The sequence below is a fragment of the Mauremys mutica genome, chromosome 18, assembly GCF_020497125.1.
Source record: "Mauremys mutica isolate MM-2020 ecotype Southern chromosome 18, ASM2049712v1, whole genome shotgun sequence".
In the NCBI taxonomy this organism is placed as follows: domain Eukaryota; kingdom Metazoa; phylum Chordata; order Testudines; family Geoemydidae; genus Mauremys; species Mauremys mutica.
In genome coordinates, this window is record NC_059089.1 from 200,938 (window position 1) to 266,814 (window position 65,877).

Below are 65,877 nucleotides of genomic sequence, written 5' to 3' on the forward strand. Positions count from 1 at the left end.
GTGGGGGGGGAGAAAATCTGCTCAAAAAGTTTGAAAACAGTTCAGGGTGCAGGGAGGGGGGTAGCTGGGGGCTGTGTGCAGGATGGGGGCTGCGTGGGGGATGGAGGGAGGGGATAGCTAGGGGCTGTGTGCAGGCAAAGGGGTAGCTCAGGATGGAGGGAGGGGGTAGCTGGGGGCAGCTCATGGTGCAGGATGGAGGGGGGGGGTAACTCATGGTGCAGTCCCTGTTCCCTGAGGGCTTGGCCAGCCCCCTCCCCCCACAGCTCTCCAGCTGTGTGAGAAACAGGGGCTGGGAGCTGCAGAGCAGCCAGCAGGAGAGGAGGGAACACCATGGCTGCCTGCTCCATGGCAGTTGCCCTGCACTGCTTGGCTCCAGCTTCCCGCCTCTGAACTGGCCAGGGGGCAGAGAGAGAGAGAAGGAGGTGTGTGGGGCGGGGGTGGCGCTGACCTTAGGATACCCCTTCACGTGCACTGCTGTTTGGGGTGGCAACATTCCTGGTGCCCCCCAGCTCTACCCATGGGCTCAAGGGTCTTCTGCCCCATGGAGAGCACTGGGGATCCAAGATTCTGCCCCATGGCTCCTGCCTTCAGCCTCACGGAGGTCGCCAGGGCTCAGGCATTCAGCCCCATGGCTCCGGCTTCAGCCCCGCAGCGGGCACTAGGAATCAGGGCTTCAGTCCCCCCGGCTCCCTCCCCAGCTCTGGCTTCAGCCCTGCGCATCAGAGTTTTAAACCACCCCTCCCCTGTGGCTCTGGCTTCAGCCCTGCAGTGAGCACTGGGAATTGGGGCCTCCAGCTTCCCTGCAGTTCCAGCTTCAGCTCTGGAGTGGGCACTGGGGGCTCCACCTCCCTGTGGCTCTGGCTTCAGCCCTACAGCAGGAGCCAGCAATCGGGGCGTCAGTCCCACGTCTCCAGCTTCAGCCCCACGGTGGGTGCCGGGGATCAAGGTTGCAGCCCCATGGGGGGCTCAGGCTCTGGGTTTCAGCATCGGTGCCCAGTGACCCCCATTGAGAACTCCTGCTTGAGGTTTCACATGGCGAGAGGTGACACACACCCCTAGCCCCTCACACATGGGGCTGCCTCTCGTCCTACGTGAGGTGTCATCTTCCTGCCTCTCCACCCGGCCTGAGGCTGCCACGTACTCTCACTGACAAGACACCACCTGCCTGCACTCACCAGCCACAAACAAGACACGGCTGGGGCTTCGCTGACTGACCAGCCGGGGGACCAGAAAATAGGGGACAATTTGCCTGTTTTTTTAAACAAAGCCAAGACACCTGCAATAGGGCTTAAATACGGGACTGTCCCGTTAAAAACAGGATGGATGGTCATCCTACTTAAAGAGAAAGATTGAGTCTGCGCTACAGCCTTTGCTAACAGGCAGTCGGCTTTTAGCTCATGTGATAGAGGCTCATGCACTAAGCTCCAGAGCTCCCGGGTTCAGTGCTGGCGACCAGGGTCTGTTGGCGTTACATATGTTTGTATGTGTAATTTCCTAGGTGCTGCCTTCTCCTCCTTCCTCCACTAAGCATAAGAGCCTGTCTCCTGCACTGCAAGGGTTTCCTGGTGCCTGGTAGTGAAATAAGCCATCCCGTGGCAGACCACACTGGCTGGGATTTGGGGAATTAAGCAGGTGATCACATGAAACAGCGCAGCATATGGTACTATAATGCCAAGTGCCCTGGCCTGAAATCCCTGGAAAGACCCCCATCCACATCAATGGGCTTGAGATCAGGCCCTGGCAAGACAAGAAACTAACATCTTCGTGACAAAGTAACACAATTATTTTCCACAGGTGACTCACTAACCTCGCACAAGGACATGCCGTTTTCAACCAGAGACCATGACAATGACCTGGCTTCAAATGCTCGAAACTGTGCTGCAATCTACAAGGGGGGCTGGTGGTACAAGGACTGTCACTGGTCCAACCTGAATGGGATGTACTTGGCTGGTGCCCATGCCAGCTTTGCAGATGGCGTGAACTGGAGGACGGGCAAAGGATATAATTATTCCTACAAACAATCAGAAATGAAATTTAGGTCTGTCTAGCTCAGCCAGCAGGCACATGATGAGAGAGAATTGCTCTCTGGTTCTTGCCTGTAACATATTTCTGCCAGCTGGATTTTCCTGGCACTGCCTTCTCTCCCCCTCCAATGCCTGGGTCCTAAGTATGGCTAATGCTCGGATCTTCATTTTGGTACCACCGATTTCACTTGTTTCCTTTGGCTCCTACCTGTGACTGCCTTGGCTGCCCAACTAACAGAGCTGCTTCACGTGCTACAGGGTTCATGGCCGGGGATACAAGCCGAAGTGGCACTTCTTTCTAGACATTAAGTAGCAACAAGCTTAATCTCCACTGAGTCAGGTTTAGAAGCCTGCTCCTGTCGTTAAGGGAGTGGGCTAGGACTCCAGAGATGGGGGTTCAGGTATTGCTTCTGCAATCCATTTCCTGTGTCAGCTTTGGCAAGTAACGTAGGAGACGACTGCACTGCAGCTGGGAGGTGTAATTCCCAGCGTGGGTAGACGTACATGCACTAGCTCTGATCAGCAGCAGTTTGGCTGTGACACCTTGGGCTTGCCACCCGAGGGCAGGGCTCGGACCTTGGACAGGCTTGGGTCTGCTCAAAAGCGTCTCTCTCACCAAACACAAGTTGTGCAGTTTGCCTGAACCTCTGCTCGCATCGCCACAGCCACACTGCTACTTTTAGTGCACTAGCTCGATCAGAGCTACAACACGGACATCTCCCGGGGCTGGGAAGAAGTGCATCTCCAGCTCTAGTGCAGAATCTCTCGCTGCAACATGAGGACTGGACTGCTGCATTTGCCCATTCTTTGTCTGTGTAGTTTGCAAGCTCTTTGGGGCAGGGACTCTGTCCAGGTGTGCAAGGGGGGGTCCCCATTCCACATTCCTGTAATGCAAATAATAATGGGAGTCCTTAGACTTCTCTCAACCCCAGAACCACACCTTCCTCTGCCTTTGCCTGCTCCCCCTACCATGAGACAGGACTCTCAGATAACCCATCACTTCTCTTCTAAACAAACATTCACCAAGTGCATGTCTAGGGAGTAGAGTCTTCTCTGCAGGAGAAAAGAGGCTGTAAAATCATCATTGTTCTATCTATTTATGGAGCACCCCATCACTATGAGATCCAAGCATTTCCAGCTACCCCCGGGTTTAATTTGGTTAATATTTTCCAGCATTAATCCTCTCACAGATCACAGCTGAGTTGAGTCTCTGCTTTGAGAGCAGTTCTCTGAGCACCTTTCTACTGTTTCTGGCTCCTGCTGATGTTGGTGCTGGTTCCATCCAGACCCCTCTGGAGCATGGCATCGTTTGTATAGACTCCCTTGCCTGGAGGCTGCTGCCCCACTGAATGACAGCTGTGGTTTAGGGCTGTTTTGTTCCCGGGCGTTTCTTCATGTTCATCCAAAGCCACAGAAGCCGTCACTGTGTTGTGGGAAAGAGCCGGGACGGCAGGGAGTGAGAACAATGGAAATTCCTACCACCCTGACTGCGCCATATCACTGATCATTTTAAACTCTAAATAAAACACTATTGTACATCAAATCTCCTTTTCTGCGTGTTCCTGAGGAGCATCCTGGCACCTCTAGTCTCACCCTAGAAAGGGACAGTGGCTCTAGCCAAAACCAAAATGCAGACCTGCAGCAAAGCAACATAGCCAACCTCAGGCTATACAAAGTGCTGCACATGTGCACAACACCATAGAAGTGCTAACTAGTAATACTCACAGGCTGTACGCTTTGTTTGGTCTGTCACCCGAGTGCATTGCACACACCAGGGATTCTGCAGCCTTCCATTCTCCCCTCACACACACACGAGCTCCCTGCATGCCAGCCTGGCAGCTCTGTTTCAGGGACTCACTGCAACCCCTCCATCCATATGCCAGGTGCTCTGTGTCCCCCACCCTTTACACCCATACCATTGTCCCCATTCTGCCCCACACCAGGAGGTTTGTGGCCCCATGGCACCCTTTCCCCACTATCCCTGCCCCAACAGTGGTTCCATGTGCTGCCCATTTCCCCATGCCAGTGTCCCCCATTCTCCCCTCCATGCCAGGGGCTCAATATGCACCTCCACTCACCCTTCCTCCCTCCTTCCCACTCCCACCATTCTTATGGCTGCTGTCTAGGCTACAAGTTAGTCACTCTGGCTATCGACATTTTGGAAGAGCTGAGATGGAGGGCGGGGGGTACTGTTATGATATAGTGCTAATGGCTGCCAGAAACCATTTTTTCAGATCTGTAGACATTTACTGGGGTGGTTGAAGCTGGGGGGGGGGGGTCTGCTAACCAGATGCCAGGGGCCCTGTGTACCTCATATTTCCTCCCTTCTGGTTTTCCCCATTTGTCACCAAAAAAAAAAAAGAAAAAATCAATAAGGTTCTGCCTTCCCCGAAATTTTGCAATTGATTGGATGCAGTGCTCAAAAGTTATTGCCTTACAGCCTAAAAGGGGAAAAGAGCCATTGAGAAGAGCATCAGACATCGCTTTGCTCAGGTGAATAATAATATCAATGCTAAACATATGCCGGGGTCCTACTATGGCCAACGTTCAGTTCTGCGTGAGTCCTATGGTCATTTTTCTCTCTCCCGTAGAAGGCACAGCCAATGTGTATTGTACAAAACAGACACTTGTGGCTGATATTTATGATGTCTTGTTGGATGAGGTTTTAACAAGCACAGACACAGCACATCAATTCTGGTTAAAGATAAACAGCTTTGGGAAACTGAGATAAAGGTAGCCTCACTGGAACACCCCATGCAGGAAACTCAGGCAGATTACATAAGAAAATGGATTTCGAAATGGCATACGAGCAGCCCTCCTGGGCCACTGCATCTATTTATTTTTCCACAGCGCAACCTCACAGCAAACAGAATGCGGCGACTGAGTGGGATTCTTCCAGAAGATTTTATTGGGAGTTGGATCATGCCCGCCAGGTGAAATTCACTCTGTGTAGGCAGTCAGTGAAGGGTCTATACACCACTTACATCCTGCTTCAGCTTTATTTAGTGGGCTCAAGCTCGGCCTAGACCTTTTCACCCCAGGCAGGCGGCCAGCAATTCACCCTTATTGAGCAAATAATTATCCGTTAGATACTTTTGGCCAAATGCACCCAGCTCTGGAATTAGCAGGATTCTTTTTCCCCCTGGAGTGCTAGTAAACGGACTTGGAGGGGTGGGGTTTTCCCAGCACCAGGACAGGGTTAGCACCAAGATGAGCACAATGAGCAAAGTGTGACTGATGCGTCCAACAAGGATTTCAGGCCGTTTTCTTTCTTTAGGAGAAAGAGGAGTCCCCGGAACACTTGGGGCTACAGGTAAGAACCCCTGCCCTCGCCTGTATACCAAGAGAGCTATTTAAGATTCATTTTTAAAGCACTAGAGTAACATGGAAACAGGACATTCTTTGTACACGATTCTCTCCACTATTCCCCTAAGTGATATTTTTCCTGAACGGTGAAACTCTTGAGCGGATTAAAGATACCAGCATGGGGCTGTGCAGATAACGCAACATCTGCAATAATTGCTCACAGGTTATATTTGGCCCATGTCAGTGTAAGCTAGAATGTAACTAAACCCCCAGCTATACAGGATATGGCACAATAGGGATGTGTGTATTTTACAAGCCTATCACAGGTAAACCTCACCTCCCTCGCAGCACCGATGATATGGGGCAGTTAGTGAATGCAGCTTGAGGTTGCATTTACTTTCTGCTAGTGCACAGCGGAGAGAATATGTGCTCACCTGTCCTAGTGCTAGTGTAAGGGAAATTATGCTGCAATCAGCTGTCCCTAACCCTCTTCAGAGGGCAGATCTCTTCTGCCCAGTGAGATTTGTCTCATCTACTAAAGTTAAGGTCCTGTTGCAGCGCAGGCGTGCGTGGACAAAGCTCAGTCAGTTTGATTGGTAGCAGAGTCCTTTATTTCTCTCCAGCATGCTCTTATATACAATTAAGGCCAGGCAATCAAGCAATTGCTAATTGGTTAATAAGGTACACACAAGCACAGCTGTAGCTTCATTGGATAATTGCCATTTTGTACAACCTTCTAATTTATTATCCTGTTTACTGCCTGCTAGCAGATGAGAACTAGCCCATTCTTGAGTCTGCATATCTAGCTTCCCACACTCTCACCAAAACAACCCCACAAGGTCCCAGTTGTACCCTTAAGTCCAAATAACCAGGCTTAAAGGGCTTGTTTATAGTGCACTTTTTTCTTAAGCTTTCCCCATTGATGTGGGTTCGCCAGTAGAAGCAGCAGTGGAAGCACTATGTACACAGGTCACGGCCCATGGCCGGTGGGTTGTCTAGACAGGCTTTGAGTGGGGTCAGAAGACATGGTGCCAAGAACTCTTGCACAGCTGCTCTACATTAGTGCTCTCACCATTGGGGGGTGGGGAGGGGTGCATCACTAGAAGTATAATGGTAGGCAAACAGTTTTCCCATCCCATGAAAATTTGAGGCTTCAGAAAACTTCCTATCCCAGATTGGGATGAAAAGTTGATGTCTCAGAATTTCAGTTTTGTGGGGGAAAAAATTGGGTGTGAGAGGTGCAGGCTCTGGGAAGCTCTTACCTCAGGCAGCTCCCCAGAAGCAGTGACATATTTCTCTGACTCCTAGGTGGAGGCACAGCCAGGCAGTTCTGCACACTACCCCTCACCCACAAGTGCTGCTCCCTGCAGCTCCCATCAGCCACAGTTCCTGGCCAATGGGAGCTGCAGAGCTGGTGCTTGGGGGAAGGACAGCGCACGGAGCCCCCATGGCTGCCCCTATGCCTAGGAGCTGAACATGCCAGCAGCTTCCTGGGAGGTGCATGGAACTGGGTAGAGAGCCTGCCTGCTGACTAGAACCACCAGGGTCCCTTTTCAACCAGGTGTTCCAGCCAAAAACTGGACACCTGGCAACCCTAAAAGCAAGTCAGGAACAGAGTTGTAGCAAGGTTGGAGTAGGGCATCAACAAGGCTGGAACAAGAACCAGATCACAGGCAGGCTGGAAGCCTGGGGTGTCTGTACCACCACAAGGCAGCAGGCGGGTCTGTGGCCAAGTGGTGCTATTGTACTGACTAACTTGCAGCTGTGGCAGACCCTGTGAAATACCTGTGTCAGGCCCTACCCAGGGGTAAGCTGCTGTGGCAAGCCTGTGGACTGAGTCACTGCAAGCTCTGCTGGAGGGGTGAGTCCTGGCAGCAGAGCCAGCAGCCCTGGGCCTGCAGAGGGTTAGCATCGTAGGGTAATTAAAATGTTTCACTCAAATAATTGCAAAATATTTTGTTTCAATTTCAACTTTTTCCCTCAAAAAGGTGCAAACAGGACATTGAAAGTTCCTATGCTTTGTTTTTTCCCAAAACAGGAAATTCGTCAAAACTGACCCTTTTCCATGACAAGTTTTGGCTTCAACAAAGCTGCACATTTTGGATGGAAAAAGCCAGTCCATTGAAAAATTCCCAACCACCGGTAGTGTTGACAATGTTACAAGCTAGATCGAGGAAGCTGTTTGTAGTGCAAAAACAACAACTTTATTCAACCTCCTTATTGAGGAACATTACTATACATTTCTACATACCAATAAATGGGATTCTTTAGATTAACTAAATACCGTACATATCATACACTAGATGCAAGTCTCTCTTCAGTGGCACTCCCATAACTGATACAGCAAGAAGGAGAAATTGTATAACATTTTAAAACCTCTGAACAGGGATTAAAATAGCTTCCTCATGTACATCAATGTTTTAACTTCAAAGTCTGAACTCAGGAACTTCCAGGGTTAACAGCAAATGCCATTTACCCCATTAATAATGGAGGAATCTCTTTTCCAGTGGTCCATTTCTACTCCTGATGGGTCCAAGATAATTGGACCTTAAAAGTGTAAGTGTCTTGCACTACATAGTGGCCTTTGAGCATCTTATGCTTGTGTAACTGTGGAGAATACCCCATAATTGAAGGGAGAAGGAAATTTTCTTTTGAGTGGGTTTTTTTGGTTGGGGTTTTTTTTGCTTTTGTTTTTAAATGGCAACTGTTTGAAGTCATGGGGGACATGGGTTAGTGGGCAAAGTGCAGGTGAGATGATCCATAGGAATAGTGTCCTACTAGATGTGTAGGAGGTTAAAGTTTGTAAAACACTTTGACATTGTCACATGGGAGACACTAGAGAAGTTTTAAGTGTTATTGTTATTTTTAGAGCCTTTACCTTCCGGGTGACCTTTGCTCTTTCCCGCTTGAGTGAATTCTTAGAACACTGTCAATGCATCCTGCTTCACTGAAATTTCAGTTTCTTTTAGTATTTCCTGCCTTGTATCTATAATTGGTTCTCTCTTTAGAAAGAGAATTGTTCTGCAAATGAGAACATGTCCGCCAGGGCAGAAGAAAGATACAAAGTGAGAATCATTTGGGGCTAAAATAAGTCTGCTTCCAGCTTTGAGCATGGGGTGTTGCACAGATTTACTCTTCCAAGAGCAGCCCAGGGAAAGGATTGCTCCAGGTGGGACATAAGCTGTGCCACCCCTTTACTAGGTTCGGCTGAATCTTCCTCCATGCCTTGGGCTGGCTCAGCTCTACTTCTCCAGCTGACTGGAGAATATAATCAACCTTGGTCCATTCCCCTCTTCTATGTGGGGCAGGAAAGACTGGGTGCACAGCTGCTGTTGCACCAGGCACCCAGGATTGGTGACCACGCAGGGGGTTGTGGTGGTGCTGGGGCATAACACATTAAGTTCAGCTACAATATGGACCTCAAAAAGCACCACTAACATTTTCATTGTATTCCTCCTTCTACCCAGGAGAGACGGAGATGGATAATCTACTGTGTGAAAGGTGAGTTTCATATTCTTCTCATGTCTTGCTTACAAACACTCCTGCTAATACAGCCCAGAAATGATGTTCACTTTTTTTGTGACAGCGTTACACTATTGACTCATATTTAGCTTTTGATTCACTATGACCTCTTTCTGCATTGCTCCTTCCTAGGCAGTCATTTCCCATTTTCTGTGTGCAACTGATTGTTCTTTCCTAAATGGAGTATTTGCATTTGTCCTTATGGAATTTCATCTTATTTACTTCAGATGATTTTTTCTAGTTTGTCCAGATCATTTTGAATTTTAATCCTAGCCTTCAAAGCACTTGTAACCCCTCCCAGCTTGGTATCATCTGCAAATTTTTATAAGTGTTCTCTCTATGCCATTGTCTAAATCGTTGAAGACATTGAACAGAACCAGACCCAGAGCTGATCCCTGCAGGACCCTACTCATTAGGCCCTTCCAGCTCGACTGTGAACCACTGCTAACTACTCTGAGAATGATTTTCCAACCATTTATGCCCCCACCTTATAGTAGCTCCCTCAAGGTTGTATTTCCCTAGTTTGTTTAGAAGAAGGTCATGCGAGACAGTATCAAAAGCCTTACTAAAGTCAGATATACCACATCTACCACTTCCTCCCTATCCACGAGGCTTGTTACCCTGTCAAAGATAGATATCAGGTTGGTTTGACATGATTTGTTCATGACAAATATATGCTGGCTGTTACTTATCAGTTCATTATATATCATAGAACTGGAAGGACCTTGCAAGGTCATCAAGTCCAGTCCCCTGGCTTCACTAGCAGGACCAAGTACTGTCCCTGACAGATTTTTGCCCCAGATCCCTAAATGGCCCCCTCTAGGATTGAACTCACAACCCTGGGCTTATCAGGCCAACGTGCAAGCCACTGAGCTATCTAGGTGTTTGCAAATTGATTTAATTATTTGCTCCATTCTTTTTCTGGGTATAGAAGTTAAGCTGACTGGTCTGTAATTCTCTAGGTTGTCCTTATTTATAGGTGGTCACTATATTTGCCCTTTTCCTGTCTTCTGGAATGTCTGTCTACAACTTCAAATATAATAATTGCTGATGGCTCAGATATTTCCTCAGGCAGCTCCTTGAGTAATCTAGGATGCATTTCATCAGGCCCTGGTGATTTGAAGACATCCAATTTGTCTAGGTAATTTTTTACTTCTTTCCCTATTTTAGGCTCTGATATTACCTCATTTTCACTGACATCCACTAGGTTAGACATCCAATCGCCACCAGCCTTCTTGGTGGCAACTGAAACAAAGATGTCATTCTGCCACTTCCACATTTTCTGTTTTTGTCTTCCCCTCCTCATTGAGTAATGGACCTACTCTGTCCTTGGTCTTCCTCTTGCTTCTAATGTATTTGTAGAAAGTTCTCATTACCCTTTATGTCCCTAGCTAGTTTGATCTTGTTTTGTACCTTGGCCTTTCTAATTTTGTCCCTACATACTTGTAGTTATGTTCATCCTTTGTAATTCTCACTTTTTGTAGGACTGAGTTTTAGATCATTGATGATCTCCTGGTTAAGCCAGGGTGGTCTCTTGCCATGCTTCCTATCTTTCCTATGCAGTGGGATAGTTTGCTCTTGTGCCCTTAATAATGTCTCTTTGAAAAACTGCCAACTGTCTTCAATTGTTTTTCCCCTTCAACTTGCTTTCCATGGGATTTTACCTACTTCAAGTCAGTGGAAGTTAGGAGCCTATGTACCTCTGAGGATGTGGGCCAGCACCTTTAATTGCACCCATAAAAGAATGAACTGCCCAATACAGATGACTGAGCATAATGATCATATGCTCCCATTGAGCACTCTCTCTCAGCAGGAAGGAGTAGCATTCTTTGCTAGCTGAAGAATGTGTTTTTACAGAGCGTATCACATTGGACCATGGAGTCCAAGCTCACTTTGAACAATAGAGTGGATTTAATGGACGCTTTCAAAACCTTTTCAAAAGTACCAGTACCCACACCAAGAGTACCATGCCTTCCCTGCACAGCATGATGGGAGAGCAGAGAAGTGGACCAGACTTAATGTTGACTAGAGTGACTAATGTTAACTGTGCAGTTCCACCTTTTTGAATGTGGATTTTGCATTTTAAAGTTTTATAGCATTAGTAGTTTGAGAAAACCAGTGTTCTCTTAAGGGATTCCCCCACCCAGTCCCCTTAATTTAAATTCCAGATTAGCAAATATTTTTTCCCTTGCAGTTACTGTGGATGCTACTTTTGGTCAGACTTTTAGTTACATTACACCAGCACTCTTAGAAGGAGGTAAAGGATGATACTATCATCTGGGCAGCTTGCATCACTGTGTATGGGGACCATACAATTCTGGGCTATGCTACCACACTGATCATTAGCCCAGAGGAGCTGAGCATTCAGTCATGGGAAAGCAATGGATTTGAACAACATGTAATGTGCTTATTCCCTATTAAGAATCCAAACCACTGTGCTGTCTCCCACCTGAGCCCTGCTCTTTTCCCTGCAGGTTTTCCAGAGATGGGGCAGGGGATTTTTTTCCCCCTGACTGGAACTCATACGAGAGGGGTTTTGGGAACCAGCTGACAGAATTCTGGCTGGGGGATGACACTAGCCACCTGTTAACATTGTTAACTAAATTACTGTTTTTCTTATGCTCTCCACATGGACTGAGTGAGACAGACCAGTGGTGGTTCTGAAACTGCAGCCAGCAATACCCAGGCAAAGAGACTGCAGAACAGTCCTACCGCTCCTGGGAGAAGACACCCAATGGGGGAGATCCTCTTGGCCAGGCAGATGGCCAGTTCTTGGCCCCCTGCAAGAATCCCTGGTGCAGGAGATGATATGGGGCCTGCCAGGCTTGGATGGGGCCTGTTCTGGGGCTGGGAAGAGGTGTGCCCTGTATGGTCCTGCTCCCTGGTAATCCTGCTGCAAAGCTTTATATATATATATATATATATATATATATAAAAAGAGGTCTTGAGAAGCTAGCTACAAGCTGGGCAATCTTTGGGGCATCCCTGACCAGATTTGGGGGCTGAATTGCCCCTTGGCAGTTCCAGGATTGGGGAGGGGAGCACTACCCAGCCCCTCTTCCCTGTGTCAGGCTCTGCATTGCCAGACAGATGAATCGGGCCCCCAATTGCATGATTTACCCTCAGCTATGACCTGGGTGTGGGTGGAGCACAATCTCTGCCTGAGACCATCAGCAGGCAGGGTGGCTGCAGCCTGCTCAGCACAGCTGGGTCAGAGCTGAGGCTGGACGGTGGCCTTGTGTCCATCCCACCTTTCCCTGTCCCTTTGGAGCAATGTGCCTTCCCCAGGGCACACAGAATGAATGGTCCCCGAGCACAGGGACTGTGCTGGTGATAGGCCTTTGTATGTCCCCACCAAGCATCTGCACAAGGGACAGGCACAATCTTGCTTTTAGATTACAAGCTGTTCAGGGCAGGGCATCCATTGGGATCTGTATTGTAAAGTGTCATGTGCATTGATGGCAGTAGCCAATAGTGATCCTCTGCTAAATCAATGGAGCCAGGACAGTGTCTCCTCCTGCTCAATGTATCATGAGAGAGATGAAGCTTCTCTCTTCTTAGTTAGAGACAAAGTGCTTTGTTAATGGCCAGGTGAGACTGGGGGATTGAGTTTGTTATAGTAAGGCACTGGGGTGGTAAGCTGCCAGCCCCAGGCCAAATCTCTGTGGTTCCCCAATAAAGAACCCAACGGTTGTGCAGAATAACAAATAAAGATAATAGCAATCCATTTTCCTAATAGACTATCAGGGTTGGAAGGGACCTCAGGAGGTATCTAGTCCAACCCCCTGCTCAAAGCAGGGCCAATCCCCAACTAAATCATCCCAGCCTGGGCTTTGTCAAGCCTGACAAACAATGAGCTGCGCAACGACCTCAGACTTTGAAAACAACCATGTGTTTGCCAAGTACAAGTCATTCAGGATTTCAGGGGAGACAGACATACAAGCTCATTCTTGGAGACTTTGTTGGTGGGGTTGCAGGTAGGTCCTGGGCAACTTCTGTACCTTTTATAGCAAATAAAAAAACCACACACCCACACACCAGGCAAGGCCAACAGAGCCGTACGATTCCTTCCCTACTGCAAATCTATGCGCTTAAACTTTTAAGGGAAAAACCATACAGTTGATGCACCAGGTTAGGTTACATTACAGCATCTGGAAACTCAGTCCCCTACAGTGCAGTGGGAAAGTGCATCCTCGACATGTGTGACAACTCCTGGGTGGATTGTCTGTCGTGATTGGAAGGAGGATCTCTGGATCTAGAAGCATGAGCCTCCAGTACCTGAGTTAAAGAATTAGCTCTGAAAGCATGGAGAGAACAGCAAACTCAAAAACCTGTGTACAAGGCCCAGCCGCTAGAGGGGGGGTCAAAACTCCATATTGGGTTAACATAAGTTACACCTGGGGATTTGAATCTTCAGCAGCAGGGTCCCAAGAATAGCAGCGTGTTCCTGGTGATGTAATCCCAGTGCTGATCTCACCCAGATGTGGTGCCATTCAGTTATCTTGTCTAATCACTGAAAGCAAAGTTCCCAGCTCTTCCTCCTTTGGGAGATCCAGAGTTAATCTTCTGGGCTCTTTGCTTTACGAGCACAACCCCCAGTACTGAGAGGGGGATGCATTTTAAAACGATTCCCTGCCTCGTGCTTTCAGAATTTATCCTCCCTTCCCAAAGGAACTCAAACATAACTGCAACCTCTCTGCATTACTGCGAGGGACTCCTGGAGCTCAGTGAAATGGGCAATCCCAGTGCAGAACTAGGGAACGAAACTGGCCACTTGGACTAGATCAGCAAAATTGCTTTGCTACAGGAGATTCCTTCAACTATAACATGCCATTTACAACGATCACCATTCCAGCAACTGCGCTGCAGGAGGCAAGGGAGCCTGGTGGTACAACAGTTGTCATTTCTCCAGCCTAAATGGGCAGTGCTGGCTGGGAGCCCATGAGAGCAATGCAGACAGCGTGAACTGGAAAACAGGCAAAGGGTGCAAGTATTCCCACAGGCTGTCAGAGAGGACATTCAGGCCTGTGACACCTGACAGGAAAGCCAGTCATGCTGACATGTGGCATCAGGGCTGCCTGGGGGGGGTGGGGGGTGGCAAGTGGGGCAATTTGCCCCAGGCCTGCAGGGGCCCCTCCTCCATGAGAGTTTTTGGGGCCCCTGGAGCAGGGTCCTTCAATTGCTCCAGAGGCCCCAGAAAACTCTCGCGGGGCCCAGGCCCCCAGAGCTTCTTCTGCTCTAGGTTTTCAGTGGTGGGGGGGGTCCTTCTGCTTGGGAACCGCCGCTGTAGTGCCCCGAAGACCCACAGCAGGGGGTCCTTTCACTGCCAGACCAACTGCTGGGTCTTTGGTGGCAATTCGGCAGCAGGGGCCAAAGACCCCAGGCCTCCTGAATCCTCTGGGCAGCCCTGTGTGGCGTGAGCCGAGCAAGCATACTTTGGTATTTGTCTTTTCCATGCTGTATCTAATGTTTCTTTTCCATCTGCTCTATTATTATTTTGCTCTTGCCCGAGCCCACAGCCTGCCCCAGTGTTCATTTGGGGACCATCCCTTTTCCCTTGGTAAATTCCCACCCCCTCCTTCTCCCACCAACTCTGCTGTGACCCTCAAGAATAGCAAGTGCTCCAGACCTTAGTTTGTGAGCGTGTTAGAGGGCGTTACAGAGAGAGCAACATGGCACATCACCATTTGCAATAAACTTAATCCTCCCTGACTCAGAGTGAGCATCCCCAAGTGGCTCTGAAACACAAGTCTTGATGCCTGTATCTGTCGGCCCTCCATTGCCACCATAGCAGACCCTACCTCTTGCTTAACACCACATGTTGGATAGGTGGCTGGGCTCAGCAGCTGAAGCCATGCTGGAAAAGTGATAGTTTTCCCTTCTGAAACGATACTAAAAAAGGACACATGATTCACTTTTATATGGCTGATGTTTCCTGGCCCTGATCCTCTCATGATATAAACCTACAGAGATTTTCTGCCCTAAGAGCCGCTCCTTGTTATAGAGTTAGTGTTTCTGATGCTGTTGGTTTTAGAGAGTCATTTCTGGATCATTGCAGCCGCATGTTAGGGATGTTTCCCTTGTGCAAGGTGTAAGAAGCACATCCCCCCCCCCCCGATGGGGAACAGAAGGGAGCGAGAGCAACTGACATGCTACACAGGCAATTTTTGTAACTACTGTGAATAAAATAGAGCATTGTAGGAAATCACACTGGGCTGTGTTATTAATAGGAGTTGTGGATTTAAATCGCTTAGGTTATGTCTACACTTATGGTGGAGTGCGACGTACAGGCTCTCCATGTGTAGCTACACGCTGCAGTGAACAGTGGGCTGCATCCACACTGGTCACTGCAGCGTGAACCTACATAGCACAGTGAACGGTTCAGGCAATGGGGAGCTGCCAGCGCCTTTCCCCGCCACTGGAGCCTTTCACTGCAGTAGAGAAAGGCTCCCACAGAAGCAGGCAGTGGGACACTACACTGCTAAGAAGAGCAATGTGGATGTGGGGCAGCACTGCTGGGGTGTGTAGAGAGCTGAGTAAGGTACATACCCTGGGGATTCCCAAGCTATGCTAAGCTATGTCCCACCAGCTCCACTGCTCTTTATACCCATGCTAGCTGGGTGTGCGGCGTCTGTTCTCTGCACACTGCCGGAAGTGTGGATGTAGCCTAAATCAGCTTTGGGAATCTCCACCCATGCATCTCTTCATGTGTAAGGAAGATGAGAATCCAAAGCCCCCATACTTGAAAGTACAATTAACACAATGCCAAACAACTCTTTTGAACCTTCCTAGAGGGTTCCAGGGCAGCTAAGGAGCAGAGCAAGTGCTAGCAGCCAGATGGGAAAGTCACACTGTCCTGAATGTGTTCAGGGGTTGAACCCAACTGGATACAATCTAATGGTGAGGAGATAGAGGCGCTACCCTCCAGACATCTTTAGTTGTAGGTGCCACCTGGTCCCTCAAAATGCTGAGCCCAAACTCTGCAAGGGACAGAAGGGACCATTAGATCTAGTCTGACCTCCTGTACATTGCAGGCCCTTACATGTCACCCAGTTATTCCTCTGTGGAGCCCAACAGCATGAGTTAGACTAAAAGCATTTCAGCCCTCAGGAGGCTCAAGTGTGGAGTGCCACACACAACAGGAGAGAGCATGATGCCAACTAGGCCCCTGCAGTGGCAGAGAATTAGGTAGGTGAGAGAACTGATGAAGTGAGATAGGCCCAGGTGGGCCTAGTGATCCATACCCCATGCTGCAGAGGAAGGTGAAAAATCCCAAAGATACTTGGCAATCTGGGGGAAATTCCTTCTTAACCCCAACTCTGGCAATCAGCTTGAACCCAGGCAGGAAGACTCACAAGCCATGGATCTGAGAAACAGGGCTCTCTGTACCACCCCAGGGCACTGACCCACCCCATCCAGTATCCTGTCTCAAGCTGTGGCCAATCTCTGATGCTTCAGAGGAATGACAAAAACAGAATACAATTGAGCCAATTGCATATCGGGGGGAAAAAACCCTTCCTGACCCCTGAAGATGCCAATGGAAGCGCTCACACGTGAAATGTGATTAGTTGCTGTCTTAGCGCAGAGCTGCAAGTGTTCTGAATATTCTGAGGGTAACGCAGCTTCCCTTTCTTTCGAAGGCCCATGAAGGAAGGGAATGAACAGGGGCGTCAGAAGCTGCCATGTTCCCATCAGCAATTAAATAAGGGGCACTGTGTTTTAAAATCAGATAGCCTGTCAGTGTAGGTAGATCTCATTCCCAAAATGAGATCTTGCAACAATTAGTCTGTCAATCTCAGCCATTCAGCATTTTCCCTGGACGCACAATGTCCTGGCTTTTATTGCTGAAGGTGCAGCCCACTGCTCTTGGACACCTGGGGGGCTGAGCACAGGCTAGGTAGGGAGACAAGTGATTGAAGTCTGCAGCCTTCCTGTGAACCTGCCCCTTTGTTCTGACTTATCCCTGTGTTCTCAGCCCTGCTGATATCTCCCTCCCTAACACAGATGATAGGTGAAGACGACTTCTTCATGTGCTAACTGTATCTAATTAGGCTGTAATATCCCCAATGACTTTGTTAATCTGTCAGGAAGGAACTATATTGTGTTGTTTTTATTTGTTCTGTAAAGAGCCTGGTGCATTTCTGGGTGCTTTATACAGAATAAATCAATCATCATCTCTGGTGTCAAACCACAGGGATGAAAGTTTTCCGTGTAGCTACAACCTCCTGACTGGACAGCAACCTTTTGGTGGTCAGTTCGGCTCCCTGCTATTCATCAGCACCCAAAGGGATGGTTGACATTTAAAACTAACATGGAAAGCACCTTAGTTGTGGGTTTGACTCTCAGTAGTCAATGTCTTTGGAGCAGAGTCCTTTGAAAACTCTTCCAGTGAAGATTGAGATATCTGTCTCTCTCACCTCCTGAAATGGTATTTGACACCCTCCCAAAATTTTCAAGAGCAGATCCTCCAGTACCAGTTTCAGCCTGGATATAGCAAATCTAGTTCTACATGTTTACAGCAAAGACAAACAACTGAAACAACTTACGTGTCACCTTACGTGAGTCATTCTGTTTATTACCTCTCCTTGCTCCTAAGATTTTGAACAAAACATCCTTACTCAATATTTTGTCAAACCATCTTATTTTGTACTAAATTGAAATGTATCTGTATTTGCTAGAATACATTTAATACACTTCTACCCTGATATAACGCAACCTGATATAACAGGAGTTTGGATATAATGTGGTAAAGCAGCACTGGCTGTGGGTTGTACGCTCTGGCAGATCAAAGCAAGTTCAATATAATGTGGTTTCACCTATAACGCGGTAAGATTTTTTGGCTCCCGAGGACAGCGTTATATCGGGGTAGAGGTGCATCTAGTGCCATACTCTAACAACTTCGCCAAGTTCATGTATTTTGCTTTAATACATGGCCTGACTTTGGTTCATAGCCTCCAGTTCAAGTCTTGAGCCCAGTGCTTCCTGCTGTCTGTCTCTCTCTATTACAATGAGAGATGAATGCAACGTTCACACTGAAATGCAATGAATGGCATTTCATTATGAATGCAGAAAACAGGCCAATTTTCATAAGAAAGTCACTTGGGTATATGAATTTCTCATGTGAAATTGGGCCATTTTACAGCAAAATAATCCCACTTTGAGTAGAGGTGCTTCAGAATGAAAATTTACTAGTTTGATTTATTGAGGTAGAGGGATACAATCCAGGGAACAGTTTGTGTGAAATGAAATTTGTCAATTTCCCACAGTTCAGGGACATACACATTTTTTAATCATTTATTTAGCTAAGCATCTTATTGTAAAATCCCAAGTTAGTGAACTAGAATATCTGGTAATCAAGTAATTCACTTAGAAGAAAGGATGCTCTTCCAGTTAAGGCACTAAACTGGCCTTCTGAAGATGTGGGTTTAAAATCTCACCCCTTCCACAGACTTCCTTTCTGACCTTAATCTCTGTGTCTTAGTTCCTGTAATGGTGCCAGACATGGCATCACCTCCTGCTGGCTGGTTTGGGAATTAGCTCTTTCGGCAGTGTGCCTTCACTAGTGGTCTCTCCCCCACTGTTACTCTATCGGTCTTCACCATCCTCACAGTGGGACCCATGTCACTCCGACTGCGGCATCTGCTTCTGGACGCTGCCCTCCAGCTGTGCCCACTCTGCTGGCTGTCCCCTGCTTCCAGGGGACTGGCAGCTTCTGGTTCTAGCACTTGCCTCAGTCGCTCACTATCATCCTCCTCATCTATTCCCTTCCTCCAAGGGCAAACGGCAGCCTGGCTTAGCCACTCATCACTGGCAAGTCAGGGGGAGGGGCGGCGGCGCAGGCCTGCCTGCTACTCTGGGCCCCAAACCAGGGACCTTCTAGTGGCAGCCACTGACTGTCCTCCTCCAACTCTCTTCTACTGCCTGCTTCCCTGGGCCACTTCCCTGTTGCCCCAGGATCTTCTCTGCCCCATTGTGTCAGAGCCCCAGTCTGGCAGTCGTCAGCCTAGAGCTCCCCCAGCCTCAGCTGACCCTGCCCAGCCCTGCTCTAAGAACCAGTTCTTCTCCCTCCAGGGAGAGACTGCCTTCCTCTCTGCCCTGCAGCCTTCTTATAGGGCCCAGCCTGGCCCTGATTGGCTGCTGTCAAGCTTCCACTTGATTGGCTGGGGTTATGCAGCGCCTCTCTGGCTTGCTTTAACCCCTTCCACACCAGAGCGGGACAGCTGCCCCACTACAGTTCCCAGTCTAATGTGATATTAATGCTTTTCTTCTCTTTTCTATTTAGATTATTAAATGGGCTGTCACTGCCCCAAGTGTTTATGTGTGTGCATGCACACTGCCTAGACCAATGGCACATGACAATGTTCCTTTAGTTGTGAAGATTCATTTAATTCCTCCTCCAGTCAACTTCTGTAGCATTTATAAGCAGCCCAAAAAAAGTGTATGTTCTAATTTACTGAGCCCCTCCTTGTCCTGAGGGAGTTTGCAAAACATTTCTGATCCTAAAACCTTTGCCATTGTTCTTTTTTTTTATTGCCTTCATTCTTATAATCATGATGTTTGTATATTACAAACTTCACTCCTAGAGCTTGACAGTTACTAGATTTATAGCCAATGAACAGGACAAAGGGAAGCTTGCTTCTGAGATTATTCCAGCTCCTGCAACCCTTCCTGTACCATTTATTTTCCCCAGGGGGTGAGGATTGTGGGTCTCTGTGTCCTGATAAACTCTCCAGTCTCCGTGGATGCTGTGGGATACCCAGTGCTGCAGGTCCCAAAGGAGAACCTGGAGCTGTAGAAATGGGAGGAGGAACCTCCCCAGGCACTGAGTGAGAATTAGACAATTCCAGCAGTTGGGGCTAGAGCCACAAAGGTACTTAGGTGCCTAACTGCCTTTTAAGGCACCCGAATCCACCATGTAGGTGCCACTGACATCCTCAAAACCACCGCTCAGCGGCTTCCTACCCTCAAGGTGCTTAAGTTGCCACCAGTAATCACATGCAAAGCCACCCAAATATTGATGCCTCCCCAGAGCTAACAAGGGAATTCTCCAGCTTCTCACATTAGGAGCTCCCCACCAGCTGACCCATGGGGCCCAGTCATACAGGCATGGTCAGAGTACACCTCACCAACACAGAACACCGGGGTATTGATGCTCCCATCCATCCCTTTGCCTAGTAGTCAGGGGGTAGGAGATCTAAGTTCAAATCCCTTCCCTGCCTGATTTGGAGCAGAGACTTGAGTGCAGGTCTCCTACATCCCAAGTGAGCATCCTAAGCACCCGGCTTTACTGCAGTGGGTGTCAATTTTGCTGGTCCACTTTGTATAAAATAAATATTTATTGGGCCAAAGAGCAAGAATGACTCTACAGCGCAATGATTAGGGTAGGAGAGGAGAGAGTCAGGTTCAAGTCCCTGCTCCAATTAATATGCAATTATTTATGCAAAGTGGGACAGCACCACCAGGAGAGGTTGAGAGAGGCCTACCCCAGAACAGCCAATAGCCTGCTGCTGATTAAGGCGTCCAGCTGGGATGCGAGCTCAAGTCCCCGCTCCAAATCAAGCTCATCCTGACAAACACTCTGAGGAGGAGAATTGAGGTAAAGGATGACGACCCCTCCATTCCACAGCCCACTCCCTCCCAAGAAGCCTGGGGGAGAGGGGGTTTGCAGCATGCCTGAGAGCTTAACAAATCCAAGGTAGGGGATGAATCTCCTAATTGAGAGATTCTGAGAGCCTGCCCAGAGCTCCTACCTTCTCCTGGGGAGGAGGCTGATCTCTGCTATGTCGGTAGGGCCCAGTGGAGGGACAGTCTCTCAGGGAACCAGGTTCCAGACCTCAGGACTTTATGGGTTAATACACACACACTTTGAATTCCATCCAGAAGCCAGGCCGGATCCCAGAATGCCAATATCAAGTTCTCCTGTCATGGAACTCCATTTAACACAAGTTATCCAGAGAACCCAGGAGGACCCTGGAAATATGTGCAGGGAATGCTAAAAAACATCCTGATCACAGCACAAGCCTCTCTCGCCCTGCAGCGAAGGACACAAACTGCACAATGACCCTGCTCTGAAACACTGTCCGTTTCCGTTCCTTTATCATGCCACAGAACAATAGAAGCATGAGGGGTGCTGCTTAGAGGCAGGCTGCTTGCGTATCTAATGCCAGCACACTCTGGCTAAGGTTTTCAGAGCCATCTATGGAGTTTGAAGATTCCTGCCTACAAGTTATCAGGCAGGAGACTAGAGAAAACAGGAAGTTAGTTGCGCAAATGTGCTACCAGCTGTGCCTTTTGAGAAGAACATTCCCTATTTTAACCATTATTATTATTAACCATTTTCCAACCTGCTCTTTTAAAAAGGGTCTGTTTCCCCACATCTACTGTATTTCAGTCTTAGACATACATCCCTGCTCTTCTCCTGTGCCTTTATTTGTAGCATTAGCATGTACTGAAACGTCATCCATCTGCTAGAGACTCTCATAGCAGTTAGTCTGTAGGACTCCCAGCTAAAGGGGCTCATCCTTAGCTCACATAGTGGTTTGCACAGGTTTTTACAGTGGAGTTACACTGGGTAACGACGACCAGAGTGAGGCCAGAGGACAGCAGACCTGGGAGCGTGCTTCATTTTCAGTTGGTGCATGTAAAGTTTTCATCTTTGTTATTTTCCACAGCTTACACACAGAACTAGATAAAAACATAAGACTCTTGTAACATAGTGATGTTGTTTTGAATTCTTAGAAGCAACACAAGAACCCCAAAACAGAGAAAGACAAAGCAGGCTGCTCCCTAAAACAGAGAGGCACAATGTACCCCACCTTGCTTTTGGTGGTCTACCTGCAAGCTGACTGCTGCTTGGCCTAGATTGCACACTTCCCTACAGAGCATGTCAGGAGCAGGAAAACCCTGGAAAGTGATCGGTCACAATCGTTTCACTACACCACAAGCATCATAAAATATTCGAGTCTTCATCTGCCTTTCAGGAGATAGAGTTGCTCAGAAGATCCCAGGCAAGCAGAGCAAAAAGGTAAAGTAACAAAGAACAGATAACGGTGTTTGTGGAGTACGTGCTTGAAATACCAGGAGAGATTTGTAAATATTTGGATGCACCCTCCAGGGCACATTTTTGCCAAGTGTTTTATTCTCAGGGAGGCGGAGCCTCTGCCTGGTGGCCGTGGAGGGCTGCTTGGCAGCAGAACCACTGCAGTAACCCTCAGCGAGGAGGAAAGATTCGGAGAGGTGCAGAGAGGCAGGTCATGGGGCAGTGACAGCCTCAGGGTGCAGACAGTTCGTTTGCCCCCACCCCAACATGGCTGGCCTGACCCCTGAACTCCAGGCTGCCGACTGGAGCTGAACCCACCCCGGCTTCAGGAAAGTGAGGCAGGGCCTTGGGGCGGAGCATGGGCAGGGCCACAGCCTGAGTGGAGGCCTGAAATACCCTTTGGGGAGCAGATCTGCTGGTTCCCTGGATCTCCTGCCCAGCTACTCTGGCTGGGTCCTGGCATGAAGATTTAGCCTGATCTCAGTTGTGAGCCTTCCCCTCCCCTCACTGATATTTCTGCATCTTTTCTTTTTATCAGGAGTAAAAGTGGATGGTGGCTCCTTTGGACTGAAAGGCAAGGAAGTGCAAGTAATCCAGAGCTTGTTTACACAGCCCCATAGTGAGGACTGCGTGGGTGTGATTTGCAGTGCGCACTGAAGCGTTGCACTTTAACCACAGACCTTGCTAGCCTGAGCTAAAAAGTGCTCAGTTTACAACAACAATCCTATCAGAAACAGGACCATGTTAACGTGAACTAGGGCTGGTCCACACTAAGAAGCGGGGTCGAACTAGGGTACGCAAATTCAGCTACGTGAATAGCGTAGCTGAATTCAAAGTACCCTAGTTCGAACTACTCACCCATCCAGACGCCGCGGAATCAAAGTCCACGGCTCCAAGGTCGACTCCGCCACCGCCGTTTGCAGTGGTGGAGTACCGGAGTCGACCGCGGCGCTTCCAGAGTTCGAACTATCGCGTCCAGATTAGACGCGATAGTTCGAACTCCGAGAAGTCGAACTCACCGCGTCGACCCGGCTGGTAAGTGCAGACTAGCCCCTAGATACCTTTGAGTCTGAGCTAGCAGCGTCTACATGGTGCAGTTATACAGCAACACTTTGGTGCGCACTACAAATCACACCCATGTAGTCCTCACTACAGAGCCGTGTAGACAAACCCGTGTCTTGATTTGAAGACTTCAAGCAATAGAGAATCACCACTTCACTTGGTAGGTTCTTCCATTGGTTAATCACCCTCACTGTAAAAGTTTGTGCCTTGTTTCTAATTTGAATTTGTCAGGCTGAAATTTCCAGCCATTTGTTTTTGTTATGCCTGTCTACAGTACTAAGGGTTCTTCAGGAGCATACACAATCTACCTGAAAGGTCAGGCCTTTGGGGCAATTTGATTTGTAACCAGTCATTAATGTTGTTTTAATCCAGGTGATTCCTTTAGTAACTTAAAGAACACATTGCTTTCAGCCATAGGCCACAACCATGATAAACAGTCATGCAACTGGGTCTATAAGGGAGCCTGGTGGTACAATTCTTGTCATTTCACCAGCCTGAACAGGAAGTACTGCCTGAAAGCCGATGAGAGCAATGCAGATGCTGGAAGACAGGCAAAGGGTACATATATTCTTACCAGCTGTCAGAGATGAAATGTACGCCTGCTTAGATGAGTAAGATGATGAATGTTCCCTACAGCACAGTCCATCTCCTATCATGCTACTGGGACCAGTTAATCTTTTTTTTTTTTTGTGAAAAGTGCTAGGGTCTGAGAGTGGCAAGTATCTATATGATAGGGCCACTGCTTGTCCCTGGATATCTTCCTGCCTACCTCACATCCTCTTGATACTAAGTGTGATCACTTGCTGTGCCCACAGCTCAGTGAGCCTTAGCATGTAGAAGAGAGGTGATAGAGTATCACAATACATAGCTTTGATGGCAAGCCAAACTTTGTATTCTACATGCCAAGCAATGAGCCTATGAACAGGGAGTAAGAACAGAGACCTCTTGGCCTGGATCACCAGATGAGAAGGCTCAGCACAAGACACGTTACAGAGACAGACCTAATAGAATCAGTGATTTTTAGAAAATGCCAGATAGGCCCTGATTCAGCAAATCTGGACTGTGTCATTCCTGCCTAGTTTGGTAAAATACTCCTTTGCTACTACTAAGGATTCTCCAACAGCAGCATTTGCTTAGATCTCTCTTTTGACAGGTTGATTGAATCCCACAAGTCAATCACACCCCTCTGACCATAGCAATAGAGGAGGGTCCTTGTCTTCTTGACTTTCCACAATTGTTATTCAGCTTTAAAATCTCTGCCCCTGGTTTGAGGGCCTCACAAACACTCCAGCAAGCAAATATCAAGCCACAGCCCCCTACACAACAATGTAGGAAAATGCCCATAGCCAGTGAAGGGAGGCCAAGTCAGTAAGCCAACCTTGGCTTGGTGGGAGCTGTTTCAGACCATGCTGAATATTCCCAGCTATAACCAGGCCCTTGCTAACCCTTCCAAAAAACCTCAAGATGGTCCTTATCATTCATACACAGCTAATGTGTTTGCAGCAAGGCAGGGCATCTCCCCAGCTTGCTAAGGCCTCCCTGCCACACCCATGGTCTCTTTAAAACAGATCCACAATCTTAAACAAACAAAACACAGGCCTTCAACTGACCCTTTACATTTCAGGCATTCTCACTGCCTTACCTGCCAGGGGACTGTAGCAGCCCTGCCTCCTGCAATTTCCTGACACACTCTCTCTCAGGCACCTCTCATTCATTTGTGCTCTCTTTGGCCCTTTATAGCCCCAGGTGCAGCCCTTAATTGGGGCAAGTGGGAACACCTGTTTTGGCCCAGGGGCCCTGCACCTACTTCAGTTACAAGGGCCAGCCACCCTGTGGCAGTTCGTTCCCGCAGGAAGGAAGGAAGGAAAATAACTCATTTGGCAGGGTGGGGAAAGCTCTGGAAAGAGGTGTAGACGGTTAAAGTTTTCAAAAGCAGCTAGGGTATTTTGTCAAATGGCTATTGTGAGGCTAGATTTCCTATGGGCTGATTCAATTCAATAGAGAAGGCTTCTACAGGGGCTGGATCAGGACTCTGCTCTGTTTTGGAAGCCTAAACCAGCAAGGAAGTTAGGGTATGTCTACACTGCAAAAAAAAAAAAAAAGCCTTACAATAGGTTCCCTCTCTATCCTTGAAGGAAGGGGCAGGATTTGCAGAGGCAAAGATGTAGAATATCAGGGTTGGAAGGGACCTTAGGAGGTCATCTAGTCCAACCCAGAGCAGGGCCAATCCCCAGACAGATTTTTGCCCCAGGTCCCTAAATGGCCCCCCTCAAGGATTGAGCTCACAACCCTCAGTTTAGTAGGCCAAGGCTCAAACTACTGATCTATCCAAACACTCAGATCAGAGGAAGATGTTCAATAATACTTACCCTTCCTTTAAGAGATACAGGCAACTCTGAACTCAGCAACTGGAATGATAGGTGACAATGTCTGCAAACTCCTTTAATGTCCATTTGTTCCACCTATACTCACACTGAATGAATGTGAGGAGTGACACTACCTGAGGTTAAAAGATTTTTCAGAGATCTTAGGCACCTCAACTTCCCTTGAAGTCAGTGGTATCCAGAGGTACTTAAAACCTTTGAAAAAATCAGACCCTAGATTCTCTCTTTCTAGCTGGGGAAAGGTGCTTCTACGGCATTTGCTAATGGGCAGGTGAAATTTTAGGGATGGAAATGGGACTGCTAAAGGAATCCGTACAGAGTAGCTGAAAGATTGCCCATACTCAGGTGCTCAAATCCATCAGAAAGAAAAACAAAGATTGTGCAAATAGTTTCTGGGACATGCTGACTTTTTCATTTCCACCAGGAAATAATGAACTGCACCTCCATCACAGATATTTGGAAAACAAATACTTTGTCAATTACCAGTCATTCAGATACATGCTGATTCTTTGAGGCTGTCTTAGTGGTGATACAGGGAGGTTCTCATCATATTCTGCCTCTTTCATAAAAAAAGAAAAAAATCCAAAGCAAAGAAACATGTACAACATCCTGTGGCAGAAGCAAAATCTATTTCTCCTCATTTGCAACAACTACATTTAATTTGTTAGGGAAAATGCGCAGTTAAACTGTGAAATCGGTTTGAATTACAACATCTAGAAACTGAGCCCCATACGCTATATTGCAAAATCCCACCTGAACCCCTGAGGGGTTAAATGCTTGTATCTTTTGCTTTGATAGCTTGTCTCCAAATCTCACTGGATTGTTTTCACTAGGGACATTTCAAAAGCATTTTCAGGATTTCTGAACCTAGTCTGAAATTCCACCTGGTTGCTACTAAATGTTTGGGGCCAGATTCTTAGCTGGTGTATATCAACATAGCTCCATTGATCTCCACCAGTTTACTGATGTATTGTTACTTTATGAGCTCTGGAGAAGGTGAGATAGGATACAAAATTAACACCTGCTCTGGGCTAGAGCCTCAGGTTCACCCACTATAACAGACATTGTATTGATACAACATAACAATTCTCAGACGCACTGTCCCAGGAAGTGCAGAGTGTCCAAGGCTTAGTCTATTTATTGACATAAAAACATGGGCTAACTGTGTTACCTTGTCTACTGAGGAGTTACACAAGCACAGTTCCCCAGATTGCATCCCACTGGGGTAGACAAGGGTTATTTTCTAGGGCCATTGATTTGTTTTTAGTTTTGGTTTTTAATTGATTTGTTTTGTTTAATTAATTAATAGGAATTCTGTGACTCATCACAATGATCTCCAAATTTACAAGCATAACAACCGGTATCAACAAGTAAGAGGATGTAATTCTTTGTGCAGTGGTTTAAAAATGTAGCTCCGATCCATCTCTCTTCTGTGAAGGAAGCCCAAACCTCGCTTCCACCTTGCGCCGACTAACTACCCTTATTAAGATGTGATTTATGTGCCCGGCTCCCACTGAAATCCAATAACACTTTCTGGTGCTTTTGAAAACCCACCCTGAATGAACAATCCCACTGTCGAACTGACAATCCTGGAATTTAGGGAATTAAACTCTGATTCAGCAAATGTCAACGGGACAGAAGCATTTGAAGTGCTTTGTTGAAAGAAGTTAAATATGATCCGGAGAGGAGAGACGAAAGTTCGAGTTGGTACCAGGGAGCAAGAGTGGATCTGCTGCTGGAAGAGTCTACATTTCTCTGAGTCACCACGTTGGGGTCTCACATACCTGTCTCCTGGACATTCACAGGCACTACTGATAAATGGGCTGCATACCGAAAAGTGGGAATAATTCGATCTGGAGAAATTAGCCTCTGGCACTCTGAGAACTAACAAAATTTCCAAGACCATGGTATCTTAACGCAAACTTTTATTGAGAATTTTTAACATTTCAAACCCAAATTCCAAGGACCCACAGCAACAAATAAAGACTTTACTGAAACTGGAACCAAACTCACTGGAAACCCCTCCTAAACCTGGATTTCCAGAAACAGCACTCAACCCACTCTATAGTAAAAGGAAAAGAAACCTCCCAAACCCTATAATTCCAGGAAAAGTCCCAGCTGGTGATGGGTGAGCAGTGCCCTCTCCTATAAACAAGATCCCATTATTCCCATTTTCCTTTAGGCAGAGGTGGAAGACTCAGCACAGAGAGTTGAAGTGACTTGCTCATAAGAGCAAGTGCATTACGCTGGCTCGTGTCCTGATGCTCCATCAGTGGGGTTTGTGCCGTGTGTGGTTTCTCTGAGGGACGATGAGGGCTGAAGCTTTCCACGCCCTGGCCACACTCATAGGGTCTCTGTCCCATGTGCACTCTCTGGTGTTTAATGAGCACTGAGTTCCAGGTGAAGCTTTTAAAGCAGCAAGGGCATTCGTAGGGTCGCTCTCCCGAGTGGGTTCTCTGGTGTTTGATGAGGTCCGAGCTCTGGCTGAAGTTCTTCCCGCACTCGGTGCATTCGTAGGGCCGCTCGCCCGTGTGGACCCTCTGATGCTGGAGGAGGTGGGAGCTCTGGCTGAAGCTCCGGCCACACTCGGCGCAGACGTAGGGCCGCTCCCCCGTGTGGATGCGCTGGTGCTGCACGAGGTGGGAGCTCACACTGAAGTTCTTCCCGCACTCGGCGCAGACGTAGGGCCGCTCCCCCGTGTGGATCCGCTGGTGCCTAGTGAGGGCGGAGCTCACGCTGAAGCTCTTCCCGCACTCGGCGCAGGCGTAGGGTCTCTCGCCCGTGTGAGTTTTCTGGTGCCTAATGAGGGCGGAGCTCACGCTGAAGCTCTTGCCGCAGTCGGGGCATTCAAAGGGTCTCTCCCCCGTGTGGATCTTCCAGTGCTGGAGGAGGTGCGAGCGCTGGCGGAAGCTCTTCCCACAGGCTGCGCATTCGTAAGGTCTCTCCCCCGTGTGGATCCTCTGATGCTGAACGAGGTTTGAGCTCCCTCTGAAGCTCTTCCCGCACTCACTGCATATGGTCGGCTTATCGCCTGCGGGAGTCCTCTGGGCGATGACGTCGTCCCCTGCTGGAATAAGAAGAGAATCCAGACATGAGTCATTTCCTGCATAGGTGCTGACTCTGTGGGTGCTCCAGCTCGGGAGCACCCATGGAAAAAATTAGTAGGTGCTTAGCACCCACTGGCAGCCAGTTCCCCTTCCCCCAGTGCCTCCCACCCCCCAACAGCCCCATACGCTGAGCGGCTACTCCCCCTCCCTCCCAGTGGCTCCTGCCTGCCGCAATCAGCTGTTTCGCGGCATGCAGGTGGCGCTGGGGGGAGAGGGGAAGGAGTGGGGCGCACTCGGGGGACGGAACCAGGCTGGAAGAGGCAGGGCAGGGGCAGGAAGAGGTGGGGTCGGGGTGCGGCCTTGGGGGAAGGAGTGGGGTGGGGACTGGACCCGGGGCAGAATGGGGGTTGAGCAGCCCTGGGGAAAGGAGGAAACTGGTGCCTGTGATTTCCTGCAAGGGGAGGGCAGGAAGGAATCCTGTGAAAAGGGAATTGGACTTGCAAAAGCCATGTGTCCCTTTTGTTCCTACTGTTGCTACAAGTTACCCCGTCGTCTGACTGTTTCCTTGTGCTGCCCCCATCTGTCTGTATCCATCTGTTGCCTCTTGTCTGTTGTCAGCTCTTTTTGGTGTGTTTGCAGAGCACTCGGGGGTCTCGGCCCATGCCAGGGGCTCTTCGGTGCTATTGCAATCCCAGTTATCAGTCAGAACAAAAAGAGATGAGAAGGGGAGCGTCTGCCATCTCTTTACCAGTAACAGCAGCAGCAGACATGACACCGAACAGGCCGCCAGCAGCAGGCAGGGGTATGCACGTAGAGGAGCGAGGGGGCCTGGGAATCTTTGGTTGTTTTGCTCACAGGCCCATACAAAAACCCTTCAAGATATAACCGGGGAGCAGGAAACCCTATATTCCAATTTTAGGACATACTGCTAGAAGCCTATATCAGAAAACGGGTTGTTGTTGTTTTTAAATTCGTCTATTAAAAAGCAACTCCAACTGGCAATGTCTAGTGACAAGCAGGATTTGTTGCAATGAGACTGAAAATCAGGAATCGAATCCCCGAACTGTCCCCAGAAGACAGAGGGAAGGGGAACAATTCTGGTGCCACACCCCTCCTGACTCCACAGAAAGGATGGGTGAGGGGACAGACCCCTGCCAGATGTGAGTTGCGCTGGGCAGACGGCCCTGACTGACATCAGCCATGTGGGGATCACCCAGAGCAGCTACCACGGTGAAAGAGAGAAGAGGGAGATGAGAGGATATGAAAGTGCTGCTGGATTCCCAGATCTTTGTTCCACTGACAGCTCCTGAGGTGGTTTAACCTATTCCTCACCTGTTCGGGCGCCTCTCGGGATCTGCCTTCCCTGGGAGGTCTGGAGGTCTGGGACCCACGGCTCTTCCCCTCGTTCCATCTGGGAAATCACGTCAGGTTTGGGAATGGACGATCCTGCTCAGGGAGAAAGGAAATCAGCGTTTGTCAAATATTCCTCGACTGTTTGTTATGAAGAATGGCCCTGATTTAAACCCAGCTCCTCCTTCTGCTGGGAGGAGACGTTTCACCTGAATGGATGGGGGATGTTCCCTGAGGCCCTGGGGAAAGGCAGACAGTTTCTGGGAGATGTGTTGTGCCCCTTACAGCTGAGTCAGGGACCTGCACATAACTTAGGCAAAGAGAAACGAATAAGCCTGGTACTTGCTGCTCTCTCTACTGCCTCTCAGTGCATGGAACCAGCCCCAGGAGGCGAGGGGACACGGTGCGCCTCTGTAGGAGTGCCCACGTACAGGGGAATCGCACAGTTCTCTCCCCACGGAAAGCCCCGGACAGTGTTCTGTCTGTGAACATCCTTCCCTATGGGAGGAGACGGGGAGGTGGCAGACCCTCCCGCAGCTTGGCGTGTTGGCCAAGGTGGCAGCCATCACGTCTGCGGCTGTTCATGCATCCTGCACAGCCACCGGTGCCGTAACGAGGGCGAGGCGAGTGAGGCACTTGCCTCGGGCGCGCAAAGCGGAGGGGCGCCGGGGGGAAAAGAAACGTGATCAGCGGCACTTTGGCAGCAGCTCTACTGCCACTGCTTCTTCGGCAGCTCTTCGGCGGCAGGTCCCTGAGTGCCTCTCAGAGGGAAGGACCTGCCGCCGAATTGCCACCGCCGCTTCATTCGTTCTTCGGCGGCAATTCGGCAGCAGGTCCTTCCCTCCGGGAGGGACTCAGGGACCTGGCGCCAAATTGCCGCCAAAGATCCTGGAGCCAGCCCTTGCCTCAGGCGCAAAAATTCCTTGTTACGGCTCTGCAGCCACCCCTGTCTTCAAGAAGGGACTCTGTGCTGTGCTGTGTACTCAGCTTCTCTGCAGGGCAGGGAGCGTTGTGACCCGGAGCAAACCTGGCGCTGCCTCAAGAGGCTTTTGCAACTGTGTTACCGGGGGTGGGGGGTCCGGTGAAGGTGAGTTGGACAGAGAAGCCAGTGACTGGGGGGCGTCTCTCTCTGACTGTGTGCGACTGGTGCTGTATATGCTTGTCGGGGGACAGGGCGTGACTGTGGCGTGTGGGGTTAGATTGAGGGTGTGTGGCTGTGACTGGAGAGCTGTGATTTCAGAGCCCTGAGGGAGATGCTGGACCGAGGGGAGGCGGAGGGAAGGTGTGGAGATGACTGAAAAGAAGGGATTGTGGGAAGAGGGAGGAGACACAAGGGGAGAACAGAGGAAGAGAAGGCAAAGAGCACCGCAAAGGGCGGGAAAGGGGGATCCAGAGAGAGAAAGAAATAGGGAGACGAGATGTAGTGAAATACAAAGAAGAGCAGAACATAGGAATTGCCAGACTGGATCAGACTCAAGGTCCATGTAGTCCAGTGCCCAGTCACAGTCACCTGAACCGGCTGTTTCCGAGAAAGGAACAAGAAATTTTGCATTAGGCAAATGTGGGATAATCTGCTCCCCATGTTAGGTCTCACCTTCATCTCTAGAGATTAGCATGAGGGTTGCATAAGGCCAGACAAGACCACTGGGATCATCTAATCTGACCTCCTGGATAACACAGGCCATGCAACTTCCTTTATCATAAGGCACGTTTTACAGTCATTTAGTCATTCTCCTGGCTCTTCTCCAATTTATCCACATCCTTCTTGAATTAGGGATGCCACAACTAGACACAGTATTCCAGTAATGATCACACCAGTGCCAAACAGGGAAGTAATATAATCTCCCTGTGTTTACTTGATATTCCCATGTATACACCCTAGGACTGCATTAGGATTGCACCAAGAACTCTCGTTCTGCTGGTTATCCACCATGATCCCCAAGTCTTTCTCAGAGTCTCTCCTACCCAGTACAGAGTCTCCCCATCCTGTAAGTGGGACCTAAATTCCTTGTCCCTAGATGTATAATTTTACATTTGGCCTCATTAAAACAAATATTGTTCGCTTGCACCCAGCTTACCAAGGGATCCAGGTTGCTCTGCATCAATGACCTGCCCTCTTCGTTATTTACAACTTCCCCAATCTTTGTGTCCCCTGAAAATTTTATCAGCAATAGTTTTATGTTTTTATCTTATTATGCATATAAATGTCCCATCCAAAGCGCCTTAATGATTTACCCGCCTGATTGTGCATCATTTTGAATGTCACACCTTTTTCATGTTGTTAATGTCCCCTTGAGAGCAGGCTGGGGAAAGGGAAAGAAGGAAGAAAACCCCAAAGGGGAGAGAGTGGCCCATGTTTTAGACATGTTATGTAACAGAAAGGCCAGTGAGAATGTAACAATTAAATCCATGTGGATAATATTTGCATATAAGAGGGTGGGGAGGAATACCCACAAGGGTTCAATCCCTCCCCACCCCCACAAAGTGCTACTTGAAAGGTATTGTCTGGGGTCTCCCCCTGCCACTCCAGGCCTGGCTGGATCCCCAGACATCTACGGGTACGTCTACCCTGCACACTAATCCCAAGCTCTGACTCAGGGTTCAGCCCAAGCCCCACTTCCATCCACAAACACTGCTCCTTTTAGCCCCACAGGCCTGAGTCAATTGACCCAGGCTCTCAGACTCGGCACGGCAGGTTCTTCTTTGCAGTGTAGACGTGGTCTAAGGGGCCGGAGGCCTGAGCCGAAGCCTCCCCCAGCACTTCAGCGACCACAGAGCTTCAAATAAATGAGAAGAGCTGAATCCTTACGCAGTGAGACCAGAGTCTGGTAATTCTCCTGCATGACGTCCCTGTAGAGGGCCCTCTGCGTTTCGTCCAAAAGGCCCCATTGCTCCCGAGAGAAATACACAGCCACATCCTCAAATGTCACTGGGACCTGAAATCACAAGCGTTGCCCACTCAGCACCTCTGGTTCATCCCACCGCTCAAGCCATGTGCCCCAGTCTCCCGTGGCATGGCAAGGCAATAGCTCACCTAGAGTATGGTTAGACTCACCTGACACCACCTTCTCACGGGACCCCTCAATTCAGGCCTGCTTTCCCCCAGGTGTAAGCCCACCCCGCACTCACATACCCAGCCTCAGACGTCACTGAACTCCCAAATGCCAGCGCTGGGAAGCCCAGAGGCAGAATGTCTTTGTGGCTGTCTCCTGAGCTCCGGGAACTTTTCCATTAATTTGCCCCCATCTTGGTATTTGTGGCGCCACGTCTGGGTCTTGGCAATACTGGGAGATTCAATCAGAAACATCTTAATGATGCTCTATTATTCACCCATCCTCCCAGAAACAATTCCCAGCAGCCCTTGCCCAGCACAGAGAGGAAAGCGCTGGGATTTGATCCATATGCTGCAGCTCAGGAATTTCTCCCTTCCCCTAATCATCTCCTTGATCCGACAAGTCAGCCCCTCCTGGCAGGCTCCACTCTCTCCCCTCCTCCACCTTCCTGTGTATTTACTCCTCTCCCTGCATAACAAGCCCCCCAGCCCCATGAAAATGCCTTACCTGAGCTGGCTCCAGTGCAGCCATTTCTCTTTTCTGTCCCCCCTGAAACGATCAAAAGGAGGGTGTTATTCCTCAGCTTGTCAGGGCACTGAGGGCAAATGGGGAGAGATGAGGCCGGGCTCCCGACCATTTTAAAGCCCAGTCCTCTCTATAGTCTTTGTCTGCATGCAAATTTGCAGGCTGTGTGGTGCTGGTAAAATGCTTGATAGTGCAGATCTGGCGCCTTTCACCCGGGCTAAGAACCCCAAAATATTTTAAACCCTCCCTTTACCAGCCCTGAAAAGGCAGAATAAAAAGAAGCTGGTTTGGTGATGTTCCCCTGCCTGTCCCATCAGCATGTTTACTAGACAGAAGCAGAAAACTGACTTGGAGGGAGCATTTCTCATTTCTCCTCCTCTGTCCACCTCCTGTGGCTGGGAGCCTGGGTTATTGTTCCATTCCTGGCAGCGCTGGTCTCAGCCCTGCACCAGCTCCAGCGCGTGCTAACAGAACTGAGATGCTGTGTGTGTCAGAGCAGGGGCACACAGGGGGCTGAGAGGGGTCCCCTTGCTGCCCATCACCAGTCAGTGCTTGAGTTCTCTCTCTCAGTTACCTGCAGCGTCCTGTGTCTCCCTAGGCCTGGTTAGAGCCAGAGACAGGCCCCCACCTTGGCTAGGGTCTCTCCCTGGGCTGAGGCAGCAGAGCAGCTCAGGCAGGCCTCTGGGCACAGCAGAGGCTGTTGCAATTGCAAATTACAGGCAGGCAGCAGCAGCCGCTACATCTCAGGAAGCTCAACCCCTGGTATCCAAAGCACAGGAACTAGCAAGAGGAGAGACAGGCCCAGCTTCTCCTGCCACAATAACCATCACCCTCTAGCGGTCATCAGTACAGAAACCTGGACACAGCCTCCCCCACGGAGCAGTCCAGGATCCTTTCCTCGTTGTTTACCTAATAGAAGATCAGAGGGGAAATAACACCATGTGACAGGCATAGCTCTGTCCTCCAGGGCTGGGCAGCCTCACCCGGACCAGGTTCCTATCAGCCCAGTGTCCCTTTTAGTTTAGGATCCCCCTGGAAAAGTGCTGGATCTCCAGGCCAAATCCCCTCCTCACTTCGGTCAGAGGCTGCTATGTCTGAGGAGCAGAGAGAGAGAGAGAGAGTGTGTGTGTATAAAACAATCGGTGGGGATTCCTGTCAATATCTCTCCTAGGGTGACCAGATGTCCCGATTTTATAGGGACAGTCCTGATTTTGGGGTCTTTTTCTTATATAGGCTCCTATTACCTCCATCCCCTGTGCCAATTTTTCACATGTGTTGTCTGGTTACCCTAATCTCTCCTGTTGAGCTCTTCCTGGTGGTTCTGAACTGACCCTCTCTCTGTCTCCCACACAGTCTCTGTTCTCTATAACTAGGCTTAGAAGGATTCGATTTTTATCTGTAAATGTCAATAACTGAGAGACACGGGGGGGGGTGAGGTAAGATCTTTCATTGGACCAACTTCTGTTGGTGAAAGACACCAGCTTTGGAGCGCCACAGTCCTGAAGAAAAGCTTGTCTGGCTCATATCCTGGGGTCAGCACAGCTACAACACCGCAAGCATCAATAAACGTCGATTTCACTGGACACACGCAAATGGACGCGAAAGTATTTCCGTCAATAATCAAAATGTAGAGACAGGCAAAGTAAGAAAACTGCTGCTTGGGGACTTATTTGAGTTTGGTTTAAGGATATTGACTTCGTGTATCTTGACACGTGATGTTGACGGTTTGTGTTTCAGTGGTTACAAAGCTTTAACTTTATGAATGTCCGTGTCTGCTGTCATTAAACAATTCTTGTCTGGTCCCCGCCATGTCTAATTTCCCTACAACGTCGAAAGTGTAGCTGGATAAAAATCAAAGACGGTGCTTAAAAATAAAAATCAATATTATCCATTAAAATTGTAAAAAAAAATTGAATTCTGCCAAGCTTCTCTCAGCCTCCCCGATCCCAGGTATATCCTGCAGCAGTTCCCCTCTCTGAATCACTCAGGCCCTCACTCCCATCTCCTGGGGGTCTGTGTAGAATTGTCTATAGCAGGGATTGGCAACCTTTCAGAAGTGCTGTGCCGAGTCTTCATTTATTCACTCTAATTTAAGGTTTTGCGTGCCAGTAATGTTTTTAGAAGGTCTCTTTCTATGTGTCTGTAATATATAACTAAACTATGGTTGTATGTAAAATAAATAAGATTTTTAAAATGTTTAAGAAGCTTCATTTAAAATTCAATTAAAATGCAGAGCTCCCAGGACCAGTGGCCAGGACCCGGGCAGCGTGAGTGCCACTGAAAATCAGCTCACGCACTGAAGGCAGCACACGTGCCATAGGTTGCCTACCCCTGGTCTGTAGCCTAGTTTCCAGGACTTTATCTAATTTTACGTAGATTTTCAATGTCCCTAGTGATGGAAGCACTAGTGATGCCCTTTCTCTTGAGGGGGAGACTATTTCACATGGCCAAAGTCTCCTCGTCATTAGGAATTGTTTTCTCGTAGCCTGCCACAAATTTCCACTGGAGAAGCAAATGATTTCTACTGAGTGGGACTGAATAAGGGGCAAATAAGACAATCTCTCTCCTGGAGCTGGAGAAAGGAGGTGGGGGGGAAGGAAACAGGGTAACAAGCTGCATTTAAAAAGGTTTTAATTAGGTTTTTTAAATTTAAACTAAATTTTAAAGTCCCCAAACATCTCCCCATCCCAAATTTCAAGAGCGACAACACCCTGACCCAGCAGCAAGAGGAAGAGTCCCCCCCCGAGAAGATAAACAAACAATGGCTAGTGCCTAACAATGGGAACTGAGCCCCATCTTCTAAACTAGGACATGAGAAGCCAAGAGAAAACACTATATAAAAATTAATGAATGTTCTAGAGAAGGTACGCTAGGAGCTTCTATTCATCCTTTCTCATAATACAAGAACATGGAGACATTCAAGGAAATTGACAGGTGGTCAGTTCAAAACTGACAAAAGGCAATACTTGTATAGAGAATGAACAATTAGCCTGTGGAACTCATTGCCACAACATGTTATAGGAGTTTTTAAAAAAAACAGAGAAGGAAGGCTGGCCAATGGCTAAGGCACTAGCCTAGGACTTGGAAGAGCTGGATTCAATTCCCAGTTCCCTGCTCTGCCACAAACATCTTGTGTGACCTGGGGAAGGTCATGGTCTCCCTGTGCCTCAGCTCCCCGCGTGTAAAATGGGAACAGTAGCACTTCCCTACCTCAAAGAGTATAAACGCTTTAAAGGTTGTGAGGTGCTCAGATACTGTGTTAGTGGGGGTGTAAAAATAGAAAGCGCCGCAGAATTTAAAGAAGGATTGTTCTGTGTGTAACAAGAATATCTTGTGATGTAATAACAAAATAATCACCCCTAAACCCAGGAGTCTTGGAAATGATACAAACCCTTCAGGGGATAAGAGGTGGCAAAATCTCAGCTCTTATACAGTTGAAGTGTGGCTACCGGAGTCCTCCACTCCCCTCTCCCCCATTCTCCGCTTACCAGACTGGAGTGGGGAGGGAGCTCAGGGCTTCTCCTTCAACAGGAGCAGGGCAGGAGCCCTGAGACCCCCTGCCCCTCAGGGCAGAAGTCCCTAGCCCCACCACCCTGCAGCAGGGAGAAGCCCTGAGCCCTGGCAGACACACCTGGCTCTCGAATGTCTGAAGATTATCATATGCAGCTCAGAGGGTCAGTAAGTTTGGTCGCCCCTGGCATAAGCTAACCTCTGACTATTGGGAGTTAGGAGGAATTTCCCCTGGATTCTCCGCTCTGCCCTCTGGACAGAGACGCATGTTTCAGTAGCTATGAGCATGGCATATGCTGGGGGAATCAATAGGCAGACCATGGGCCAAATCCGGACTGCCAGTAGGGCTGTCAGGTGTCCAGTTTTCCACCAGAACACTTGGTCAAAAAGGGACCCTGGCGGCTCCAGTCACACTGCTGACCGGGCTGTTAAAAGTCTGGTTGATGGTGCAGCAGGGCTAAGGCAGGCTTCCTGCCTGCCCTGGCTCCACACGGTTCCTGGAAGCGGCAGCGTGTCCTGTGGCTCCTAGGCGCAGGGGTGACCGGGGCCTCTGCGTGCTGCCCCTGCCCCAAGCGCTGGCTCCGCAGCTCCCATTGGCCAGGAACCACAGTCAATGGGAGCTGCGGGGATGGCACCTGTGGGCACGGGCATCACACAGAGCCCCCTGGCTCCTCTGCCTAGAAGCCAGACATGCCGGCCACTTCTGGGAGCCGCAGAGAGCCGGAGCAGGCAGGGAGCCTGCCGTAGCCCTCTGTGCTGCCGACTGGGAGCCGCCTGAGGTGAGCATCACCCACCAAGGAGTCAGACATGCTGCTGCTTCCCGGGAGCTGCCTGAGGTCAGAGCCGCCTAGGAGCCAGCCTGCATCCCGAACCCCCTCCTACACCCCAACCCCCTGCCCCAGTCCTGAGCCCCCTCCCGCACCTAAACTCCCTCCTGGAGCCCACACCCCCTTCTGCCCCCCAACCCTCTGCCCCAGCTCTGAGACCCCCTCCTGCACCCCAAACCCCTCATCCCTGGCCCCACCCTAGAGCCCATATCCCCAGCCAGAGCCTGCACCCCCTCCTGCACCCCAAAACCCTCATCCTCTGCCCCAGCCCAGAGCCACCTCCCGTACCCTAACTCCCTACTGGAGCCTGCACCCACTCCCGCATCCCAATCCCCTGCCCCAGCCCCCTCCCGCACCCCAAACCCCTCACCCCTAGCCCAATCCCAGGGCCTGCACCCCCCACCGGAGCTCTCACCCCCCTCCCGCACCCCAACCTCTGCCCCAGCCCGGTGAAAGTGAGTGAGGGTGGGGAAGAATGAGCAAGGAAGGGGGGGGTGAAGTGAGTGGGGGCGGGGCCTTGGAGAAGGGGCAGGGCATGGGGCAGGGTTAGGGTGTTTAGTTCTGTGTGATTACGAAGTTGGTACCCTACCTGCCAGCCGCTTTCGAAATCTTTGTATTTACTTATTATCATTAGCTATTATTGTTGGGTTATTTTCTCTGGAGTCAGGCTCTTGACTATACCTCGACCAAGAAATCTGGACCTTGCCGACAAATAACTGATTACCCCTGGCATACGCGCAGTGTGAGCGGGCTCCGCTGAACTACTCAGAGTCTCCTCGCCACCTGTGAGCCGTGCAAAATTCACACGTGTTCCCCTAGCTGTTGCCACTAGAGGGTGGTGGCTGTTGAGAAAAGACAGGAGGCTGCTTCTCTTTCTGCCTCCGGATTGCCTGTCCTCGGGATTTTAAGGATGAGCTTCCCGGGTGAGAAGGTCCCTACCCAGCTCCCTTCTGTCCAAGAGCCCAGAGCAAGGAGCTGCTAATCTCCCATCTCCAAGGGGCCCTGGCCTGCTGAGAGACATGATTTAAAGTGCCACCGCAAACCCAAAATGGGCCTCGTCCCAGGCTCTAACTGCTGTCTTTGGGAAGCAAACAGATTCTACAGGCACCGTCTGAGCCAGGAGCTGCAGGTAATTGAGAGCGAAGGCAGGAAAGTAGCTGTAAATGCCTTTTCCTTCCCCTTACCCCACTGCTGATCCCTGTGTGCCTGAGCCCCAGATCCGCTCGCTGCACAGACCCACAGCAGCTGTTACTGGCCTAGCCTGGGCAGAGGGATCACACTAGAAAGGTAACAGCGATCAACCTCCCAGCTGGAGGGCGAGTGGCACTGGGAAAGGAGAGAGGAGACTGACAGGGGCAGAAGGAGAAAGAAGGGCTGAGATATGAGCTCCCAGATCTAGCAACTGCATCATCACTGGGCCAGTTTGCTTTCCTTATAACCAGCGGGGAAACAAAAATCAACGCCAGTTCCCTTCCTCTTCATAGCAAACGCGCTTGTGAGGGAATATGCTGCCCCAGGGAACAATGTCACCAGAGGGGCTCGTTTTATTCTGTCGTTGTACGGCGCTTTGGGCATGGAAGGTCAGTGTTTAATATTTCTACAGCCAGGATGAAATCCTGCCCCCGTGACTTCAAAAATTTCCCCCGATTTTTTTTTTCCCTGAAGCATCTGGCTTGGCCACTGTCCGGGAAGGAGGTCTGACCGGCTGCACCTTTGGTCTGACAAGTCCCAATTTTGCGTTCTTTGTGTCTGCCCCTTAGTAAGCTCTTTAGCTTCACCTCTGTGTTTTGCATCAGGCTGAGGACGTTGCCAGAACTTGATCAATAAAATAGGAGGGCAATTTCCCTGTCCTCAGAGCTTTCCGTGGGGACAGGATTGTAGGGTCTGGGCAGTCACTCAGGTGTATAGAATTCCTGTGTCCTCTCCACACCGGGCCTGGCCAAGGTCTCTCTGCAGGTGTGGAGATGAACACAGCTCTCAGCTGGAACAATTTGTCTAGCGGGAGTTCTGAGAGCCATTGTACCAAACTGTAAATCCTGTGTATGATGGAAACCACTTCAAGCCAGGGGGTGCGGCAGCCCCCCCCAGTTCCAGCACCCATGAATAAGCACCAGGCTTTGTACTTGATTTTTGCCTAAGTCATCAGGTGCCCTTCAGTGGGAGGTCTCCAACTTCCCTACAAGGGAGCACAATGCATCTGCCAGCAGAGAGGTGACGTTCCCAAACGGTCCGGTTGCAGAGCATACCGCCTCACTGTGTAGCACTGTAGTCAGCTTGCCTCAGGTGTCCCCCACTTGGTTCGCCAGTAAAGGGAGGTGTAGCCCGGAGTTCTGAAAGAATAGTGCCACTCTTAGGAACTTACAGTTCTTCTGGCCCTTCCAGCCTGGGTGCAGGGTCTCCACAAACCTCCGTCTAGGGGTGTGCTTGAATCCTCAGCCACCCCTTGCCCTGACTGTACCACAGGATCTCCCTAAAAGAGCTGTACCTTGGAATATGGTTGGCTGGCTCTGAGCTCCCACCACCCTCTTACAGGCTATGGCCCACCCACTAAGCACCCAGGCCTACCCAAATCTGAGCAGGGCTGGAGCAACTGCTGGAGCATCGCTCCAGTACCTGAACTGCACCCAGGCACCTCTGGCTTGTCATTTTCTGAGCAACCCCATGCTCCTGCCCAGCTCGGCAGGCGAAGCCCCGCATCTGGCAGGACCAGGAGGGGAGCAGGGAGAGCCCCACCTGCACACACACCATGTGATGCTGCAGCTGGCTGCTCCAGATCTGCAAGCAGCAAGAGCCAACAGCCAGACCCAGCCCCATGGGACAGAAGCTGCCTCTGCAGGGTGAGTGCAGGACAGGCTCAATCTCCAACCCTCCTCCCTTGGGGCCTCCCTTCCACACCGGGCTGGGACAGAGACTGAACAGTGACATACACACTGGAGAGTGGGGCCTGACACCCCAATGGGAATGGCTTCCTCCCACCCACCCAAGGGACTTGCCCTACCCATGCCCCTAGAGAACCCTTCCCCTCAGAGCTGGGAGCCTGGTCGCTTCCCCCCCCCCCCCCACACACACACAGATAGAGAGCCGCCCCCCAGGAAGCAGAGCCCTCCCAGCGCTGACTCCTGCTCCCTGTGCAGGTGTCAGGGCAGTTCCTCAGCCTCAAGGGAGACAAGCTGCATCTCAGCCACGTTCCACCCCCGAAGCGGTGCGTGCATCTGGGGTGGACACGTCCTTCAGCCAGTTTGGTTTCTCTTGCTTCTTCCCTAACTCAGCCCCAAGGGGTCGGGAGGGCTTAGACTTGGGCAACTCGCCCATGTCACAACGTCACCTCGAGCTGAGCTAGCGCGAGTCGGTCATTGCCTGCCCGTTCACCTTTCCACTCCTAGCTACGCCGCCGGCCTCCAAGAACGTTTTCCCCTCTGTTGAGATGAGATATACCCGCCGTCGGAAAGGAAGGATCATTTAAAAACCATGCTCCGTTTTTGTAACAAACGCTCTGCAAATGTGTGACAAACCCTGATCTCACCCACTTCCTTTCCCCTGAGCAGGACTGCCTGTTCCGAGACCTGCTGTGATCCCAGACAGAACAAGGAGAAGAGCTGCAGGTCCGATATGCAAGGCCGTGAGGCGATCGTGAGCAGTGCCCATGCAGGTGAGGAGTAAGCAGCTTGCCCAGTGAACGGAGAAGAATTGTGGAATTCCACCTAAGCAGTTGCAAGACCTCGCCATTCTGTCATCCCGCCTCCTTCACTGCAGTACCCATATCCTAGACATTCAGGGCTTCCCACCCGTCCAAACTGATATGAAACAGGGGTCCTTCCCCTTGCCCATCCTTTATCTGGGGCTCAGGTGGGATTTTGGGGCAGCATAAGTCCCCCTCCTGGCAAAGGGTTTTTGTGGAGTTAAGTTCTGGTGACTTTTAATATTCATGACAAGCCCCACTGCCTTTCCTACTCCTGAGGTTCTCTTTCTCCCCAGTGCAGGGAGCAAATCATGGCTGGATTCCCTTTTCATTCCAGCAGGTGATGGGATGCCGAGAAAGAATGAGGAGCAGAAGCCCCTGCATGAAGCCCCTGAGGTGGTGGAGCCTCCCGTGACTTTACCCACGAGATCCCAGAGCCCCGAGTGGGGAGGAGCCCGTGAGACTCGGTGCGGATCAGAAAAGCGGCGGAGGAACCCGCTGGCGCAGAGCCGGGGTAAATCTGCTCAGGTGGGCGATGGCCTCACCCACCAGGAGAGACCAAATACGTGCACGGACTGCGGGAAGAGCTTCAACAAGAGCTCGTCTCTGATTATCCATCAGAGAACCCACACAGGGGAGCGGCCCTATGCCTGCCCCGAGTGCGGGAAACGCTTCACCCAGAGCTCCACCTTCCTGCGGCACCAGCGGATCCACACTGGCGAGCGGCCCTACGACTGTGCCGAGTGCGGAAAGAGCTTCCGGGTGAGCTCCCACCTGGTCCGGCACCAGCGGATCCACACGGGGGAGCGGCCTTACGTGTGCACTGAATGCGGGCGGAGCTTCAGCGTCAGCTCCCACCTGGTGCAGCACCAGCGGACGCACACGGGCGAGCGGCCCTACCGCTGCGCCTGCGGGAAGAGCTTCAGCCTGAGCTCCCACCTCATGCAGCACTGGACCATCCACACGGGCGAGCGTCCCTACCAGTGTGCCCAATGTGGGCGGAGCTTCTCCATGAGCTCCGCCCTCATCAGGCACCAGAGACTCCATGCGGCGGACGCGCCCCGCCAGTGCGCCCAGTGCGGGAAAAGCTTCAGCCGCGGCTCGGAGCTGAGCGACCACCAGAAGATCCACACCGGGGAGCGGCAGCACGAGTGCGCCCAGTGCGGGAGGAGCTTCGGCGCAAGGTCCAATCTCCTCCAGCATCAGCGGACCCACGCGGGCGAGAGGCCCTACACCTGTGCCCACTGTGGGCGGAGCTTCAGCCGGAGCTCAAACCTTATTACACACCAGAGAATCCACACAGGCTGAGAGCCTGGCCCATGTGACAACCATGGGCCGACAGTTACAGGCCACATCCCAACCAAGACACGGTCATCTCCTCCTTTGGGGGCATGTGGAGCTCTTTCCCACTCATGTGCTGCTCTTGGGATGCGGTGGGGTGAGAAGACAATGAGGAGATGTTGTGGGAAGGGATCGTTTGGGATGCAAGGTGATGGGAACCAGGAAAGAAGGCAGAAGTGGGTGTTGTTGGTGAGTCATGATGGGTCACTTGCTGGAGGATTCTCTGCAGCTCGAGGTCTTCAAACCACGATTTGAGGACTTCAGTAACTCAGACATAGGTTAGGGGTTTGTTCCAGGAGTGGGTGGGTGAGATTCTGTGGCCTGCTTTGTGCAGGAGGTCAGACTAGATGATCATAATAGTCCCTTCTGACCTTAAAGTCTATGAGTCTATGAGTTTGAGTTGGGTGAGTGAATGGAGCAGGGTTCCCAGGTAACTCTAGGCCTGTTTGAGTATCAGTGAATTTACATACTTAGATTCTCTTTTTTTCTTTTTTATTAGCTGGCAAATCTTTTTTTCATTTGGGTTGCCTGGGGAATCCTGAGCCGTGCACGTCTTGGCCTTGGGCAGGGAGTGAGCTGGTCAAAGAAGGGTGTTCTGAGATGCCCTCCAATTAAGGAAAGTTTGGAGTGTTAAAAGGAGTGGACAAGTAAACACATCAGAGGCTAAATGCATGTGAAACCGGGTAATCTAAATGGCAGAGCTGGTTGAAAACCAACAAACTGATTTTCCGGGGCGGGGGGAGTCAAATCTAACACCAGGACCCCTGTATTGATGGTGGTGTTCATTTTCATACCAAAATCATTAAAAGCCGCCATTCTTCATTTAAATGAAACTGCCACCAAATGTCTACTCTGCTGCAACAGAGCACTGCAGAATCCAGAGCCTTTGCTGCAAGATTTAGGTTCAGCTGCTGCAGGGACTTGGATAGATGACATATCCATACAGGAGTTTGGCTGTACAGCAATGTCAAATTAAAATGGCCAAATTAAAGAAAAACCCTCCCATTTCTCTCTTGGGGTCACTGCTGCACGCAGTTAATCCCATGCAGACTGCATCCTAACATATACAGTCCCACTGACGTCAGCGTGACTGCAGACACTAGTAGGTACTAGGCTTGATAAGCATCGGCATGACTGGGCCTTTATTTGGTATGTTTCCCTTGTGCTTGTACAGAATGCATGTTCTCCATCCGGTTTTATGTGACAGTGTTTCCAAAAGTTGTTAATATATTTGACCATCGAAAACTCAACATAAATAAATTGTACTGCATAGTAGTGGTGATACATATCAAAGTGGGCGTGAAAGGTTGGGTGCTTCATATCCTGTGATTATAGCTGCTGCTCTGAAAATTGATGAAATTGGGACATTCCCATAACACGAATAAGGACATCTGTGAATGGTGCACCTTTTACCGAGCAGGAACTGAACCGACTGTATGCAGCACAATAAAGAAAAAGAAGCCCATGGCTCTGTGATGCTGCTGGTGTCTGGGCCTTCACTTTGCTCGCTAAAGAAAACAGCACGCTCTCTCCCCCAGGTTCTGCCGCACTCTGCCAAAGGAGTTAGCAGGGGTTTCCTGAGCCTGCTCCAGGGCTGGTATACCAAAGCTGAGTTAATCTCCACCCTGACCCTGTTTGGAACTAATTAGCGAGAAGGTAAAATAAGCAAAGAAACAGAATGGGATGAAAAGACACATTAGAAAGGGGAAGCAGGCTTTAAAATATGTAGATTGTAGGGATCGGGACCCTCTTTTTGGTCTGTGTCTGTCCAGTGCCCAGCACAACGGGCCCTGTCCGTGACTGGAGGTCCTTGGTGCAACTACCATACAAATAATAAAAGCTTGAAAAACACCTAAAGGCCAGATTTGTAAAAATATTTAGGTGCCTGAAGCTGCAGATACTTTTGAAAATTCCCACCAGGTGCCTAGGTGCCTAACCTCATTAGGTTCTTTAGAAAATCCCACTAGATGCCGATCTACATCCTTAGGCACCTGAATACCTTTGAAAATCTGGCCCTAGGTGTGGGGCTTAGGCCATTACCCACAGGTTCCAAACTATGGATAAGCCAGCAGCCTGGATCCGAAATGGCCTGGTGGTATCTGTCATTCTCCAGCACAGCCTGCATACTCAAGATGTCCAGAGAATGGAGACCCCCCCCCACCCTTTCCCCAGTCCACCCAGAGCCCAAGCAGCAGGCCCAAGAGTGTATTCTCCCCAAAGGCTGGGCAAACGAGGGAATATTTAGCAATTAGTGTCTCATCAGAGTGTGCAGGCACATGCTTTTCTCTTGCCAGGCTGCAGCTCTCACTCAAACAGAACCACCCCGTTTCCAGGTCAGTATCCTTTCCTTCGCAGCGTGTCACTAAAACGTTTGCTGATGAGCTAGTGGCAGTTTGAGTTTGGAATGAGATGATCCCGTCTCCTCCTTCTCTTGCCTTTCCAGCTCTATTGTCAGCCAGGGCTGAGGCTTCTGTGCGTTGTCAGACTGTTCATGGATCCATCTAATTCTGATCATTGATGGAGAGGTCAGAAAAAAAAACCACCTTTTCCCCTAATCTAGCCAAGATTTAGGGGGAAATTCATCCTGTGCAGAGAGCCAACACACCCTCCTCCCCACTTGCACCCATACAATGTGCACTGAAGCCCGGTGAGCATGCAGGTAAGCTCTCCAGTTGGAAATAAGACCAAACATTCCCAGCTGTTTTGCAATCAACTAGGTAACAGATGACAAAGCAGGCCCAGGAAACAAACAGCCTCCACCTCGTTAATAAATAAAATGTTTCCACACAATCTTCCAAGGGGAAATGACTGGAAAGTGGGAATTACGGATGATGGGAGTTGAGGGTTCGACGGTGGCAGCTATTCCTATTGCCTATGAAAGGCAAAGTAAGAGAGGGTTGAAATGCTAAAGCAGAGATGGATTGAGTTGACCCTGCGGAGCCCAGCACCAGCCATGGGGAGAGCAGCGGAGCAAAGCCTCATAGCTTTACTCTGCTTGGCAGCAGGGGTCTGTGAGGACACCTGCCCAGGTGAGTGACAGATTAGTCACTTTACCTTTTAACAGTATGGACCTTCTGGCTAGAGCCTACCGAGCAAACACAGAATTGAGAGTTTATCAGGTCAAGACTAGTTGGATGATGAAGAGCCGATGGGGGTGGTTCTTTAAAGTTTGTTTCTGTATTAAACAACAAGAGGTCTCAGATTCTCTTTACAACTGTCTCCTCTTATCTGCTGCTGTTAGCCATACCCAGGGTCCGGACACTATGTGGGACACTGGACCTAAAATGTGCACTCATATGAGTTAGTGATGGAAAAGATGCAGCGAGACCAGGTTTCAAAGGCAAGGATGATTATGCCATTAGCATATGCAAATATCTACACACTGCTGTTTGCTATTGACACTAAAGCTGGTGGGAACATGGCGTTTCTTCCAAAGAAAATTTTGAATATTCACCAAAAAAATGCAAAAACTGAAATATTTCTGCCAAAAAAATGATATAGTTCAATTCTGAAATGCCACCGTGGTGCCTCCTGGGAGTAGTGGTTCAGGTGTTTCATACTCCCACTGTCCTCTATTGGCTGGACTCACTGATCAGACTACATTTCTCATGAGGCACCACAATCTCCTGTCTTAGTGAGGGGAGGCAACGCATCATAACAGGGGCACTGCTGGGGATGCTCCATTTTTTTTTAATGAAAATTCAAGATTTTCCACTGAAAGCAGACACTTCTTTGCAAAAAAAAAAAATTATTTTGCTGAAAACCCAGTTTTCTTCTGAAAAATGGCTTTGACTGAAAATTCTTAACCGCCTCTAAGTGTTGCCCTTGGGATAATCTCAGCTTTGCACTCGGTTAGTTTAACAAACAATGTCGGCCATACTTACAGGATGGAGGACTCTATCCTGGGAAGCAGTGACTCTGAAAAAGATTTGGGGGTTGTGGTGGATAATCAACCGAACATGAGCTCCCAGTGTGACGATGTGACCAAAAAAGCTAATGCAATCCTGGGATGTCTAAACACAGGAATCTTGAGTGGCAGTAGAGAGGTTATTATACTTCTGTATTTGGCACTGGTGTGACTGCTGCTGGAATCCTGTGTCCAGTTCCGGTGCCCTCAATTCAAGAAGGTCGTTAATAAGTTGGAGAGGGTTCAGAGAAGAGCTACGAGAATGATTAAAGGAGTAGAAAACCTGCCTTATAGTGATAGACTCAAGGAGCTCCATCTATTTAGCTTAAAGAGAAGGTTGTGGACAGTCTAAGTACCTACATGGGGAAAAATATTTAGTAAGGGGCTCTTCAATCTACCAGAGAAAGGTGTAACACGATCCAATGACTGGAGGTTGAATCTGAACAAATTCAGACTGGAAGTTAAGCCTACATGTTTGACAGTGAGTATAATTAACCATGGGGGCAATTTCCCAAGGGTTGTGGTGGATCCTCCATCACTGATCATTTTTAAACCAACACTGGATGTTTTTTCTAAAAGCTCTGCTCTAGGAAATAGTTTGGGGCAGTTCTCCAGCCTGTGTTATACAAGAAGTCAGAACAGACAGTAACAATGGTCCCTTCTGGCCTTGGAATCTATGAAACCTCAACTCTGCGTGTTTGGGGGCTTGTCAGACTTGGGTTTGGAATACTCACAACATTCTTGTGATTTATTTTTTTTACCCTCATGGCACAGGGTCCCCTCACTGCTCAAGGCACCTCCTGCTGGCTGTTCTCTGTGTATTCGTCCACCAGACCTTGTGCTCCCCCTCCGGTGATGTCTTCTCCCGCGCTGTCTTGCCCTGCGGCCCCTCTCACTCCAGGGACTGCAGTCTCCTCTTCGTGGCTTGGTCCTCCGGCCAGGTCACTAATGTCCTCCCCTTCTGGGGAATTCACCATCTTCCAGACCCACTGGCTGCCTGGCACCTCCAACACCCTGTACCGCTTCCCGGCAGCTGGTAGGGGAACCCAGCCTGCCCTCTACACTGGGTTCCAGCCCAGAGACCCTATAACAAGCAGCCACAGTCCAATACAATCCTACCCCTTGCTGCTGTTTCCCTGGGCTTTTTCCTCCATATCTGGCTTTCCCCCAGGCGGGTTTGCCAGCCTCCCAACTCCCTCCACTCAGGGAGCGACTGCAGCCTTTCCCAGCAACAGCCCTGCATCCATAGCCAGCTACCGGACTTTATACAGGCCCCGCCTGCTCCTGCACAGGTGAGCAGGTTCAGAGCTCTTGCCACTGCATCTCGGCTCAGTAGTTCCCTTTTTCACCAGGAGAAAAAGGTGCTACTGGCCTCCCTGGATGTAAGGGTTAGCGCTTTCGGGGGAGGGTGCACCTGCTTTTCTGATGTTACTCACATTGAGAGAGGCCTTGATTCAGCAAAACAGTTAAGCACCTGCTTAACTTTAAGCGTGTTTATGTTCCACTGACATCAGTAAGCACCTGGTTCAAGCTAAGCACGTTCTCCAGTGCTTTGCTGAGCTGAGGCCAGAGAGACAGGGCGCCTGGCAGCACAGAAGAGGCGTGGAAAGGCAATAATTACAGCGCGGTTGTATTACCTGAAGATTGTTCCCAGAGGACTGGTGCCACAAGGGAGGCACAAGCAGAGCAACAAAGGAGGGACCAGGCAGATCAGCAAGGACTGGAGGAGATGTTCCACTTGCTGGCCCCCACATGCAAATGCACGTCCTAGGAGAAGATGACCTGCCCTCGCCATCTGCTCCAGGCTAGAGGGACAGAGAAGACAAGCGGTCACAAACCCCAAGTCGCATCTGTGAGGCTGAGAATGGCTCATTAGAATTGTCAAAAGATGGCACTGAATGTTCTATTAACTGATACCTCACTTGAAACGTGCAGGAGCCTCTGAACTCAGTGTCATGGATTGGTGGCTGCTTTCCAAATACCTCCATACCCGGCTGCTTGTGCTCTGTCTGTTCCCCTGCAATCTCTTCCTGATGATGATGCAGTGCCGGGGGGAGCCGCTGACAGTTTTGCTCTGTGTCCTGTGTGAGTCATCTGCTCCTTTAGTTATTCCCTATTCCCCATCTCTTCTTATCATCTCATTTGGATCCATCCAATGGGTCACATACCATCCCAGGGCTGTATCCTGGAGCTGGATGGCATAGTCTCAGTTTTGCTGCAATGTACCAAGAGATTCTTCGGAGTTTGGGCTGTAATAATAGTACCGGTCATTTCACATGGTCCGAGGAAGGAACTTCTGAAATCTTGCTTTTCTGACCCGTATTTCCAACATGCTGCACATAACAGGCATTTTAATACAGCTCTTGGGTTAAAAGGCAAGATTACCTCACAGCCTGTGCCTCCGAGGCAAATTTGCCACCCTGGAAACATTGCTTATATGTTTTCAATAGAGCAGTGAAAGGGAACATCAGCCATTCGTGTGCCCTAGCCTGGGATTAGTACCAATGCTGGGTTGCACACTCAGATCAGGATGCAACATCCAGGTAACACAAGATCTGAAACTTCTTTCTTTAGGAGATAAAGGAAATGCTGGGTCACCAGCAACAACAGGTGAGGATTATTTGAGATTCAGTTCAACTTTGTCCCCCCATACAACAATTAAGAGGACAAAACCTTTTCTGGGGGCAGTCCGAGACTGTGTAAATTCCCCCCACCCCACCTGCAACTAAAAATCATCATGAACATCATCCACCTCCACTCCAAATACAAGGTACATTTCTTCTACTTGCCTGTTCTAATATAAATATATAACATGTACATTAATAAACAACCCACAACACCCCACACACTGCCAAAACACTCCACCGCATACAGATAAGAGAACAAACCACACGTGACAGATGTCAGTCATGTCACATAATGCACTACTGGTATAAGAATAGAAAAGACTTCTGATGTCATGCACTATGTATCATTGATGACTTCATGGAATCAAAACCTCCTCTGTTCTAGAGGCAGCATCATGGAACCATTTAACAACAAACAAGTAGTTAGAAATGAGATCATTCCGAAGAGTACAACAATCTCAAACCTGCAAGTAAAAAGCAGGATATGAACATATGTGTTCAACCCTGTGAAATCCTCTCTCAGGATCTAATGATCTAACAGTGCCACTGTCTTGGAGCAGGTGTAAACCATACTCTCTGAGATTTTGCAATGCTTAGGGTGTCAAGAAAAATAATTATATATCCTTCTTGGCCAGATTGATCTTCCATCCTGACATCTGTGTAATGAAGCTCTAGCTGGAAAATAATCTCAACTCTTTGGTATAAAGGAGTTAAATGAAGAATTGCTGACACCAACACTTAAAGGAAAGCCAGTAAAATTAATGGGAAGCAGACCCGCTGGCACCAAAATATTTACTGAGTCACACAGGAGGTACAATGTGACAGGAAACTTTCTTATCACATCCTTGAAGTTGGGAAAGTGTCCGCACAACAAGCCAAAGGGAAGCCATTTTACAGCTGGAACGTGGGAACTGGGGTGTAAGGGAGATTAGAGTTCTGAGGTGGAGTTTATTTCTTGTATTTTCATACGCTATGAAAGGCTCCCAGGGTTCAGAAGCTAACACAGCACGAAGACGAGGAGACGAGTGGAGCTGCCGTTGCAGAGACCAGCCCCAGCCATGGGGAGAGCTGCCCAGCAAACCCTCCTCGCTTTACTCTGTCTAGCAGCTGTGGTTTGTGAGGCTCAGGACACCTGCCCAGGTGAGTCACAGACAAACCTGTTACCTTTTCATAACATGGATCTGACCGGTTCCCACTTTAAGATGCAGAATTTAGACTGCACAGAAGTTTAATATTAGCCCTTCTAATTTTCTTCCTTAATTAAATCGCTTTTAATCAAGAAACAAGACGGCTCACATATGCACTGTATAACTAATGCCTTTCCATTGCTGTTGGGCTGTTCCATGGCATAGTATGAGATGGAGCAAAGGGGCTGTGAAACCCCCAGCTACAAGACTGGAGAAGAATGGCATTCAGGAGATGAGATGCTTTTTATTACATCTGCCCTGATTTTACTCTTTGGCAGTCCTGAACAGCAACATTGTCCAGTTAAAGAATAATCTGATTAAATGAAAATCTTGCCGTGTTCCATTCTCTACTGATTCTGTCCAGCGAGCTCAGCTACTACGAGATGGAGATGATATAAGGAATAGAATATGATGGACAGAATAGAATAGACCTAATAAAAGGAACAGAATATGATGCACATGATATAAAGTGAGACTAAAACAGATCTGATGTAAGGAATAGAACAGAATAAGTCTGATATAAGAAGTAAACTAGAATAGAATAGAATAGATACCTCTACCCACAGCTACTTTTGGTTTGCTCCCAGGGAGATATTATTTAGATCTTTGGAATTAATGTGAAAGTCAGAAAGTCTCTAAAGTTTATGGAAATTCACACATGTACAATACTCTGGCATTTCTCAAATGTTCCCTTATTTCATGCTTCTTAAGAGCTGCTCAAAGATACTTTCTTTCCAGCCTCCTGAACCTCCCTTTCTTGCAGCAGTACGTGGTTGTAGGAAAAAGTCTCTGGGATCGTATTAATAAGACAAGGGAAAGCAATGACTGCGGCTTGTGTTTAATGCAATAGGTGGGGCTGCTTGGTTACAACCTGTGTAGCTTTCTTGATTTCCTCTCCCCAGATGTAGGGGTACCATTCTGTTCCCAAGGAAGCCAATGAGAAAACTCCCACTGACTTCACATTTACAAGCCTTGAATCTACCTTTGTTACTTGCAGTCCCCACTGCTCTCATCTATCCCGGTCACATGGCAGTATGGTTAGCTTTCACCCAGACTCTCACTAATCCACCAGTTTTAGTGTCACTTGAAAATCTTTGTTGAGGTTCTCCAGTGTCTGCCGTCCGGCCTCTTCTGGTGGTTAATTTAATACATGCAAATTCATGAACGTTTTAAATAGTCTCTTAATTCCTCAAATTGAGGCTGTGGTTTTTGTATTGAAAGAAAAGAAAAAGAAAAGAAAAGAAAGCTTGTGGAGATTCTCATTTGCAGGATTTATTTCTCTCAGGGAGCTGCAGAATGGTTCAATCCTATGGACCTTCTCACATGTCATTTATTTCTCCAGACGTGAAAATAGTGGGTCTCAGTGGCTCAGAGAAGCTCGCTGTTCTCCAAGGCTGCCCTGGGATTCCTGGCGCCATGGGGCCCAAAGGTGACCCTGGACCTGCAGGAATGAGAGGTATGTGCCCAGGGGCGGAAGGAGACTCTGCTTTGGATGGCAGAAAAATGATCCTTACGAGTCCCCAACATGAGGAAAAGGTGCCTCCAACAGGCTGGTCACTATGCAAGTCTCTAACTCCACACTGAGGGGCCCGAGCTAAGAAGCTGGTTCTGAAACATTGTCAGTTTCCTTTTCCTCTGGCCAGAACCATGATAGCCTGTGGGCTGCTGTGGAAGGGAAGCCCGGTGTATCTTTGATGGCCACCACCTTGGCCAGCACACCAGGGATCGCCAGAGTTAAGAGTGTGAGCTGATAGCGGCACTTGGCTCCTGCTCTATCTGCTGCTGTAACACACTGACCTCGCTCACCAGATCTATCTGCCAGGACTCACAGATGCCAATAAACTATTTGACCCTATAGAGCAGCGGTTCTCAAACTTTAGCCACCTGAGGACCCCCATTTAGATTTTAAATTTTCACAGCGCCCCAAGCAGGGCCACCCAGAGGATTCAGGGGGCCTGGGGTCTGCCGAATTGCTGCCCAAGACCCAGAGCAGAAGAAGCTCCGGGGGCCCGGGCCCTGCGAGAGTTTTCCAGGGCCCCCGGAGCAAGTGAAGGACCCCGCTCCAGGGGCCCCAAAAAACTCTCATGGGGGCCCCTGCAGGCCCCGGGGCCTGGGGCAAATTGCCCCACTTGCCCCCCCCTCTGGGCAGCCCTGGCCCCAAGCCCCCCTGCTCCACCTCTTTCCCCAAGGCCCCACCCCATCTCTTCCTGCCCCTACTCCAGCCCAGCCCCTCCTCTTCCGTGCTGCTTTCTGCCCCCTCCCCCAACATCCCATCCCATCCCTGCTCCTCCCCCTCCCTCCCAGTGCCTCCTGCACTCCACTGAAGAGCTGTTCCCCGGCATGCAGAAGTAGGGTGACCAGACAGCAAGTGTGAAAAATCAGGACAGGGGGTGGGGGGGTAATAGGAGCCTATATAAGAAAAAAACCCAAAAATCGGGACTGTCCCTATAAAATCGGGACATCTGGTCACCCTATAGAAGGTGCTGGGAGGGAGGGGGGAGAAGTTGAGGGAGGGAGGGGGAGGAGTTGATCAGCAGGGCCCACAGACCCCCCCCAGAGTACCCTCACGGACCCCAGTCTGAGAAATGCTGATATGGAGAGATTTGTTAAAACTAAGCTAGCTGCTATCTGAGTTGCACCCATGACGTGGCTTAGTGGAAGCAGCTGTCTGATACGTTCTCTGGGATGGATACCCCAACTGGCCACTGATGGGACATGAAAATCCAATGGAAGGATCCTCTCTCTGGACTCTAAGTTGCAGCCTCATGAGTCAAATCAGAAACGGCAGATGTGGGGATTCAGTTCACATCTAGTTGGTATGTTTGAATTATTCAGGGCTTGCGCTGTCAAATATTTACTCTTGTGTTTGTAGGAGAACGGGGAGCTCCAGGGATCCCTGGAAAGATGGGACCAGCAGGTGGGAAAGGTAAAGAAAGAGCAAGTCACTTGATTACATCACAGTAACAGCTTCTGAACATGCTTATCTTCAGGTTACATCTGTGAAAACTTTTACCCTAGTAGAACCTCAGTTCTGAGCCCCCCACTGAAATGGTTGCACTTCAGATAAATCTTTCCACTGTTTAACCAAGATCAAAAAAGGTGATGTTTGGCCTCTTTGGACTGAAAGGTGATCGATCATCTCAAATAATTCTTCTCACTGCAAAGCTGTGGCCCTTCTGTACTTTAATGACAAACAGGGGATGGCTACACTGCAGCCAGGGGCGTGATTTGCAGTTCCTGTAGCTGTACCCACATTAGCTTTAATCTAGCTAGCTTGCTAACAACAGAAGTGAACCCAGGGTAGCACGGGCTAAGCTGCAGATGTGAGTATGTAGTGTGATAAAGTTCTGTCCTTGACACCGTGGGTCCTGTGTTTCCTGGCAGATTTTTGCTAGCCTCAGAGGCTCACTGTGACCCTCCACGTAGCCCTTCTCTCTCTAGAGGCAAGGGTCACAGCCTACTGAGCCATTTTCATCATAAGCCAGCAAGGGAGAGGAGGAGAAGCAACCCTCCCTTGCACAGTCTCTGTTGTCTCCCAGTCTCAGTGATTAATCAGGGAGGGGAAGGGGGGAACCCAGGCCCACCCTCTACTCCAGGCTCCAGCCCAGGGACCCTAAAATTAGCAGCTATGGTAGCTGACATTTTGGAAATAGGACGTGTACAATTCCCTGGGCCACTTCCCCACAGCAGCCCCCACTCACTATCTCCTTCACCGTTACCTCAGGGCCTCCTTCCTTGCACCTGATATGGATTCATACTGCTGCATTCCTCCAACAGCACAACTCCCTCCTATAGCTCCTGACACCCACACCTCACTGACTAACTGGGAGGCTTTTAACTAGTTCCAGCCAGCCCTTGATTGGCTTCAGGTGTCCCAATCAATCTAGCTGTCTCTACTGCCTTCTAGAAGGATCTTAACTGGCCCCAGGTGTCTTGATTAACCTGGAGCAACTGCCATTTGGTTACCATGGTACCAGGGATTTGTTTAGCCTGGGGCTAACATACCTGTTCCTCAGTACTTTACTGTAGCCAGCTGGCCTTGCCCCATCACAGTAGCCAGAGGGATCAGGCAAACTTGTGCAAGCTATCCTGACTCTTGTGCCACTCCATCCTCACGGCTATTGTCAGCGAGCTAAAATCTAGCACGAGTATGTCTACATGAACTGCAAATCACATCAGTATAGACATACCCACAGTGACAGGCACGTACGGTGCAAATCGTTCTGTAGCGCCCGCTGGCTCACAAAGGCCTGTGTGGACTTACAAATATTTCTTAGCACTTACAGGAATTCATGCTCAGCTAATCCAATCCTGTACACGAGCGGGACTGTGACTGAGGCTTGGTACAAATGCCATTTTACCCTCATCTTTCTGTGCAGCCACCCACTGCTTTGGTTCAGGCAGCTGCCCTTATTCCAGTTTGCATCTAGAACTTGGTCTGGGTTTTGAAGGAACATCAGGCACAATTTTCAAAAGTGCCTAAGGAGTAGAACCGGTTGGAATATTTTCACCAAAATGAAGTTTTCAAAACGGGCCAGGGATCTCTAGAGTGCAAGACTCTCCTAGGCTGATGATCAGCACACTGGCCTGTGATGCGGGACAGAGCTCATAGTCTCATAGATTATTTGAGATGCACCCCCCCCCCCATTCACCCTCTCCCAACATGCTATAAAAACTCCAGGGTGGGTGGTTTCAGCTGCTAGGCTGGTGGGGGGCGGGGGGAGCTCAGGGCTTCTACATAAGAATGGCCATACTGGGTCAGACCAAGGGTCCATCTAGCCCAGTATCCTGTCTACTGACAGTGGCCAGTGCCAGGTGCCCCAGAGGGAATGAACAGAACAGGGCATCATCAAGTGATCCATTCCCTGTTGCTCATTTCCAGCTTCTGGCAAACAGAGGCTAGGGACAGCATCCCTGCCCCATCCTGGCTAATAACCATTGATGGACCTATCCTCCATGAACTTATCTAGTTCTTTGTTGAACCCTGTTATGGTCTTGGCTTCTGCCCTGAGGGGTGGCAGGGCTCCGGGCTTCAGATGAGGAGAGGGGGGTCTCAGGGCTTAGCCCCATAGGGGTGGGGGCACTGGGGCTCGGGGCTTCAGCCCCACAAGGTGCACAGGGGCTCAGAAATATTTACCAGAGCAGAGCTCTGGACAGCTCCAGCTGAACTTAAGCCCTGATGTAGGGGAGTCAGGATCAAGTCTCTCCTCTGGCTGATTAAGAGCAGAGTTTTTCATCCCAGATAATCCTGACTCAAGAAGAAAAGGGACTTGAACTCCCTTCTCCCACATCCCAGTTTCTTAACCACCAGGCTGTAAAGTGTGAGAGAGAATCTCTCTTGTCAGAAGTAACCAGAGAGCCTTGTACCCCAAAACCTTCTCGAATAGAAGAGCTCAGGTTTCAGTCGGAACATGGACATCTCAACACAATTTCATTTTCACAAAAAACCTTCAAAAGGTTTTGTTTTCATGCTAACGTGGAACGAAACTCAAATTCAAAACCTCCAAAGTTGCCGTGAAATGGAATTGTCATGCTCCGGACAGCTCTGCTTTTTAATGGACCTTAGGCTTGTAAGTTACTTGTGTGCTTTTGAAAATGTTACCCATTGCATCCGGCTGCCTGAAGTCTCTGGACAGTCAGCCAGGAGCAATTCTGCACCAAGCTACTTTCATCTTGTTTTCCTCAAGTGAATAAGTTTGTACAAATGGAGAATAAACCCCCAAATATTAACTTTTTTTTAATGTCTATGTACTTCACATGCTTCTCAATGTAATGCCCCTCTTCTGCCCTCATATTCTGTATTGTACCATCCATGCCAAATTCATGCAGCTCTGGAGATGTTGGAAGGGCATTCATGTATTTTCCCGCAACAAGACAGGCTGACACCCCATGAGTTCTGAGGTTAGAGTGTGATCTCCAACTAATGCAAGGGTTTGACCCTGTGTTCCATTTTAGGAGAGAAAGGAGAGCCCGGAGAACCAGAAACAACAGGTCAGAACCTCGGCACTCTCCCATATGGCAAAAGAATGATTTAACTGACAGTAGCAGCTGTGTTAGCCATGGGATAAATTCTGTTATCAGGCACCTCTGAGCTGCAGTCTGTCTCCGATCCATCTCCATCAGGAGGATGGTTAACCTCTCAAATAGCAGCCATTTCAAAACAAAACAAGCTATTACCAAAACATTTCCTTCTCCCTCCTCAGTGTTAGGAACTACTGCTCCCACGCCGCCTCCCCTGCCCCCAGTATGACAGGGAGCCAAGGCACAGAATGAGTAATATTCCACCGTATTTCAGAAAGACCCACTAACTCATAATATTATTTAAGGTGGCCGGAGCAGTCCCTGATGCCCTTGTGAAATGTGCCTTCTGGACCCTTCTCCAGCCTGTGGGAGTGCCAGCCCGTTCCCACTGATGGGAGCCAGGGGAACCCCACTCTTCTCCACGCCCTTTGTGGACACTGTTGGCATTAGCTTTGAGCAGCCCTTTTGCCCTGGGAGCAAGGGGGCAGGGACGGGGATTAGGAGTAGGGCATGACGGTCCAGGTGCCTTCCCCTGCCCTTACTCACCTGCCAGGGCCAGGCACAGCCTCTCCCCAGTGAAAGGAGATTAAATAAAGCAGCTGTCTCAAAAAGCACAAACTCTGCTGAGTTAACCCCCTGGTGAGTGCGTGTCACAGGTCACCCTCTGTGCCCGATCCACGCAGGATGGGACTAGGGGTCTGGTGTCAGGGGCCTCGACCATTTAGCTCAAAGCATAGCAGTGCCTGCTTTTAGCTCTGCAGGCCCCAGGATCACACTGACTCTTCACCCATCCCTTGCACAATCAGATCACGTCCCGCACTTTCGATCAATGCATGTTTAATTTTCCATTTTGTCTAGGACCCAGAAACTGCAAGGAGCTGTTAGCCAAAGGGAGAACGCTGAGCGGCTGGTACGCCATCTACCCAGGAGTTGCTGGTGATTCCATCACTGTCTTCTGTGACATGGATACAGATGGCGGAGGCTGGATTGTAAGTGAGAGGGAGTGTGGCGGGGAGGAGGGTGGGATAGAGAACACGTTGGATTTTAATCAGAGGTGCGAGGATTGCCACTTGCTGGCAGCCGTAAATCTGTCCTAAAATTGAGGAAATGTTGAGACACAGCTGAAATAATTCATCCAGTTACGCCCCAAATATGTCATCACAGATTTCATATCCAGGCCAGCCCATCAGTTCAAAGAGGAGAAACTGGGTTTGTGGAAACCTGGAAGTTTCCTTATTTGTTAGGTTTTGGTTTATTCACATTTGCTATTTAGGTCTTGTCTAGCCTGGAAGACTCTACAGGTGACTTTAGGTATAATAACCTGCCGAGTACATGTGACCATGTCTCCCTCTAGTGGCTGGGAGGGCTACACCGGGCTTCCTTTATCTGCTGCCTTGGCTTCCTTAGGAGCTGGTCACTCCTTCCATCAGCCCATGGAGTGTGGGCACTCCCAGGGTATGTCTACCCTGTAGCTGGGAACGAGCCTCCCAGCACACTAAAACGAGCAGCGAGACGTAGCGGCTCAGGTGGCAGCTTGGACCCCCAAGGTCTGAGCTCGGAGGGCTAGCTCAAGTCTTGGCTGGAGCCGTGCAGACATACCCCAGGGGTTAAGCACATTGCCTACACAGCATTCTCAGCACCTGACAGCCTGGCCGAGGCATGACAGACCCTTATGTGATGGCAAAAGACCACAAGGCATAACTCTGTCATATCCCAACTACTGAAGGGTTTTATGTTCTTCAAGCCATGGAGTGAAAGAGAGATGGGGCATGGAGCACAGCAGTTACCAGCTAAGAGGGGGTTTGCAACACTTCCTAGCCTGAAGAGTTAGCTCCATCCATCTAACGTGTAGTTAAAAGAAGTAGATCAAAATGGATTTGCCCAGTTAAATGAGCTGATGGGAGCCAGAGTCACTCTTTAAACTTGGCCAGGTCACATTCCATCTCTGAGCCTCCTCCTCCACAGATGAAGGTAGTGGTACCCATGTTTGTAGAGCGGGACTGATCTATTGCAGGGAGATATATTGGAAAGCATTATGTGAATGCGAAGTGTAGTGGCTGTGTGAGCAGGTATGAAGTAATGCTATGTCAGGCAGCTGCCTTATGATGGATAGAAATCATGGTGCAGTCTTCCACCTCACACCCTCTCATTTCCTTGCAGGTTTTCCAGAGACGCGCAGATGGTTCCGTGGATTTTTTCCGTGACTGGGATTCCTACAAGAAGGGGTTTGGGAACCAGCTGACAGAATTCTGGCTGGGGAATGACAATATCCACCTGTTGACATCCTTTGGTAACAAAATCACTGATGGATTCTTTTCTGGTTTTTGTTCTCTGCCAAACCATCTCCTTGGAGACAGGATACATAAAGTGATTCATCTGCTTGTATTCCTGGGGTTGAACAAACATGTCTCAACCCCTCAGGCAGAACGTTAATGGAAAGTGATTGACATTTTTGTTTCCGTTTTGCCTCTAGAAACTTGTGACCTTCGTGTCGATCTGATTGACGTGGAAAACAAAAAATCCTTTGCCCGCTATGAGACCTTCAGCATTTCAGGACAATCTGACAAATACAGACTGAACCTAGGAAAATTTCTTACAGGCACTGCAGGTAAGTTTGGGGCCCATCCTGCACCTTCTGTACAAGGGAGGTATCAAGAAAGTATGTTTAACCATCAAAAACTCTCTGGCAGTTCTACCAACTCAGAGACTACCTGAAAGGGGAGGTGGGAAGAAAGCCCATGTGACATTCTAACGCAGGCCATCGGCATGATGTTCTCACCACACTCGTGCACAGTGGAATCAGACTGTTAACTGGAGTTGAACTCAGAATTCTTGGTCCTCCAGAGCCTAGAAAGAGGATGTTTGACTGGGGGAACTTAATAAGGTCTTTTCCCACAGTAGCCCCCTATTTTTAAATATTGTTTGGGAAGGGGAAAGGAGATATCAGAGGCACATTATGTATTAAACAAAAGGAACCATAGCTGTAGAGCCAAAGTGTGGAATAGAGAATCCCTGCTACTTGGTTAATAGTCACATTCAGGGGAGCAGGACATCTCTCGGACCTGACAGTGCTTTGTACACCCAATCATGTTCTTGCTTCTGGTGTTTTAACAGGTGATTCCTTGTCTGGCCATAGAAATATGACGTTTACAACCAAAGACAACGACAACGATATGCATTCGGGGAACTGTGCTCTGCTGTTCAAGGGAGGCTGGTGGTACAACAAGTGTCACGGTTCCAATCTGAACGGGCTGTACCTGCTGGGGCCCCATGAGAGCTATGCAGATGGTGTCATCTGGGCAACAGGCAAAGGGGCTCACTACTCCTACAAAGTCTCGGAGTTGAAGTTCAGGCCGGTTTAGCACAAGGAAAGTGCAGTGGGAGGTCGCTCTCCAGCAACGTATGGGAATGGACCCTCAAAGGTAGTTAGATGCCTACAGCCCATTGATTTCCATGGAAGTTAGGATCTGGGCCTTAGAGCCTGATCTGAAGCCCAGTGAAGTCAATGGGAGTCTTTCCATTGACATCAGATGAGGCCCATAGCTGGAAGCACCCAAGCAAACACACTGACATTTAATACCAACCATTTCCTTTTCCTGGTCACGCTGAGTTGTCAGGAGCTCTCTGTTCAGATGTGAATGCTGGTACCTTACAGCTCAGCCCATTCCATTCTACTTCTGTTAGAACCAAAGCAGAGCCAGCACTGCCGGCACAGACGAGAGAGATCGTGACCAAGAGGCAGGGCAGCGGCCAAGCTGTGAGCCGCCGTTGATCATGCCACAATTATTGAGCCACAGCCTGACATCCCTTTTTTCATTCCTGCTAAATTAAAGGAAAATCCCTCTGACTTCAGTGGAAGTTTTGCCACAGTAAGAGCTGAGTCAAGGTTTTAAGATTTGGCACTTGGTGACTCAATATATTATTGCATCAGAGGTCATGGCATGATAGTGCACCTGCGGTTAATTGCAGAAGATCAACAAATCTTAACTTTTTTTTCTTTTCTTTTCTTTTAAGATCATGAGCCTGGAGAAAGCAATATATTTGCACCTTGCTAATTTACACCAAGGATATTTACACCATTTATCATTTACACCAAGGTTATTAAGCTCTCCCCACTTCCCAGCAAAGAGTGAACACCAGGCACCAATGAAGTCACTGGAGGTTTTACCATTGTTTTCAGTGGAGCCAGGATGGCACCCAGAGCTCTATAGTGAAGTCTTAGATTTCTCTCTGCAGTAGTGCTATGTGATACTATGAAGCATAATCCTCACTGGTTAAAAGAAAACTGCATATGTCACCATAAATTAATAAAGTATGTTTAACCAGCCATGTGAAGTACATTTTGTGTGGCATGATTACATCTTTTGCATTGCACTAGTTTTCTTACTGGCTTTTTCACCACGTCCCTCCCAGTCATTTAAGGGAATTTTTATATTAATAATATAAAACAAATGAAAATAAATACTGGGTTCTTTTCATCAGAAGATCTCAAAGGGCTTGACAAAAGCAGGCAAGTATCATTATTCCTGTTTTACAGACAGGGAAACTGATATATTGATAGTTTAGATTATTTGTCCAAATTTATACGTATTGAATCAAAAAGAGTCAGGGATAGACGTTGGTTTGTAGCTCTGTGATCCAACCACAACTAGCTGCCTCAGAAAGGTTGCACTCTGTGCTGAAGATCTGGAGAGCGGAAGAAATTCTCGGGAAAGTAGCAGCACTTTATTGACTTTAATATAGGGCTGTTGATCACAGTTGACTCACACAATTAACTCAAAAACATTAATCGTGATTTAAAAAATTAATCACAATTAATCACAGTCTTAATTGCACTGTTAAACAATAGAATACCAATTGAAATGTATTAAATATTTTGGGATTTTTTCTACATTTTTAAATAGATTTATTTCAATTACAACACAGAATACAAAGTGTACAGTGCTCACTTTATATTATCATTTTTATTACAAATATTTGCACTGTAAAAAGGATAAACAAGTACTGTTGTGCAATCTCTTTATTGTGAAAGTGCTACTTACAAATGTAAATTTTGTTTGTTACATAACTGCACTCAAAAACAAAACAATGAAAAACTTTAGACCCTACAAGTCCACTCAGTCCTATTCTTGTTCAGTCAACCGCTAAGACAAACAAGTTTGTTTACATTTACAGGAAATAATGCTGCCCTCTTCTTATTTACAGTGTCACCAGAAACTGAGAACAGGCATTTGCCTGGCACTTTCGTAGCTGGCATTGCAAGGCATTTACATGCCAGATATGCTAAACATTCATATGCCCCTTCATGCTTCGGCCATCATTCCAGAGGACATGTGTCCATGCTGATGACCCTCATTAAAAAAATAATGCTTTAATTACATTTTGACTGAGCTCCTAGGGGGAAGAATAATATGTCTCCTGCTCTGTTTTACCCGCATTCCACCATATATTTCATGTTACATCAGTCTTGGCTGATGACCCAGCACATGTTGTTTGTTTTAAGAACATTTTCACTGCAGATTTGACAAAATGCAAAAAAGGTACCAATGTGAGATTTCTAAAGATAGCTGCAACACTCAACCCAAGGTTTAAGAATCTGAAGTGCCTTCCAAAATCTGAGAGGTACGAGGTGTGGAGCATGCTTTCAGAAGTCTTAAAAGAGCAACATTCCGATGCGGAAATTACAGAACTTGAACCATCAAAAAAGGAAAAAAACCTTCTGCTGGTGGCATCTGACTCAGATGATGAAAGTGAACATGTGTCAGTCCGCACTGCTTTAGATCGTTATCAAGCAGAACCCCTCATTAGCATGGACATGCATCCGATGAAGTGGGTATTCACCCACAAAAGCTTATGCTCCAATAAGTCTGTTAGTCTATAAAGATGCCACAGGACTCATTGTTGCTTCTTACAGATCCAGACTAACATGGCTACCCCTCTGATACATGGATATGCATGTCATCTGGAATGATGCTTGAAGCATGAAGGGACATATGAATCTTTAGCGCATCTGGCATGTAAATATCGTGACGCCGGCTACAACAATGCCATGCAAACGCCTGTTCTTTCTTTCAGGTGACATTGTAAACTAGAAGTGGGCAGCATTATCTCCTCCAAATGTAAACAAACTTGTTTGTCTGAGTGATTGGCTGACCAAGAAGTAGGACTGAGTGGACTTGTAGGCTCTAAAATTTTACATTGTTTTATTTTTGAATGCAGTTATTTTTTGTACATAATTCTACATTTGTAAGTTCAACTTTAATGATTAAGAGATTGCACTACAGTACTTGTATGAGGTGAACTGAAAAATACTACTTTTTTACAGCACAAATATTTGTAAGTGAGCACTGTACGCTTTGTGTTCTGTGATGTGATTAAAATCAATATATTTGAAAATGTAGAAAACATCCAAAAATATTTAAATAAATGGCATTCTCTTATTAACAGTGTGATTATTGCGATTAATTTTTTAATCGCTTAACAGCCCTACTTTAATAAAGGAAAAAAACTACAAATATTATGCTGACAGGCATTGTTTATGGAAGATTATGTAAGGCTGTGAGTAGACGTCAACATACAGGAGGAAGCGATGATATGGAAAAGTAACCGAGAGTGTATCTTTTGTTCACTCTGTATTATGGGCTTTGTTCTTTGTTTTGTTAAACTCTGACACATTTGAGAATCATGGACACATTCCATGCAGTGCCTGGGTAAGCAACGTGAGCTCAGCGCCACCCTCTGTTAAAAAGTGGAAACTCTTCAAAAATAAGAAAATGAGGGGAAAAATGTTCACAGACATTTATTGCATTTAGAAAGGAATTCATTTCTCTTGCTTTACCTTTCCCTGGATATCATGATGAATTAGTTTACTCTCAGGAACATTCAGAAAGGGATTGTGAGTGAATATTCCTGGAAATCACTTTACAATGTGTACTTATGTAACCTACTGTGAGTGTGTGATACAGGTCCCTCTCCGAGCCCAACCCACAGAGGATAGGAGTCTGTTACAACAGCGGCTGGGGAGCCTTGGCTCATCAGTTCAAGCTATAGCAGCTCGTGCTGTTAGCTCTGGAGATCCCTGTTTCAGTCCCGGGTGTGTTGGCCCAGATTGCAGCCTTCACACTTGCAGTGGAAGCCTCATTCTCCAAGTTACGTTCATGAGATATGTATTTCCATTTAGATCACTTCCCACCGCCCACCTCTCTGCACTGATCAGTTACACATCACATCGCTGTGGTTAAAGTTCCTTAACTATCCACCTTTCCAATCCTCCAGCAGCAGAGAATTGTTCTCAGTGTCACTGTGCAGAAGTTCAACAGCCCCCGGATGAGTTCAGTGCAGTAATTTGCTTAGGGACTGGGTGGCAACAATTAAAAAGGGCCAATACAGGGAGCCCCGTTGCTCCTTTGAACATTGCAGCCAGACACAGCCGTCCTGGCAGCCCCGTGGGGACAAGATTTTTACTTCCTGCTTGTAGGATGAGCAGGCCAGGGGACAACATTATGAACTCCAACCGTGAGTAACACAAATGGATAATCCGTCCCTCAGTCAGAGTCAACAGCGACCCCTGAGATTCTCAGATTCTAGCCCCTCACAGCCTCAGGCCAGTAAATGAGGAGACAATGATTCAACCAGAAATCCCCTCAGTCTCTTTAAGAGCATCTTCTCTTTGGCCATTGTGACCTTTGACTTGACTACCCCCATAGTTTAAGCCAGAAGGAGAGCTGTATAAACCTGGAAAAGGGCTTGGTCAAAATCAGGGGAACCGCAACTCCAAAGGATTCTGGGAGGTTTTAAAACTGAATAAAGTCTAATTTTCAACTTTCTTTGCCAAACCTAATTTACACTTTTCACTTTGTCGGTGAGGATGATGCTTCTAGGAAGCTGAGTCAACCTAGGAGCACTGTTAACAAGTCACATCTGAATGAAACCTTAACTCAACAGCATAAGGGAGTTTGGAGCCTCGTCCAACTCCCATCAATGTTAAGGGGACTCTTTCCATTTACCTCAGTCAGAGTTTGATCAGGACCTAAATGAAAAGTCCCTGAAGCCAACCCTTAAAGAGAACTCAGGAAGACATGGGCTGCTAATCCATTGACAGTTATGCAAGAATCTTAGAGGTGACACAATCTGATGTTTACACACTTTTAAAGATGGGAAACTTTCCATCCAACAGTGTGAAGGAGAAACAGCTGGGTAGCAGGAGTCAGTGGATGGAGCCTGATGGCAGTCCAGAAGCAAAGTGTATTGCATTTTTGTAATATAGATTGGGGGAAAAAAACAACCTTGCAGGGCTGAGATGCTAACACAGCAACGAGGAGTAGAAGACGAGCAGAGCTGCCATTGCAGAGACCAGCCCCAGCCCTGGGGAGAGCTGCCCAGAAAACCCTCTGTCTAGTAGCAGCCGTTTGAGAGGCTGAGGACACCTGCCCAGGTGAGCGAGAGACACACTTGCTCGCTTTTAATTGCATGGATCTGACTAATCCCCACGTCGGAAATATCAAATGCACAATTTATGAGATTCTTCGAGTCCAAAAATGAAGTTGAGAGGTTAGTTCCTCATGTTTTAAACACATTTTGCAGCAGGACTCTCAGACCCACTGTGTAACAAACCCTGCTTAGCCCCTAATTCAGCAGAGCACTTAATCAAGTGCTTGTGTTTAAACGTGTGCCTAAGTCCCACTGAAGTCAAGAGGGTCAGGGGCCAGGAGCCACTCATTAGCACAGCCTATGGAATACCATCCTCACTGTTCCAGGCTGGCGGCACTGGCAGACCCGGCTCACTGAACTTGGCATGCTGATATTTCTCTTAACGAGTGGTGGAGCTACGCCTGCGACCTGCCCTCCCCAGAGCCATCTATGGTATCTAGAATGACAGGCCTGCCCCAGAGCACACTGAAGTCAATAGCAAGGCTCCCATTGTCTTCAACAGGCTACGGAGCAGGCTCTGTTCTCCTACCTGCGTTTGAGAATTGTCTCGCTCCTTCAATCTCGTGGCCTCCCTTTCCTCTTTCAAAAGAGACTCGTCACCCTTTTTGGCACAGTTTCCATGTATCTTGGTGCTTTAAAGCTCAGTATTGTCCTGCTGTGAGCATGGATTTCTCTATACATTGGTCTCCTCTCCATTTCTAAAACATAGTTGAACTTGTTAAGTTCTCTCATCCCTGCTGTACTGGGCCCATCTGGTGGCTACAGGGAACATTGACGATCATTTTTAAATATCCAACCTGATGCTTTAAATTGAAGAGAAACAATTTAAAATAAGTTCCAAAGAGACAGATGCACAAGTTTACCATGTTTCCATTGGAAACACTCCAGATCCAAAGCTCCTTTAAAAAACAAAACATACTTTCATGATTCATATCCTTCCTCCAGACAGGGGTGAAGACAGTGGGATGTGGAATAGAGAAATCGGTATCTTGCTGAACTGCAGGGCTCCCCCAGACAGGAGATGCAGACCACATGG

At 48.7% G+C, this 65,877-nt stretch overlaps 4 protein-coding genes across 15 annotated transcripts in view; 3 read left to right on the forward strand and 1 right to left on the reverse strand.

Annotated features, from left to right (window-relative positions):
• LOC123352314 (ficolin-2-like) overlaps positions 1-3,545 on the forward strand; it is a 13,760-nt gene extending 10,215 nt beyond the window's left edge. The window contains exon 10 of the mRNA XM_044992196.1: positions 1,795-3,545. Within this exon, the coding sequence (XP_044848131.1) occupies positions 1,795-2,048 (254 nt within the window). The 3' untranslated portion in view covers positions 2,049-3,545. The remainder of the gene's footprint in view (positions 1-1,794) is intronic.
• A 23,700-nt stretch (positions 3,546-27,245) lies between these two features.
• Positions 27,246-34,264, reverse strand: LOC123352302 (zinc finger protein 501-like). 2 transcript variants are annotated; one of them, XM_044992173.1, is made up of 5 exons: positions 34,222-34,264; positions 33,295-33,336; positions 32,544-32,670; positions 29,717-29,830; positions 27,246-28,404 (listed from the first exon to the last, which is right to left on the reverse strand). In XM_044992173.1, the coding sequence occupies exons 2-5, from the start codon at positions 33,316-33,318 to the stop codon at positions 27,500-27,502; spliced, it is 1,170 nt and encodes a 389-aa protein (XP_044848108.1). In that variant the 5' UTR covers positions 33,319-33,336; positions 34,222-34,264; the 3' UTR covers positions 27,246-27,499. The 2 variants fall into 2 exon arrangements, with proteins under 2 accessions (XP_044848108.1, XP_044848107.1); XM_044992172.1 differs by lacking the exon at positions 34,222-34,264 and adding an exon at positions 33,887-34,081.
• Positions 34,265-38,602: 4,338 nt separating this feature from the next.
• LOC123352303 (zinc finger protein 436-like) lies at positions 38,603-44,145 on the forward strand. 9 transcript variants are annotated; one of them, XM_044992175.1, is made up of 4 exons: positions 38,945-39,229; positions 40,325-40,486; positions 41,195-41,298; positions 41,669-44,145. In XM_044992175.1, the coding sequence occupies exons 2-4, from the start codon at positions 40,401-40,403 to the stop codon at positions 42,634-42,636; spliced, it is 1,158 nt and encodes a 385-aa protein (XP_044848110.1). In that variant the 5' UTR covers positions 38,945-39,229; positions 40,325-40,400; the 3' UTR covers positions 42,637-44,145. The 9 variants fall into 9 exon arrangements, with proteins under 9 accessions (XP_044848111.1, XP_044848113.1, XP_044848115.1 ...); XM_044992174.1 differs by having other exon boundaries at positions 38,946-39,229; positions 41,666-44,145; XM_044992176.1 differs by lacking the exon at positions 40,325-40,486 and adding an exon at positions 38,603-38,778 and having other exon boundaries at positions 39,134-39,229; positions 41,195-44,145.
• A 5,816-nt stretch (positions 44,146-49,961) lies between these two features.
• Positions 49,962-60,738, forward strand: LOC123352309 (ficolin-1-like). 3 transcript variants are annotated; one of them, XR_006574136.1, is made up of 9 exons: positions 49,971-50,343; positions 51,733-51,846; positions 53,263-53,316; positions 56,346-56,381; positions 57,270-57,400; positions 58,572-58,701; positions 58,885-59,019; positions 59,526-59,833; positions 60,426-60,738. XR_006574136.1 is itself a non-coding variant. In XM_044992192.1 (8 exons), exons 1-8 carry the CDS (start codon positions 50,262-50,264, stop codon positions 59,771-59,773), a joined length of 921 nt encoding a protein of 306 aa, XP_044848127.1. In that variant the 5' UTR covers positions 49,962-50,261; the 3' UTR covers positions 59,774-60,738. The 3 variants fall into 3 exon arrangements, 2 of the variants coding, with proteins under 2 accessions (XP_044848127.1, XP_044848125.1); XM_044992192.1 differs by having other exon boundaries at positions 49,962-50,343; positions 53,263-53,307; positions 59,526-60,738; XM_044992190.1 differs by having other exon boundaries at positions 49,967-50,343; positions 59,526-60,738.
• Positions 60,739-65,877: the final 5,139 nt, after the last annotated feature.

Bases quoted from the DNA above. Each gene is read 5' to 3' on its own strand.
- LOC123352302 (XM_044992173.1), bottom strand. From the start codon at position 33,318: ATGGCTGCACTGGAGCCAGCTCAG. The intron at 32,671-33,294 runs GTAAGGCATTTT...TTGTGATTTCAG, and splicing joins CTGCACTGGAGCCAGCTCAG to GTCCCAGTGACATTTGAGGA. The intron at 29,831-32,543 runs GTAAGGATTCAG...CTCCCTGAGCAG, and splicing joins CCAGACTCTGGTCTCACTGC to GATCGTCCATTCCCAAACCT.
- LOC123352303 (XM_044992174.1), top strand. From the start codon at position 40,401: ATGCTGCAGCTGGCTGCTCCAGATCTGCAAGCAGCAAGAGCCAACAGC. The intron at 40,487-41,194 runs GTGAGTGCAGGA...TCCCCTGAGCAG, and splicing joins ACAGAAGCTGCCTCTGCAGG to GACTGCCTGTTCCGAGACCT. The intron at 41,299-41,665 runs GTGAGGAGTAAG...TTTTCATTCCAG, and splicing joins CGTGAGCAGTGCCCATGCAG to CAGGTGATGGGATGCCGAGA.
- LOC123352309 (XM_044992190.1), top strand. From the start codon at position 50,262: ATGGGGAGAGCTGCCCAGCAAACCCTCCTCGCTTTACTCTGTCTAGCA. The intron at 50,344-51,732 runs GTGAGTCACAGA...TTATTTCTCCAG, and splicing joins GGCTCAGGACACCTGCCCAG to ACGTGAAAATAGTGGGTCTC. The intron at 59,020-59,525 runs GTAAGTTTGGGG...GTGTTTTAACAG, and splicing joins ATTTCTTACAGGCACTGCAG to GTGATTCCTTGTCTGGCCAT.